We start from the raw sequence: 72,089 nt of genomic DNA on the forward strand, positions 1-72,089 counted from the left end.
AAAAATGAAAACTTTTTGACAGATTAATTTTAATCATAGTACACTAGCATCTTGTGAAATTAGCAGTTTCCAAAATACATTTGAAATGCTTGCTAATATTTGACTTACCACTTATGATCATTTAAACTTTATATTAACAAAGTCATTTTGCTCCTAACATCTTTGCTGAGCAATTATTTACACAGGTTTCTCATGTTTAATACAATAATATTAATTGGAAAGTGACAAGAGTTAAATAACTTATATAAGAAGCTATTTATAAACTCCTGTTTCTCTTTTACAATAACTAAACCATTAGAATGATTAGATGTAAAAACAAGACTGAAAATAGGGAATTCAACATTACAGGAGAGAAATCTGAAGTGAACACAAAGCAATATAGCCTGAAATAAAAAGAATTAATATGCTGAAAAATAACTGATGGAAATGTAAATAATTAAATGCAAAAAAGTTAAACTCTTCTGCCTCTTACAAGTGACTGAACAGATAAGAAAAAATTTCTGTATAGCTTGTTGGTAGGCAACAAAATCAAACATCACATATTTATCATGAACTTATCAAATAATCATAGATTCTTGATTTTTGCCTCTTTGAAATATGGGAAATCATATGTCATAGCTATACTGCTATGTTATTGTAAGAGTCAAATTAATAATAGATGAAAAAGCACCTTTATAAATTTGAAGTACTATGTTTCTGGAAGGTATTATTACTTCCATAATATGGCACACTGATACAATTGATATGTTATGTCATAATAAAGTACATTCAAAATCAATGAAAATAAGTTAATACTAATATATAAATATGCTCTAAGAAATGATATGACAGTCATGAAAACACATTACTTTAAATTATTATCATTTTAAAGTTGGAAGTGGCAATTGAATCATGTGTATGGGAGAAAACACCTATTCATTGAATTCACAGATACATATGTTTCAAAAATTCATATTCATATAGTTTTGATATATGTGCACTATAAATTAGATTCCACAAAACTTAGAATTCCTGGTTAAAAATGTTCATCTCATATTAATAAAATATCTTTGTAATTTATTTTATACACTGACATTAGCATAAAATTAACAAGAGTTTCATTGTATAAACTCTAGGAAATATAGTTAGACTTTTACAACAGCAAAATAAAATCCAAATAGGAGTGATTGCCATCTTCAATGAAAAAGAAAAACAAAAACAAAAAAACCTAACCTATTTATAGTTTCAGTAGGTGGGAACAATTTAACTTCAGGGAAAAGTTATAAAGATTAAAGATGACTATTGCCCATTTATTTGTGAATATTTAATTGAAGCTTAGAGATCTGGCATAATTTCAAGCTGTTAATCACAGATCTCTAAATGCATATTAACTAATGGATGTATAAAATTATGCTTATCTTGTCTTAGATAAATGTCTAATTAAAAATCTTTTGAGGAGGGAAAAATCTTCACAGCATTAAAGAAAAAAAGAAAAGAACATTATGTGAAACCATATGCAATTTTAGATTAAAAAATGGGATTTTTTCACAATAGGGTAGTTTGCTAGGTATTACATATCTACTGTGTTCATGCAAGGTGTTTAAAAGTGTGTTTGTGTGGCATAGAGACGCTATAACTGAATTTCAAAGACAAATTTTGTTTTGTCATGTCTCTATAAAAGCCTACTAATACCTAAGACAATTAAATTCATTTCTCATGTAGTAAAATCCTACATTTTTTTTCTGTAGACATCAACTCCAAACTATTCTGAAACCTAAATTAATTAAAAGTAAATGCTCCAAAGGTCTCCTTTTCAAAGTTATTGCTCAAATCTTAACTATGATATATTATGAGAATCAGAAAGTAATCTTAGAGAATCTAAATTTTATACAAATGATCTCTATTTTTAGGAAATGAAATACAAAATATGATTCATAAACTATAAATTCACATTTTAATAATGAGAAGAATCCTCATTCTTCTATAGTTCTATAACTATCAAGTAATATGCCTCATTGGAAGAAGTGGAGCAGTACTCAACGGGAAAGAAGTCAAGTCTGGTACTGGAAAGCTAGCCAACCATTCAGGGATAAAAAAATTCATGTATCTTAGAGGAGAAATGACTACCACTATTTTAGTACACCAGAACAATTGCTAACTGCATCCTAATATCTATCTATATACCTACAAATAGCTGTAACTACCAAAGAATAACCACTTTGCAACAAAAGGCAATCTTTACAGAACTAGTCACAATGATACATTGCAACACAATTCTTTCAGAGAACATCATGGAAGAGGTATGGAAAGATTTTAACAGATAGAGGACCAAGAAACCTACTGTAAGATTGTATCCGGAGAAATGACAGGAAAGCTTCACTTATGATTCCTCAACAATATAAAAACCTTATAAACATGAGCTGAACAAGGACAATGCAAAACAATCAAACAAATAAAAAAACCACGAAAACACAGAAGAGAGAAATCTCATAGGACCCCAGACAAAAAAACTAAGGAATGCTGAGAACAGAATATATAGATTTCCCCAGGGAAAATCTCCTTAATTTATTATTTAACACAAAGTCCTTAGCCCTGAAATCATAATATATATGCACATACAAATATATACATGTACATATATATAACATTAAGCTGACTGCAAATTTTGTGTATATATATGTAAATATATGCAAATATATTTAACAGGATATATGTGTGTATCTATGTATGAGAGAGAGAGAATGAAGGAAGGAAAGAAAGAAAGAGAGGAGGAAGGAGAGAAAGAAAGAAAGAAAGAAAGAAAGAAAGAAAGAAAGAAAGAAAGAAATGTGAAGAAAAAAGGCCATGATTTCAAGAAGGAGCAACCAGGGATACATGAGCAGGTTTATAGGGATAAAAGAGAAGTAAGAAAATAGTGTGCATATTTTAAATTTAATTTAAAAATATTTAGATCATAATATAATTACATTTCTCTCTTCTTTTTCCTCCTGAAAACACTTGAATATACCCTTTCCATTCTTCTTAAAATTCATGACATTTTTCACTAATTGTTATTGGGTGTAAACATGTGTATATATATATTTCTTTATAATGTTATTTGTATGTATCTTTTCAGGACTGTCCATTAAGCTCAATCCTTCATAATCTCTAACATCAATCTATAAACTTTTGTTCTTCTATCCACGGATAGGTATAATTCTCACTCATAATCAAGGAAACTTCTCTTTGCAACAAAGGAAGATCACTACAGAAAACCACAACTCATCAAAATGCAGAGTTGTTTAGACAAGTTCTAACAGATATATCTAAAAAACACTCAAGCACCAAAGGCTCAGGGATCATTGAGGAAGATGTATAGAAAGTCTGCAAGAGCCAGAGGATCACGGAGTTTGCTGTGAGGATGCACAGCTTGGTAATATCAAAAACTAAACCCATAAAATCTCACCAACATGACCTCTCAAATCTGAACTGAACAAGGAGAATACTGTAAGACTTGTGTCAGGAAAGTCTTTTCCTGGAAGCCCCAATGACAGACGCAGTCTGAGACTGATGCAAAAGCAAGAGGACAGGGAGAAGGAGGAGACTCTGAGCAGCAAAAACAGTGGGTTTTTATGCCCTTTACAGAAGCCGACTTCAGCAACAGCGATTAGTACAAACTTGATTGGCTAACCCGGTGACCTTTAAGCTGATTGGCTGGATTACCAGGACTATGGGGGTGGGGACCAGGGCCAGACTGCAGGAGAGAATTTTTCTTATGTTCTGGTCACTGTGACCTGTAGCTCTGATTGGTTGATCCCAGGTGCAAGCTTCTAGGAACAGTTGCTAGCCCTGTGTTTGTGGCTCTTCCTGGAAACTCTGGCCTGCTGCAGGAGGGAGGGAGTGAGAAGAGTTCAGGTGCTCAGGTCCTGAACATAAAATGGTGTTCAATTGGTCTCTACAATGCCAGTGAACATGCCAAATTGAATGGTGAAAAGCCCACAAGGCCTCAACTCTACACAAAGAACTGTAGTAGTTGAGGCAAACGCAACTAGACTGGTAGTCTTCCCCAGGGAACTGAACACCAATTGGTGTAATTATATTTTAAATATTAAAAAAAAAGAAATTTAAAAATAAGATATAAGCTGTGAGGTAGAAGACACTGAGAAGGCAACTGTGTGTGGGGAGAACAAATGTAATTAAATGTTGTCATGTAATTTACTTTTGTATGCTAACTTAAGAAATAAATATGTGTGAGTGTGGATGCATATTCTCACTGTAAGGAACCGTAAAACACACAGAACTTATTGATTTTTTTACAAAGCATTTATGAACTAAGATAATTTTATTTCCCTTTATTAAGTATTTTATGTAATAATTTCATCTGAAATAAGACATTTGTGGTGCAAAAGATTATTCATGTATTCACTCAGCTTGTAAGGCTATGAAGCTAATCCTGAAAAGGCACAGTTAGTTTTAAAGTATGCAATTTAATGACATGTAATTTATATGTTGTTCTGCTTTGGAAAGATTACTGAAATGTAAACTAAATTTCAAAACAAACATTAAAATCAAATGACTAAAACTCAACTCAAATATTGGATTCCTATTTATACACTTATGTGTCAGTTTGCTCAACTGTAGGATAATATTTTATGTATTTTTCTAAAAGTCTACATTTTTAAAAATGTTTCAATTTACTAATATTTAATGCTGTAAATATAAGGATAAAATAAAAAGAACTCTTTTATGGATGTTACTCAATATTAACCCACAGAATTTAGTCATTCAAGTACATAAGCATAAAAGAAGGATGGCTTAGTAAAGTGGGTCAGGGATATTCATTTGGCTAAATGATTTTCCACATAAACAAGAGTTGTAGTTTTCTGCCAAAAAAATGTACTCTGAAAGTTGGAAAGAAACTTAAGAACTCTTATATTTCCCTGAGGGCTGAATTTAGGTCAGTAAAAGAAGGGAGGGTAGAGAAAAGGAGAGAAGATGAGGTTGAGAAGCAAACAAAATTTTATGAAAAGATAAATCATATTTCCCTGAAACTGTTACTTTAGATGTGAACAGAATTATGTGCTAAATTATTGAATAAAAAAATGCAGAACTTCATGGCAGTTTGTGGGTTAAGGTAAATTTGGATTGGTGACATTTGTCCAGAAACTCAGTATGACTACTATTTCTCAGGTACAGATTCTAAGCTTACACAGTATTTTAAAATTATTCATTAAAACATATGTATTTGCTGTATTTATTCTAATGTGATTTAAGGTATTTTTCTTTTCCCCTCTATAAACACATGATAAAATCGTGTGAAATCAGAACACCTGGTTTCAAACCCCAGTGTCTTGCATGACACTTTGTGATATCTTATTAAAGTTCTCAATACTTCTGCCACAGTAAAACTAGGAATGTAGTCCAAAGTTGAAACTAGAGGAATTTAAACTTCTTATTTTACAAATATCTTACAGTGTCATTTTTAATCAATAAAACATTAGTACATGGTGGGTGAAATTGAATTTACAGTAATCTATATTGGACTTAACTCTAATTAAAGCTTTGGAAATGTATTTAAAAACATTATGCAAACTCTGAAGTGTAAATATTAGCAGACACACTGAAAATGAAATACAATGATGAGGTCTATGAAGAAGAAGAAGAAGAAGAAGAGGATGAGGAGGAGGAGGAAGAGGAAGAAGAGGAAGAGAGGAAGAAAAGGAAGTGGCAAGTTTGCTTTTCCCTTCCTTTACTTACATGTTTGATCAGCAGACAAGCTAAGTTGGGGAATTATAATGTAAGAAAATGCAGCTAAATTTTTAAGAGAAAAAAAGCCTTCAAATTACAGCAAAATAAAAAGGTACCTTTTAGCTAGGTACTAGGAATGGAACAGGGTTCTTTTTGTTTTGTTTTGCTTTCCTCTCTCTCTCCTAAGGCCAGGATCCACTGCTCAATCACACTACTATTTGGTAGTAACTTGTCCGTGGGTAAAAAAAACAAAACAAAAAAAAAAAAAAAAAAAAAAAAAAAAAAAAAAAAAAAAAAAAAAAAAAAAAAAGAAAGAAAAGGGGATCTCTGTACTGCAAAGAATCTCAAAGCAATCTCCTTCAGTTTTTGTTTGTTTGTTTTGGTTTTGGTTTTGGTTTTCATCTTTCTGCTCTCTTGCTGCTTCTCCCTGAGCCAAAAATGATTCATTTAAAATGCAAAACTGCAGGTGGCTGAAGTGGAAGAACTCTTTCTCTGGCCAGAAGAGCAAAAGTGGGGCCCATTGAAACTACATGACCTGGGAAAATTCTGAGAGATAAGAAATTGGAAAATTTGATCTCTTCATCTTATGCATAAACTGATAAAAATGTCAGACTTATCCTCATGGTGCACCCGTGTTGATTACATCCAAGGAAGCAGAGCAAAGACTTTCACTTTGGATATATTATAGTCAACACTGTTAGTCTTTCACATTAACCCCACAAGAGAAACATGGGAAAAACAGCCTAAAAGTGCAATTAGGGTACATTCTATAGGACAAGTTGGTTGCTCAAAGAGAGACAAATTACTCCCAAATATTTTAATCAGATTCAAAATCTTAAAACATGCTTCCAGAAGGATCCAGAGGGTCCTAGAAACCTACAACTGGAACATTATGATAGGCAGATTTGGGCCCAGGGGTCCCGCTCAAACTAAGGCACCAGCCAAGGACAATACAGGCGGTAAACTTTAAACCCCTACCCAGATCTAGCCAATGGACAGAACATTCTCCACAATTGAGTAGAGAGTAGGGTATGACTTTCACACGAACTCTGGTGCCTCATATTTGGCCATGTCTCCTGGAGGGGGAGACCTGGTGGCACTCAGAGGAAGGACAGCAGGTTACCGAGAAGAGACTTGATACCCTATGAGAATATACAGGGGGAGGTAATCCCCCCCAGGAACAGTCATAGGGGAGGGGAATAAGGGGAAAATAGGAGGGAGGGAAGAATGGGAGGATACAAGGGATCGGATAACCATTGAGATGTAACAAGAATAAATTAATTAAAAAAAACCAAAATCTTAAAACATAAAATTAATAATGTCCATAGTGGGACTGGAGACATGGTTCAGTAGAATAAAACATATGCTACTCTTCCTGAAGATCTTATGGCATAGATGCATAGAAGCACACGAACAATCATATAATTATCAATAATGACTAATAATATTATAAAATGCCCTCTCTAACATAAACAACAATAATTAGAACAACATAATATGACCAATTAATAGAGGAGAAAAACTCATCAGTTCTCAACTGTAAGATCTTACAATTAATTATATAAAAGGTTAGAGTAGCATCTATGATGTTCCTTGGAACTAGTATTATTAGAAGAAAATAAAAATAAATTAACTTGCTTTAGTCAACTTGAATGAAAGTAGGTGATCTTAATACTCTATTCTTGCCAATAAACATGTCATCCCAACAAAAATTTAAAAAAAGAATGCTAGAGCTAATGGAATCATAAACAAAATGAAACTCATAGGTACATATTTCACTCTAACCGAAAAGATAATTTAAATAATACCCTGCATTTTATCTGACCACTAAAAATTATCACAAAGAAACAAACAAAAAAGAAAACTTACAAACTCATGGAAATTGAACTACTCATTTCTGAGTTAAAAATGGGTCAAGGTAAAAAATTAAGGAAAAAAACTTTCTATAATTTAATGAAAATGAAAATCAACATAAAAAGTAGGGGGCATGAAGATGATTCTAAGACACAAGTTCATAGAATTAACTGCTTACATAATAATGGAGAGAAAATACAGAAAAATATAGGGACACACTTTAAAAACCTATATTCAATCAATTTTTAAAAATCTCTAACAAACAGATTTTTAAATATATATCACATTCAAAAGTTAAATCACATTCAGATTTAAATTTAAAAGGACTTATAATACCTAATGAAACAGAAATAACTAAGAGTTTTTCATGTGGTTTTATCACAGAATTCAACCACATAAACAAAGAAAATTTAGTGTCAGTACCCCTCAAATAAAAACAGAACAACTTCCCATTTTTTTAAAATAAGGCCACAGTTACCCTGATACCTAAACAACATAAAGACCTAACAAAGAAAGGCAATTACAGACATATTTTCCTTATCAACATAGATGTAAAACTTCTCAATAACATACTTGTAAATTGTATACACAAGTACATAAAAAAATTATCCAACATGATCAAGTAAGATTCATCCCAATGATGCAGGAATGGCTCTATATATACAAATCAATAAGTATAATGCACTAATAAAATAAACTGAAAGCCAAAGACTGCATGATTATCTTATTCAATGTAGAAATATCTTTGATGAAATCCAACAGTCTTTTTTGATAAAAGTTCTGGAGAGACTAGGGATACAAAGGACATACTTCAATATGATAAAGGTAATTTGTAGCCCATCAATAGCCAAGATCAACTTAAATGAAGAGAAACACAAAATATTTCCAATAAAATAAGGAACAAAATGAGGTTGTCTACTCTCTCCACACATATTTAATATAGTACTTGAGGTTACAGCTACAGCAATAGGACAACTGAAGGAGAACAATGGAATAGAAAAAGAAAAGAAAGAAGTCAAAATATCTTTATTTGTAGATGATATGGCTATGCATCTAAATGACAGTAAAAATTTTCACACATAAAAGCCTACTGCTGAAAAACACATTCAGCTTGTAGAAGAATTAAAACACACACAAATTCATTACCCTTCCTATATACAAATGACAAACTTATTATGGAAGAAATCAGATAAATAACATTATTCATAATAGTCTCAAAGATATCTTAAGGTAACTTTAATTAAGCAATTGAAAGACTTATATAATAAAAAATTAGGACATTGAAGAAAGAAGAACTGAAGAAAATATCAATAGGTGGAAAGATTTCCCACCCTTATGGATCAGTATGATTAATGAAGTATAAATGATCATTATGCTAAAAGTAATCTAAACATTCAATGTAATCTCCATCAAAATTGTAATCAAAGTATTCACAAAAATAAAAAGACATTTTTTCCACTTCAAATTGAAACACAGACAGGCATACAAAATCAAACAAAACAGGGAAGTTAAAACAATTCTGAATAATCAAAGGAATGCTGAGGTATCACTTTCCCTGAACTAAATTATAGTAAAGAACAACAGTAATGAAAACAGTATGTAGTGACACAAAACAAACATAGCAATAAAAGAAATAGAATTAAAGACACGGAAATATGTGTACTCACATTATATATATTATATAATATATTATATATTATATATAACAAATGAATAGTTGAAAAAATATTACATCTTCAACAATTTGTTCTGGTTAAAGTGGATGAATTATCCAAATAGATCTTAGTTATCAACCTACAGAAAATTCAATTCCAAATGGCTCAAAGACCTCATATTGGTCAGATTCATCAAATATGATAAAAAAGAAAGTAAGTAACGGTCTTAAACTAGTCACAGGAAAAGACTTTTGCTCAGAAATTTGAAAATCTATCTAATTTGAGACAGTTTTATATAATGTATTATATATATATATTCCCACTCTGCAACATAAATCAAACTTCTGCCATTTTATATTAACTTATCAATATTTCTTTCATTGCTGCCTTCAGTTATTTTTAATATAATAAATATAATTTAATATAACATATAAACTTTATTTATTTATTTATTCATTTACTTACTTTACATCCCTCCTCATCATAGCCCCATCCCTCCTCACCTCCCAGTTCCACCTTCTTTCCCTGTTCCCCAAACCCTATCCTTATTCCTCTAAAAAAGGGAGCCTCTGTAAGGCAGGAGACACTGTCAAGAGAACAAAGCGACAGCCTACAGACTGGGAAAAAATCTTCACCAACCCTACATCTGACAAAGGTCTAATATCCAAAATATATAAAGAACTCAAGAAATTAAACACCACCAAACCGAATAACCCAATTGAAAAATGGGGCTTGGAACTAAACAGAGAATTCTCAACAGAGGAGTATCAAATGGCTGAGAAACACTTAAAGAAATGCTCAACCTCCTTAGTCATCAGGGAAATGCAAATCAAAACAACTCTGAGATTCCATCTTACACCCATCAGAATGGCTAAGATCAAAAATTCAAGCGACACCACATGCTGGCGAGGATGTGGGGAGAGAGGAACACTCCTTCATTGCTGGTGGGAATGCAAACTAGTACAGACACTTTGGAAATCTATCTGGTGCTATCTCAGAAAAATGGGAATAGGGCTTCCTCAAGACCCAGCTATTCCACTCCTTGGAATATACCCAGAAGATGCTCCAGCACACAACAAGAAAATTTGCTCAACCATGTTCATAGCAGCCTTATTCATAATAGCCAGAACATGGAAACAGCCTAAGTGTCCCTCAGTAGAAGAGTGGATAAAGAAACTGTGGTACATATACACTATGGAATACTACTCAGCTATTAAAAACAAGGAATTCCCGAAATTTGTGGATAAATGGATTGAGCTAGAAATGATCATAATGAGTGAGTTAACCCAGAAGCAGAAAGAATCAAATGGTATATACTCACTTATATCTGCATACTAGCCCAAGGGGCATGCCCCACGAAAGCCTTCACTTACCAGGAAACTGGGACAGAGGGGAAGGAATCCTATTGGGACTCTAAATGAGAGACTCATGAGAGAATAGCAAAATAAAAGGATCCAGAGGGTCCTAGAAATCTACAAGTAGAACAATATTATAGGCAGATTTGGGCCCAGGGATCCCGCTCAAACTAAGGCACCAGCCAAGGACAATACAGGAGGTAAACTTTAAACCCCTTCCCAGATCTAGCCAATGATCAGAATATTCTCCACAGTCGAGTGGAGAGTGTGATATGACTTTCTCACGTACTCTGGTGCCTCACATTTGACCATGTCCCCTGGAGGGGGAGACCTGGTGGCACTCAGAGGAAGGACAGCAAGTAGCCAAGAAGAGACTTGATACCCTATGAGAATATATAGGGGGACGTAATCCCCCTCAGGAACAGTCATAGGGGAGGGGAATAATGGGAAAATGGGGGGGGGTGGAATGGGAGGATACAAGGGATGGGATATACATTGAGATGTAACAAGAATAAATTAATAAAAAAAAATTAAAAAAAAAAAAAAAGGGAGCCTCCCTTCCCATCCACCCTAGCTCATCAAGTTGTATGAGGCCTGGGTATGTCCTCTTCCCTTGTGGCCTGGCAAGGCAGTCCTGTTAGGGAGAAGTAATTGAAAAGCTAGCAAGCGAGTCCATATTTGTGCTAGCTTCCCCTGCTCTCCTACTAGAGAATCCACATGAAGTCTGAATGGCTCATCAGGTACATCCTTGTAGAGGGACTATGTTTAGTCCATGCAAAGTCCTTTATTGGTGCTCCAGGCTCAGTAGGCCCTTCTGGGTCGTGCTTAATTAATTTTGTTTGTGTTTTTGTGAAGCTCCTTTCACCTACAGGTCCTTTTTTCCTTGTTCCCACATTTCCACAAGGCTCCCTATGCATACCCCAATGTTTGACTGTGAGTCTCAGCATCTCTTTCAAGGCCCTGGTGGTTACAGCCTCTAAGAGGACAATTCTACTTGACTTCTGTGGAACAAGGTAGGAATGGAAACACCGAGAGATATGAGGATGGAGATCAGACTTGGGGAGAATGGGGTGGGAGGACAAAAAGCCTGTAGGAAAAAAGAGAAACTGTGGGCAGGACATTCAGTGGCAGGCTAGAGACCTAAGTCAAGGTAGGCTCCCCTGTAGAGGGGTGGGTGTGAGAGGGACTCTAGCAGAGACTCCTAGTACCAGGGGCCATAGGGACAAAAGAAGACACCTTCTAACTAGACAAGTCTCCTAGTAGAGAGAGAATATCAACCCACCCACAATATCAACGCAAAATTCACCCTTCTTTAAAGACGAGCTGGAATAAAGATCGAGCAGGTATACCAGAGATTGAAGGAAGGTCCAATCAATGCCTGGTCCAAGCCCTGACCCACCCCAGGAGATAGAACTAAGATCTGATACTAGTAATGATAATCTGCTATGTTTTCAGTTAACTTTTTAATGGTAGAACACATGAGGATGCAGATTTGTTATAAATTTAAAACTATTTCCATAATGAGGAACCTTGAAGGAGTTTTCTACTACAGTTTTTTTTTTTTTTATTATAGTTACTGTTTCTGAATCTGTACCTTTTGGACTCATTTGATTTAGTTAAGTAAGGTGTATTTTCTATATTTGAAATGCCTTGGGAAATATTCTGAATATCTCTGTGGTACTCAACATATTGCATTCTATTTATTTTCAAAATATATATCAGTTCATAATCTATGAATAAATGTATAGGTCGCACAAAAATAATCTTAGTCTCTTAAGTTTAGGACATACTGTATAAAATTATATTTCCAATGTCTTTAGTTTTTCTTTTCTTTTTTGTAGTAAGGAATTTTTTATTAGTGAACTAATAAAATTGGAAATTTAGTAAACTATTAAAGACAAAATATCAAAACTTACTGTAACTATCAAGTGGATGTAATGGCTTGTACATTGTACAGATTGAGTTATGTCATCCATTCTAATTGTTTCCAATACATTTAACTTGTTTGTCACTTATGTTTTAATAGAGACTAAAAGAGAACCAGTTCTACCATATACTCAAAGAACTCTGTATTATAAGAGAATCTTGATCAATCATGTTTATTGCTTACCTATTCATAATATCCAGAAATTGGAAACATTCTAGTTGTCTGGCATAGAGAAACAGATAAAGAAAATGTAGTACATTTATACAAGAGCATATTGTTCATCTGTTTAAAAATAGTAAAATTATGAAATTCACATGTACATATGATAAATATAATGGAAGGAGATAATAGTGAGATGAATTTATATATAAATCATGTTTATTGGGAGCAGCAGGGGAGAAGAAAGGAGAGAAAGAGGTTTATGCAGAGAGAGAGGGGGGAGAGACAGAGGAGAGATAGAGAGAGGAAGAGAGAGGAGAGGGGAGAGAGAGAGGAGGAGAGGGGAGAGAGAGGAGGAGAGAGGAGAGAGAAGAGAGAGGAGGAGAGAGGGGAACCAAAATATATATTGACATAATGTTCTTGTATAGTATGTACAGTTTACCCTTGGTCATTTAAATCCTGATTTCTCTACTCAACTACCTGGATTCAATCTGGACATGGCATTGTGATGTTTATTCTAAGTATCTTCTGTCTCAAGATTGTGTAAACATGTCACCATTTGTTTTCTGTATTGTCAGTAAAAACCAACTAGCCAATGTTGAGCAATAACAGACTAGGGTAGGACATCAGGGTCCAGTGAGAGGAGGAGAAAGAACAATAAAGAATGGAAGAATGCACGTGGAAAAGACCAGGAAATACTAGGAGGACTGAATGAGCCAGACCAAGGAGATGAGTTAAAAAGCAAGTATAAAGTGGGGAATCAGAATTGGAGGAAGGTATACTAGCTTGGAGATTAAGGATGGAGTAATTATTGCTCAGTATTGTGCTCTAGGCTAATATATCCTAGTCTCCCTTTATGGTGTTTGGGTATATAAGCTGGATAAGGATTAACTGCTTGCTAATTATATTAAAATTATTAATCAATATTAAATATCCATAACCATTTTATCATTTATATAGTGAATGGCATCTGGGAGGGGGGAGCCTGGAGAGTTGGGATAGATGACAGGGTATTCCAGCAATACCCTGCAGCAGATAGGGACCTATCATCCAAGTTTTTTCTAGACTCCGTACATTCTAATCTTACTGGGTGGCTTACTGGGATTCATGGTCTGAGAGATTCCTGTGTCGTTCCTTACTTTGGGATGGAGGCTCCCATTGCTCTGAAGTATCCCTGGGCATCCAGCCTAATTTAAAGAACTGAATCTTTTTCTGGAGTTATCCCTGGTGAATTTCTGCCCTGCAGTTTTCCGTCAGATGGCCTGCCTGCCTCTGCTTCTGCAACAAATGTGAGCTTTCTTCTTCAGTCACATTGGATTTTCTTAGAAACCATGTTGGGTGTCATATGTAAGAGTAACTTCTATTCTCTTGGCTCATTTCTTGTCTGGGAGGCTTACTGTCTCATTCTATTAACCCAGGCCTAGTCCTGGAAGCTTATAGCCTTTGTACAATCTAACCTAGGCCAAGAATGTTTTAGCTTCTGATATTTACTGCCTAAAAAGCTCACCCTTTCTAGTTCTGAGTGCTGGGTTAGCTGGTTCACCTCAGCTGTTCTGGCTCAGCCTCTTCTCCCAGGTGACATATTTAACCTGGGTTCTTTCTTGGTCCAGAATTGCTTTCCTCTAAAAAACTGTGTATCCTGCTCTGCTGAATCTTTTCTGATTCATCACCTTTTCTGCCACTCAATTAGACATCATTGTCAAATGTGGGTGCTTCCTTCTAAAAATTAACTTTACCTTTGGGATTAAAGGCCTGTATCACCGTGCCTGCATCTAAGTTATTTTTTATCTGATACTTGCTATATACCAGGCTAGCATTGAACTCAGATCTATTTGCCTTTATCTCCTGGATTAAAGGCATATTTATATTCTAGCCAGATCACACAGACCTATAAGGTCTTTAGATATAATCTCTTGAGAAGCCATGTTCTCAAATAATATTCCTCTGTATGGAATGCAGTCAATGAGAGGCGAGTGAATTCTTCAGAGGCCCCCACCCAGTGAAGTGTGGGACAGCACTGCACAGCCCTTGGACATCAATGCAGTCCCAAGCAGCCCCCAGTGTAGGGACATCTGCATGGTCTCCAGTGGTAATATGAGCCAAGGGCACTGACATACACCTCTGGTGCTCTATGGATGTATACTCAGACACTGCCCTCAGAGGTAACATGGATTGAGATTTCATTATTTTCTTAGGTGGTTGGGCAGGAAACTCACAAAAGGTTATTCCTCTCCACTCTTGCATTTCCAGTCCCACCTCTCTTCACAGTGCTCAAAATGTTCTGCTTCTCTTTCTCTCTCATCTGTCCACCACATATTTGGATATTATAGTGGGTCTCTCTATGAGCAGACCATGTGGCTGGCCTCTGGGTGTACCCTGCTCATAGTAGCCACCTCATGGCATAGCTGTAGGCAGGTTTCTGGGTGTCCTCTTCTCTCTTTCTAACATCCTATATGAGTTCCTTTATGGTATTGGGGCTCAGTCTTCTTAATGTTGCCACCCTATTATATGATTCCTCATGTTGTGATTCCCACCCATAAAATTATTTTTGTTACTACTTCATAATTATAATTTTGCTGGTGTTATGAATTGTAATGTAAATATCTGAGTATTCTGGTGGTCTTAGAAGACCCCTAGGTAAGGGTAGTTCAACCTCCCCAAAGGCATGTGACCCATAGGTTGAGAACTACTTAAAAATTTTTAAATTAAATTTCAATACATTACATCTTGGCCCCCATTTCCCCTCCCTTATCTCTCCCAGTTCTCCCCCCCCGCTTCACCCCTAAATCAACTCTTCCAGTATCCCTTCAAAAAAGAGCTCGTCTTCCAGGGATATCAACTGAACATGGCATAAAAATTACAATAAAGCTAGGCAGCACCCCACATACTAAAGCTGGACTAGACAATCCAATAGTAGGAAAAGGATCCCAAAAGCAGGCAAAATCTTCAGAGACATTTCTTGCTCTTCCTTTTAGGAGTTCCATAAAACTAAGCCACACTACTCTAACATACAGACAACCTAAGTCAAAACAAGGCAGGTTCCCTGATTGTCTCTGTGAGCCCCAATAAGCACAGGTTGGTGGATTCTGTGAGTTCTTTTTTAATGGTGTTCATAATCTCTCAGGCTCCTACAATCCTCCCCTTTTTCCACAGGATTCACAATGCTATGCCTAATGTTTGGCTGTAGTTCTCTGCATGTTCCCATCAGTTGCTGGATGGAGCCTCGATGATAGCAATTATATTAGGCTCCTGTCTGCACATATAACAGAATATCATTAGAAATAACTTCATTTACTTTTGTTTTATTTAAGGATGACTTATTTTTTTATTTTTGTTTTGTTTTGTTTTGAAGAGTCTTGTTTTATTTTGTTGTTTGTTGTTTGTTTTGCTTTGGATAAGATTGTTGCTATCATAGGTTTTTGGGCTCTGACCTCTGTGTCCTGATGCTCCAGGCTGTGTCAATGATTAGTTCCCTCTCGTGGCATGGGTCTCAAGCTGGACCAGTCATTGGTTGGCTACTCCCACAATTTATGTGCCACCGTTACCCCAGCATAGGTTTTTATTTTTAAAAAATTCAATTTATTTATTTATTTATTTATTTATTTATTTATTTATTTATTTATATCCTAATAGAAGCCTTCCCTCCTCTACTCTCAGTTTCCCCTCACACAGTCCTCCCCATAAGTTCTCCTCTCTACTTATCCTCAGAGAAGGGGGAGGGAGGTCCTCCATGGGTACCAACTCACCCCGGCACATTAAATTGATGCTGGACTAGGCATATCCTTTCTCACTGAGACTAGACAGGGCAACTCAGTTATGGAACCTGGATCAAAAGGCAGGCCTCAGAGTGAGAGAGGACCCACATGAAGACCAAGTTGCAGTTGCATATTTGCTACATAATTGCTGGGGTCCTGGGGCCAGTCCATATATGTTTTTGGTTGGTGGTTCAGTCTCTGTTAGCCCCCATGGACCTAGTTTAGTTGACTCTGTAGGTCTTGTAGCATCCTTGACCCCTCAAGATCCCTTAATCATTCCTCTAACTCTTCCATATCACTCCTTGAGCTCTGTCTAATGTTTGGCTGTGGATCTCTTTATCTGTTCCTATCAGCTGCTGTGTGAAGCCTCTCAAGGGCACTACGCTAAGCTCCTGTCTACAAGAATATCAGAGACACATTAATAGTGTCAGGGATGGGTCTCAAGTAGGGCCATTCCCTTAATCTTTGTTCGAACTTTGTCCCTACACGTCTTGTGGCAGGGTAGGTTTTGGCTCAAAGGTTTTGTGGGTGGGTTGGTGTTCTTATCCCTCATGGCTATCGTAAGTGGCCACTTCAGGCTCCATATCCTCAGCTGCTAGGAGTCTCAGTTTTTCCTATCCCAGGTCTATCTTATGTCCCAGAGATAACTCCACCTCAGATTTCTGTTCTGTCACCACGTCTGCTCTGCTCTGCTCTCCCTACTCTTACTCTACATGCCTACTCTTCTCCTGATCTATTCTTCTACCCAGTTTCCTCCCTCCATCCACCTCCAACGGCTTTTATTTTCCCTTCTGAGTGAGATTCAAGCATCCTCTCTTGTTACTTATCTTCTTTGGGTCTGTGTATTGTAGCATGGTTATACTGTACTTTATTATTAATACATACTTATTAGTGAATACATACCATGTGTGTCTTTATGGATCTGTGTAACCTCACTCAGGATGATATTTTCTAGTTCCGTCCATTTTCTTGTGAATTTCATGATTTTCTTGTTTTTACTAGCTGAGTAGTATTTCAATGTGGAAATGTCACACATTTTCTTTATCCATATTTTTGGTTGAGGAGCTTCTGGTTTTTTTTTCCAGTTTCTGGATATTACAAATAAAGCTCCTATGAACACAGTTGAGAAAGTGTCCTTGTGGTATGATGGAGTATCTTTTGGGTTTACGCCCAGGAGTGGTATAGCTGGGTCTTGTGGTAGCACTATTCCCAATGTTCTGAAAAAGCACCAGATTGTTTTCAAAAGTGGTTGCACAAGTTGGGACTCTGACCAGCAATAAAGGAGTGTTCCCCTTCCCAACTACTTTGCCAGCATATGCTGTCAGTTGAGTTTTTGATCTTAGTCATTCTGACAGGTGTAAGATGGAATCTCAGAGACATTTTTATTTGCATTTCCCTGATGACTCAGGATGCTGTGTATTCCATTAAGTGTTTTTCAACTACTAGAAATTCTTCTGTTGAGAATTCTTGATTTTACTGTGTACTGCATTTTAATTGTGTTATTTGGTTTGCTTGTGTCTAATTTCTTGGGTTTTTATATACTTTGATCCTAGCGGTTTGTCAAATGTAGAGTTGGTGAAAACTTTTTCATTCTGTTGCCTGCTGTTTTGTCCCATTGACAGCATAAGATGACGATTTTTACTATGTTAATTCTACCAAACCATGGGAGAGCTTTCCATCTTCTGTTATCTGCTTCAATTTCTTTCTTCAGAGACATAAATTTTTGTCATACAGGTCTTTCACTTCCTTGATTAGAATTATACCAAGATATATCATCATATTATTTGTGGCTATCATAAAGTTTGTCATTTCCCCAATTTCTTTCTTAGCCTATTTATCATTTTTATACAGAAGGGCTACTGATATTTTTTAGGTAATTTTGTATCCAGCCACTTTGCTGAAGATGTTTACCTACAGTAGGAGTTCTTTGGTATAGTTTTGGGGACCACTCATACTATCAAAACATCAGTGAAAAGAGATACATTGACTTATTACTTTTTAAATTATAGCCCCTTGACCTCCTTTAGGTGTGTTATTGCTCTAGCTAGGACTTCTAGTACTAAATTGAAGAGATAAGTAGAAAGTGGCCAGCCTTGTTTTGTCCCTTGTTTTAGTTACCCCAGTATATCTTGCAAGCAGGGTTAATTGTAGGTCAAAAGTTTTATAGTTTGTTTTGTATCCCAATCCCTCCACTTAAAGTCTTGCCTGGTTACAGGATATGGCCAGGCTCCATATGCCACATTTCTTGGAGTCTTAGCTAAGGTCATACTAATAAATTCCATGAAGTTTCCATTGAACTAGGTTTTTAGCTTATACCAGAGATGTCTCCTTCCTTCCAGTTGTCTCTCCCATTACTTTCTGCCTCCATTTATGCCCCCACACCTCATCCCTACTGTTCCCATTTTTAGCTGCCCCCAGTACACAAGTGATGTCTTTTTTATTTCTCCTTTCTAGAGAGAATCATGAGTTCCCCATTGAGTAATTTTTTTTTCTTAGCCTCTCTGTGTCTGTGAATTGTAGAATAATTATGCTATACTTTATAGCTAATACCCAGTTATAAGTGAGTAGATACCATGTTTGTCTTTCTGCATCTGGGTTACCTCACTCAAAATGATTTTTTTCTAGGAGAACCACAGCTGTATGACAAGTGATTTTACTCTATTACTGTGTTTTAACTAATTATTATGTTTTGTTTGTCTCTTCTAGATTATTTGTTTGTGATTACAACAAGACTAACAAACAAGGTGACATATCATTTGATTATGCTTGAAATAAAGGTAACCTATTAGTTGTTACTTACTTATTAATGTGTTATTAAGTTTTAAGATTTCATATTGAACAAAAGTTCTAGTGGAAGTATATTCTCTGTTGATTTCTAAAGGATGAGCTTGCTAAATATGCTAATCTCATTTGGAAGATTTGGAAAACTGTTGGCACTACAAAAACCCAATTTCACTCTGACATGCGTTGCAAGGTTTCTGCTGGGAAGTCTTCTGCCATTATAAATGGGGAACATTTTTTCATTTTCTTTTACTTTTTTTTTTTCTTTCCTGTTGCTTCCTTCAGATCTTGTCTTCATAACTGTGTTTATGATATACGGAGGGACAGATTTGAGACTTTATATTTCTTGTAACCAGGTATTAGAATTATTTTCTAGGTTTGAGAAATTTTATTGTTTTGAATAAATTTTTATACTTTTTAGATTCTCTAATTTCTCTTAAGCTCTGATAATCTAAATGCTTGCTTTACAAATATTTAAACTTTTCTACTGAAAGAAAGTATTTTAGCAGGTTACCAAAAAGAGACTTGATACCCTATGAGCATATACAGGAGGAGGAAATCCCCCTCAGGAACAGTCATAGGGGAGGGAAATAAGGGGGAAATGGGAGGGAAAGAAGAATGGGAGGATAGAAGGGATAGGATAAACATTGAGATGTAACAAGAATAAATTAATAAAAAAACTGATTTTAAAAAAAGTATTTTCATATAATATACTCTAATTATAGTTTGCCTTCCCCTCTCAGATCCCTCCCACCTACCCACCTACCCTCTATACCCTTTCTTTCTGTCTCTTTAGAGAACATTCAGGCAGACAAACAAAAAGAAGACAAAACACAAACTACACACACACACACACACACACACACACACACACACACACACACACACACACATTCATACATGCAGTTATTGCCCTGGAGTTCATCAACCCTTATTTTACTCTGTTTTACTATTATTTTTTTAATCTTTTTTCTTTTACAAGTGTGTGTTTCCAAACAGTCTTTATTTGAACCAGTAGTTTTTCTCTGTTCCATATATTTTGTTTTTGGTGCCTTCTATAGTATTTCCGTTTTTGTTGTTGTTGTTGTTTGTTTGTTTCACAGGTTGGGATAACTGGCTTTTAAAAACTGCTTTTATCCATTAAGTTTCTCAGAAAATTCAGGGTTTTTTTTCTGTTTTTTTCCCTTGAACTTACCAAACTTTCACATATATATTTCCTCTTGAAGTATTTTATCATATTGGCTTGTGTGCACTTATTTTGACTGTTGTGACATCTTGGCTTCTGAAACATTCTGATGCTTGCTTACAAATCACAACATTTTAACATTGAATAGAAAAACGTATGTTTTATTCTGTAGAACTCAAGACCACTCATTTTCTGTTGCCCTGTAATCACTCTTATTTTATCAGTATATGGAACCCTAAAAACAGTATTGTATTATTGGTGATTTTTAAAAATATAGTTTATTAGTTTATTCATATTACATCTCAATTGTTATCCCATCCCTTGAATCCTCCCATTCCTCCCTCGCTCCCATTTTCCCCTTACTCTCTTCCCCTATGACTGTGTCTGAGGGGGACCTCCTCCCCCTGTATATGCTCATAGAGTATCAAGTCTCTTCTTGGTAGCCTGCTATTCTTCCTCTGAGTGCCTCCAGGCTCCCCATCCAGGGGACGTGGTCAAATATAGGGCACCAGAGTTCATGTGAAAGTCATTCTCCACTCTCCACTCAACTGTGAAGAATGTCCTGTCCATTGGCTAGATCTGAGTAGGGGTTTGAAGTTGATGGCCTGTATTGTCCTTGGCTGGTGCCATAGTTTGAGCGGGACCCCTGGGCCCAAATCTGCCTATAATTTTCTTCTTGTTGGTTTCTAGGATCCTCTGGATCCTTCAACTTTGCCATTCTCCCATGCTTCTCTCATCTAGAGTCCCAATAGTATGTCCTCCCCTCTGTCCCAGTTTCCTGGTTAGTGAAGACTTTCATGGGACATGCCCCTTGGGCTAGTATGCAGATATAAGTGAGTATATACCATTTGACTTTCTCTGTATCTGGGTTAACTCACTCATTATGATCATTTCTAGTTCAATCCATTTGTCCACAAATTTCTGGAATTCCTTGTTTTTAATAGCTGAGTAGTATTCCATAGTGTATATGTACCACAGTTTCTTTATCCATTCTTCTACTGAGGGACACTTAGGCTGTTTCCATGTTCTGGCTATTATGAATAAGGCCACTATGAACATGGTTATGTGATGTTTTTATGTTCTCATCATTTCTCTAGCAGAATACATTTCAAGTTCACTTTTTCCCTAAATCCTCTTTCAATGTGTTGCTCAAAAGGAAAAGTAGGAGTTTTTAGTGAAGGTGCTCTGCCTTCACAAACCTCTTCTGTAACCAGGATAAATACAAATACTTTCTGTACAGTGATTGTAATACTCAGAACAAAATTCTGTCTACCTCTTAGGGAAACATTTTTGAGGAAGCATTTTCAAACTCCTTCAACCATTCTTGTGGGCAGCAATATTATATTTTAAAACATTATTAGCAGGCAGCTCACTAAATGCAATTTATATGATAGAGACCAAGTCCCATACTGTCATGAGGTGCCTGTCTACTACAACTGTTAATGAACAAACTGTTGAAACAAATTCCAAATTACAGTGACAAAAATAGAAGTCAGATCATTTGTGTATCATCATCTGATACACATCTTTCTTGTAGATATTAATATAGAAATTGTGCCATAAGGAATTACATAGTGTTTTGCCAATATATGGAATGAACACAGCACAGATTTCAAAGACCTATCTCTACATACCATATTCATTATTTTCATTGAATGCAATCTTGTTCCATCATGCCATGCACTACATTGAGGTAGTGCTAATGAAGACAATACCTTGATTTACAAGAATGACACTAAATTTGATTACAGTTAATCTCATAAATGCCACACTCAGTTCTTAAGTGCTCCAAAACTCTCCCCTGGTACCATCTACAGAAATATTTTGTAATTGGTCCTTATCTAGGCAATCTCATCAGCATGCAGATCTCTGTTTTGCACAACAGCAGATCTATAGGCCACTTGTGAATTCTTGACTGAAATTAGCTCTGTTGTTCCAAGTCAAAGATCTTATGATATGACAGTACCTTGAATACATAGGGTGATGTTAACTATTGTTACACATGAGCCTTACTGCCACAGTAAGCTGCACAATATTGACAGGAATACAAGTCCTATTCCAAATCTCTAAATGCTGCAGGTTAAAATGTGAGCATTCACTGTCATATTTAGTGATATAATCTTTAATTATTATTATAGCATGCTAAGGAAAAATCCTTTGCTAACTTTCATGTCCCTTTCTCTACTAAGTTTAGTCTACACTCATTTTTTTCTACTGCACAAGCATAGAGAAGTAATTTTGACAGAAGTCAATAACTTGGTCAGTTTATTTACCCATAGGTAATGTACTAAGAGTAAGGTTCTTACTAAAATTAAATTTTACTATGGTGTACTTGGTACTAGGAAGGTTTCAAGTATTAAAATACCCTCCCCTTACACAAACACACCTCTTAAGATGGAGAGTAGTGGTGAAGGCAAATTTTTCCATTTTTTCTTAATCATTGCAAATATGCTATTATGACAAACTTGGTACCATTATATCTCCCACAGCATTATTTGTTGACTCATGTGAAGTTCATTTTGTCTAGGAATTGCTTTTCAAATTCAAGCTCTGTATTTTGCTAGTAAATACATTGAATTTCCCATATATTTTATATGTTAATTATGAGTTGTTTTTTGAAACATTTCTTCTTTCATTTTTAAAAAATGATCATGACTAGAAAGCAGGCAGCAGAGTCCATTTCAGAGACAGCCACTGCTCCCTTTACTAGGGGACCCACATGAAGGGCAAGCTGCCCGTCAGCTACATTTGTGTAAGGGGCCTAGGTTCAGTTTATGCATGATCCTCGGATGAGAAAGTCTGAATACTTCAAATATTTCTTATATCATGTAAATGTCTTTTTATTGTGTAATATTAATTATGATGTATAGAAATATATTAATTATATTTATAGTTACATAAATATTCATGATTTTATAGTATGTGCTTTGTTATCAAATTTAAAAATATTGGTAAGAATACTGACAAGGAGTCTTTTTACAACAGTATTTTTTAAAGTTTTGAGATTGCAAAATACTACTACTCCACTTTACTCTCTTCAAGTACTTTTATACCCCTCTTTAAACTCTCTTATATTTATGGTTTCTGTTTTCGTCAAATTTTATTGAAATCATACACACACACACACACACACACACACACACACACACACACACACACTTATGTTTATAATTGTATATACAAAATATAGCATGTTGAGTCCACATTATGATACTTACAAGCATGTTTTCAGGGCTGACCATTAGTTATTGGACAACTTATTGGTTTGATTTTTCCACATCCCACTCCCAGATTTCCTCAGTTGACTGTAGTTCTTTGAAAAGGGTTATTTTTCTTTTAATAGTTTTATGTTATGTTTAATTTACCAGTATGGCCTAATGATGTTTATCATTAGGCCTATAATTATTATTAAGGCATTATTTTCTTTTTTAATTAATTATGTTAATTTATTCATATTACAACTCGATTGTTAGCCCTTTCCCTGTTTCTTCCCATTCTTCCCTCCCTCCCATTTCTCCCCTTCTTCCCTTCCCTATGTCTGTGATTGAGGGAGACCTCCTCCCCCTATATATGCTCTTAGAATATCAAGTCTCTTCTTGGTAACTTGCTATCCTTCCTCTGAGTGCCACCAGGTCTCCCCATCCGGGGGACATGGTCAGAAAAGGGGCACCAGAGTTCGTGTGAGAGTGAGATCTCACTCTCCACTCAACGGTGGAGAATATCCTGTTTGTCGGCTAGGTCTTGGTAGGGGTTCGAAGCTTACTGCCTATATTCTCCTTGGCTAGTGCCTTAGTTTGAGGAGGACCCCAGGATCCAGATCTGCCTGTCATAAAGTTCTTCTTGTAGATTTCCAGGACCCTGTGGGTCCTACTATTTCCCCATTCTTCCATGCTACTCTTGCCTAAAGTCTCAATAGGATGTCCTCTCCTCTGACCCACTTTCTTGGTAAATAAAGATTTTCATGGTACGTATCCCTTGGACTAGTGTTTTGATATAAGTGAGTATATACAGTTTGCTTCTGAGTGAACTCACTCATTATGATAATTTCTAGAGCAATCAATTTGTCCACAAATTTCGGGAATTCCTTGTTTTTAATAGCTGAGTAGTATTCCATAGTGTAAATGTACCACAGTTTCTTAGTTCATTCTTCTACTGAGGGACACTTAGGCTGTTTCCATGTTCTGGCTATTATGTATAAAGCAGCTATGAACATGGTTGAGCATATGTCCCTGATGTGTGGTAGGGCATTTTCTGGGTATATTCCAAGGAGTGGGATGGCTGGGTCTTGAGGAAGCCCTATTCCCATTTTTCTGAGAAAGCGCCAGATAGCTTTCCAAAGTGGTTGTACTAGTTTGCATTCCCACCAGCAATGAAGGAGTGTTCCTCTCTCTCCACATCCTAGCCAACATATGGTGTCATTTGAGTTTTTGATCTTAGCCATTCTGATGGGTGTAAGATGGAATCTCAGTGTCGTTTTGATTTGCATTTCTCTGATGACTAACAAGGATGAGCATTTCTTTAAGTGGTTCTCGGCCATTTGATATTCCTCTGTTGAGAATTATCTGTTAAGTTTCAAGCCCCTTTTCACAATTGGGTTGTTTTGTTTTGTGGTGTTTAATTTCTTGAGTTCTTTATATATTTTGGATATTAAACCTTTGTCAGATGAAGGGTTGGTGAAAATTTTTTCCCATTCTGTAGGCTGTCGTTTTGTTCTGTTTACAATGTCTCCTGCCTTACAGAAGCTTCTCAGCCTCATGAGGTCCCAATTATTAATTGTTGACATTAAGGCCTGGGCTGTTGGTGTACTGTTCAGGAAGTTGTTTCCTGTGCCTATGTGTCCCAGGCTCTTTCCCATTTTTTCCTCTAGCTGAATTAATGTCTCTGGTTTTAAGTTGAGGTCTTTAATCCACTTGGACTTGAGTTTTGTGCATGGTGACAAATAAGGGTCTAATTGCATTTTTCTACATGTAGACATCCAGTTAGACCAGTACCATTTGTTGAAGATGCTATCCTTTTTCCATTGAATAGATTTGGCTTCTTTGTCAAAAATCAAGTGAGCAAATGTGTGTGGATTCATCTCTGGGTCTTCAATTTGATTCCATTGATCCACCAGCCTATTGCTTTGCCACTACCATGCTGTTTTAATTACCGTTGCTCTGTAGTACAACCTGAGATCAGGTATGGAGATTCCTCCAGAGGATCTTTTATTGTATAGGATTGTTTTTGCTATTCTGGGTTTTTTATTTCTCCATATGAATTTGAGAATTGATCTTTCAATATCTTCAAAATATTTTGTGGGTATTTTGATAGGGATTGCCTTGAATCTGTAAATTGCTTTTGGTAAGATGGCCATTTTTACTATGTTGATTCTCCCGATCCACGAACAAGGTAAATTCCTCCATCTTCTGATGTCATCTTCAATCTCTTTCTTCAGAGGTTTGAAGTTTTTTTCGAATAAGTCCTTCACTTGCTTTGTTAGAGTTACTCTTAGATATTTTATATTGTTTGTGGCTATCGTGAAGGGAGTAGTTTTCCTAATATCTTCCTCTGCCTGTTTGTCATTTGTATACAGGAAAGCTACTGACTTTTCTAAGTTTATTTTGTATCCTGCCAATTTGCTGAAGGTGTTTATCAGCTGTAGGAGTTCTCTGGTGGAATTTTGTGGGTCACTTATATACACTATCATATCATCTGCAAATAGGGATAATTTGACTTCTTCCTTTCCCATTTGGATCCCCTTGATCTCCATTTGCTGTCTTATTGTTCTGGCTAGAACTTCAAGAACTATATTGAAGAGATATGGGGACAGAGGGCAGCCTTTTCTGGTTCCCGATTTTAGAGGGATTTCCTTGAGTATCTCTCCATTTAATTTAGTGTTGGCTGTTGGTTTGCTGTATATAGCCTTTATTATGTTTAGAAAATAAGGCATTATTTTCTAACCTTTTAACAATCAATCAAGACACAGACACCTGTTGTGTTTAAAATAGCCTTAGTTAACCTAGGGAAGGGCAGATATTAATTCCATAAACTACTTCCCATTGTGGGTCTGATATGGGATACCTGTCCAAATCCCATGTCATCTGCTTGTAATAATTTCTATCAAGTTACCTCCCATCTATAATCCCAAATACTTGCTAATGTTCTTCATTTGTGTCAAATCTCCATCTATGCCTTCCATGTGCTTCTACTCCACCTAACTCATGATGGCACAACCTCTTTATACTCCCTTCTCCTAGGGGTCTCTCCTCCTCCCAAGATTCTCTCTGTCTCCTCCAGGCCAGGAACCTTAGCCATGACTATCCCATTTGCTCTGCCCAAGTGTGATGGCATTTCATTTGTCAAACAGGTTAGGCTATTAGGCAAGGTGGGTCACAGAGACAGCAAGCAATAATTAGCATGAAAATACATCAGACCAGTGTCTACCAGTTTTATGACTTCCAATTTAAAAATTAAAAATTAGATTATTGCTACTTAATTTTTGCTGATGGCATATAATAAGTATACACATTGAATGTATACACCCTATTCTCACAGAACAATTTGAAGACTCTTTCATCCAATTTAAATTATATATGCCTACTTAAAATCAGTTTTTCATCTTATATGAGCCTTTTCTTCCATTATGTTGTAATCAGCTTTTCTAGTGTCTATTTTATGCCAATGTCATAAAATTTTAACCTCTATGGCTTTGTAACTTGAAATGAGAAAGTTTAATAATTCCAATATCATTATTCTTGGTAAATATTATTTATTTAACTTACAGAAATTTATGATTTTATATAAATTTGGGGAAATTTTTTATTTATAAACTCATTAAAATGTCAACAGTAATGACATTGAACGGATATCATTTTGGTTAATATAAACAGATTTGCTTTATTTTTCTTTGCTTACAATTTTCTCCACTCTATGTATCTAATTGTTATTATATGTTAAATACTAATTTTGCCTCTTGAGATTTTATTTAATTATACTAGAATACTTAGTTTTAGCAGTTGTTGATGGGATATTTAATATTTTAAAATACAAGACTTTATTTTTAAATGGAATCATCACTAACAATCTCTAATATTTCTAAGTGGTCAGTTACTTAGAGGATATTAGTTTATAAGATTAAATCCACATAGATGATCTTTTAAATTTTTATGTTAATTTTTTCTTTACAATTTTGATAAAATATATTTTGATTGTGTTTGTGCATTCACCCAACTCCTATTGGATCTCCCACATCTTTATACCCACCAACTTCATGTTATCCCTCTCTTTCTTCTCTTTTTTCTTTTTTGAATGGCTTTTTAAAAAAAATTTTATTATTAATTTATTCTTGTTCCATCTCAATGGTTATCCCATCCCTTGTGTCCTCCCATTCTTCTCTCCCTCCCCTCTTTCTTCTCTTTATAAAACCAAAACTAAAACAAAACAAAAATGAAAAGTAAAATAAACAAAAATGCAACAAAACAAAGTTAACACAATATAAACAAAGTAAAACAAAACAAAGAATACACAAACATTCAGAGAGTCTGTTTTGGATTGTCTAGCAACTCCTTGGCCTTGAAGTATTATTGATATATCCTGAAATTTTCATAATTTTATTGCTTTTTCTTTTGTTACATAGACATTTATATTATTACATATATATACTATAAACTACTTACAGCAAGAACAACCATGAAATGTTATATAAATTATATAAATGTTACATTCATAGTGTTTTGGCTATTTGTATTTGTCAGCCTTGAAGAAAATATCTTTTCTATCTTGGTGAGTCTAAAATTCTGAATGTAAATCAATATCTATCTTTTCTCATCTCTATCACCTAAAAACATCTTAACCCCTAAACAACCAAGCTTAACTGTAAAACTAACTATGTACCACAGTTTCAATATCCATCTAGGCTATTTCCAACCTCTGATTATTGTGAATAGAAAAGGAATAAACATGGATGAGTAAGTATCTCTCTAATAAGATATAGAGTACTTTGAGTATTTGCCTAAGAGTGGTATAATTGGATACTGTAGTAGATCAATTTTCAGCATTTTGAGGAACATCCACACTGACTTCCTCAGTGGCTTTAGCAACTTGCACTCCCACCAGCAATAACTAAGTCTTTCACTTTTTTGTCATGTCAACACCAGCATGTGCTGCTACTGTTTATTTATTTTTGATCTTGTTCATTCTGAATAGTATAAAATAAAAGGTTATGATAGTTTTAGTTTGCATTTTTCTGATGGATAAGGACATGTTTTCCACTTGTGTTTCAATTTTTTTGAGTTCTCTGTTCTTTATGCTATTTTAGTAAATTATACATTTATTGACATTTGTTTTTATTTTAGGTCTTTATAAATTCTAGATATTAATACTTTATCAGATATATAACTTCAACTCTTTTCTATTCTATAGATTGCCACTTCAGTTGCATTATGGCATCACTTGCCATGCCATAGAGAAGCTTTTCAGTTCCACAAGGTCCTATTTTCTATTGTTGGTTTTAGTACCTGTGTTATTACTGTGCTTTTGAAGACGGTCCTTTCCTGTGCAAATGAGTTCAATTCAATTCCCTACTTTCTTTTCCATCAGATTTAAGGTATCTGATCATATGTTGAAGTCTTCGATGGTTTTGGAGTTCAGTTTTGTGCAGAGTGATAAATGTGGACCTTTTACATTCTCCTTTATGCAGACAAGCAGTTTGAATAGCACAATATCTTGAATATGTTGTTTCTTCCAGTTGTTTTTTGTTTTGTTTTGGAAAAATCAAGTGTCTGTTGGTATATGAAAGTTCATTTCCATTGAACATATCAGATTTTATGTAAATGCAGTGCTATTTTTAGTATTATAACACCATATACAACTTGAAATCTGGGATAGCAATACTGCCAGCACTTCCATGTTTTATTATAATTATTCAAGATTATTGTAGCTTTCATTAATTTTGTCATTGTTTCCATATGAGTTTCAAGGTTTTTTTTCAAGTTCTGTGATACATTTTGTTGGAATTTTTATGGCAGTATGCTCCATTATGAATTGTGCAAAATAAACACTAACCCTCTATGAGATATATAATTGATAATTGTTTTCCATTCTATAGACTGACACTTTACTTAAAAGGCGGCATTTCTCATAATCCAGCTTCTTTATCAGTTTCATGACTTCCTATTTATTTATTGTTGGTTTAAAAATTATTCATTTTATTTTTAATTTGTTCACTTTACATCCCGATAGCACCCTTTCCCAATGGTCAGCTCATTTTCCACATGGGGAAGGGGGTTGAATGTGGGACTACTTCTTTGAAGAACTCTGGTGTCAGCGATTTGATCACTGACCCTTAGCAGAGATGCCTGGTGGGAACACAGAGGAAGAGGGTGCAAGCTATTCAGATGAGACCTGATAGGCTGTGGTCAGTAGGTGGAAGAGGAGGATACCACCTGTCAGATGTCTAGGGAGAGGGAATAGATTAGAAAAGGGAGGGAGGGTGGGAATGGGAAGATAAGAGTGAGGGGATAATGATCGGAATGTAATGTGAATAAATTATGATAATACTTAAAAATTAAAAATAAAAAAATAAAATTACACAAATGTCGTCTGAGAAAAGAAATATTGAAATTCCCAAAAAAGTCTTGCTTGGATCTTGTGCATTGGTAAGTCACTGGGAATAATTGAGGTACCTCTCACGTAGCTTATCCTGAGAGTTCTTTGCTTCTCTGTTCCTAGTGGATTTTAGACATGATTAGTATCATCTCCAAAGACTGAGGAAACTAGGCATTCCCCTTGCTCTCTTTTCTTGTGTAACTTTCTGTCACAAATTGGCGAGTACATTCTGCATTGAGCAGCGCCATCAAATGAGATGATGCATGATGCATACAAAATGAAGCTGTTCTATCTCCACTTTCTACACTTTCAGTTTAGAATTCTCAAGGGTTTTGTTCCAATGTTTTCTTACATCTCCTTAAACTGATTCAAGTTCACCACAGCTCCTTTAACTACTAGTATAAAATAGTTGATTTTGGGGGGATAATACAAAGTAGAATTTCAACTCTACTTTGCTCTGATAACATTATAGCAATTCTTATTAATCATGTGACAAAATCATAGGATGGAAACTTTTTTTGGAAAGTTATATTATCATAAACTTATTAGGAAATAAATTATTTCTGTTTATATTTTAAGAATGAGATTTCAATTAAAACTCACATATTTTCTATCATTATGTAGATTAAGTTCCTTTGATTTCATCACATAGCTATCATCATAAAAATTTCCCATAGGACAATTTATAAGCTATCATTTCACTCTTATTTCTACAATTCAATTTTATTCACATTTTGACATATAATATGTACTCATAAAATATTTAGGTATAACTGAATTTGTAACAACAAAATTTATTCTACAACTTAACTACCATACAGATTACATAATGAAATATTATTAATGTCTCACTATTCCTTTACCTTCTTACAATCATTCTGCTTTCTTATTTTGAGATTTAAAAATACTAGTTCACATATTTGAATATTATGTAAACTTTCTTAAAAGAATATCTGAGCAGAAGTATTAATTTATTTTCTCATGGTGTGATAAAACACAAAATTCAAACTGGCTCATGGAAGAAATAATTTAATTTGGATTATAGGTCCTGAGGGATAAGAGTCTATCATGGCAGGTAGGCTTGGTAACAAATGGCAGGCATGTCAGCAAGAAATGTTAATAGAGATCTCAAATCTTCAGATGCCAGCACTTCCTGGAGAGTGAACAGGAGAAAGTGGGGAGAGACTATTAATACTCAAAGCAGTGAAATACCTCTTCCATCAAGATTTCACCCAAAATTTGCAAAAGCTCCCCACAAATCAACACCAACTGGGACCACTTGTTTAAATACTGAAGTTAAGGGAGGATTGCCCCCCTCTTTCTCTCTCTCTCTCTCTCTTTAATTTTTTGTAAATACCATGTTCTTTATATTATATTTTTTGGTGTTTTACCAACATGGTTATTTTTATCAGAATTCTAAGGCCAAATTCAAGTTCTTAGGCTCATTATCACAAGCCCTTTTATCTACCAAGGCTTCTCCCTTACACTGGTTTTCTTTTAATTGATATTCACTACTATAGATTTATAGTATTTAATTGATCTGATATTTTTCATTTTATTACTGCTGTGAAGACAGTGGTGGTGGGTGGTGTGTATGTGTGGTTTTGTGGATCTTCCTTTCTCTGTCTCTGTCTCTGTCTCTCTCTCTTTACATTTTATTTATTTATGCACTTTACATCTCGATTGTAGCCCCCTCCACCTCTCCTCCTTGTCTTATCCCCCCTCCTTTTTCCTTTTATCCTCTATTCCATACTCCCCAGAAATAGGGAGCCCCTCATGACCAATCCACTCCAGGACATCAAGTCACATCATTACTGAGTGTATCTTCTTCCTGTGGTCTGGCAAGGCAACCTTGCTAAGGAGAAGTGATCAAAAAGCAGGCAATAGAGTTCATATCAGAGACAGCCTCAGATCCACTTGCTAGAGGACCGACATGAGGCTAAAGCTGTTCATTTGCTACATCTGTGTAGGGAGCCGAGGTCATTCCATGCATTGTCTTTGTTTGGTATTTCTATCTCCACCAGCCCCTATAGTCCCTGGTTTGTTGGCTCTGTTGGTCTTTTTCTTTTTAATTACATTATGCTTCTTTCTTAATATATACATGTATATTATTACACATAATAAGATAAACTACATACAGCAGGAAGAACCATGAGACAATTATGAGTTACATTCAAACAACCATAGGGTGGAAGACCAATACAGAGAATGTGAGGGATAGGGTGGGGTAAAAAACACCAAGAATGGTTGAAAGAAGCCACAGGGAAACATGAATTGTTTTTTTCATGTTTAATTAAAACATCTCTCTCTCTCTCTCTCTCTCTCTCTCTCTCTCTCTCTCTCTCTCTCTCTCTCTCCCTCTCTCTCTCTCTGTCTGTCTCTCTCTCTCTCTCTCACACACACACACACACAGTAGTTTGCATGACAATGGCCCCCATAGGCTTATATTTTGGAATGTTTGGTTCCTACTTACTGGACAGTGTGTGTTTGTGTGTGTGTGTGTGTGTGTGTGTGTGTGTGTGTGTGTATGTGTGTGTGTGTGTGTTTGTGTGTGTGTGTGTAATATGTGCATATATAAGCAGTTTGAAGTTAAACTATTTGGAAAAATAATGCTTTCCCAAGAGCAACAGACTATCTAAAAATATATTCTATTGCCAGGCATGGGAAACCTTTCTTCTAGTTGTTGGTTAGGGAATCAGAGACTCCTAAAACTATATGGACCACTTCTTTTGCAAAAGGTTGCCTTCTAGAACTTGAAATTAGAGACTATGTTTACTGGATGTGATGTTTGTCTTTTATTTATGATGACTAATTTGGAGAATTTAATTTACTTTTTTCATTAACTAAACATTTTTTAATTTTTTACATATGCATTTATATTATTATACACATATACAAAAACTACTTAAAGAAAGAAAACCCAGAACACAATTAGGAATTATATGAATGTTACATTCTTAGTGTTTTGGCTATTTGCATTTGACAGCCTTGAAGAAAACATCTTTCCTATCTGGGTGCATCTAAATTTCTGAATGTAAGTCAATCTCCATCACATTTTACCATTATCAAATTAAAACATCTATCTAGACCTAAAAACATCTTAACCTCTAAACAACTAAGCTTCATTATAAAAACTAAGCCACCTTGTCTTCAACTCCATCAGAGACTTGAGAAGGAATAAACTTGATTACCTGAGTATGCCGGGAGTGCAGGTTAGTAGCTTTCCAAATGAGAAGATGAGAGAAACAGTTTTCTACCTGAATAGTCACCCAAAACTCTCTATAATGTTGGAGCATCACCTTCAGCCTCCTGGCCCAGTTTATCTGACAAACATATTTGTGAGGCAGGAACTATTGAATACTTACTTACCCTGTCTCGGCAGAGTTCGGCCATCAACTCTGCCTGCATCCAAGCTTGCCCTTTTTTAGGCAGAATTCTGTCTGTGGTAGAAATGAGGACATTTTGCCAAGTGGTTTGTTTGCCACATTTGAAGCCATCTCCATAAGGAGGTTCTTTGATCCTCATCATCGTCTTTGAGTAAGGCTGGGTGTTGGCAGGAGTTAACCTGTCTCATTGTAAGTAAATCTTTAAAATAATAAAAAGATTTTTAAATGCCATATTCTGCATGTCTCTGAGGTTTTTAAAGACCTTATCTAACTATCCTATCTTATATTATTATAGAATCATTATCTATCTTCACCACCTAAGATGTATATTCTTTATATATATTATAATTTATTTATATTACATCTCAATTGTTATCCCATCCTTTGTATCCTCCTATTCCTCCCTCCCTCCCTACTTTCTCCTTACTCCCTTCCCCTTTGATTGTGACTGAGGGGGACTTCCTCTCCCCGTATATGCTCATAGGGTATCAAGTCTCTTCTTGGTAGCCTGCTGTTCTTCCTCTGAGTGCCTCCAGGCCTCCCCATCCAGGGGACGTGGTCAAATATGGGGCACCAGAGTTCATGTGAAAGTCATTCTCCACTCTCCACTCAACTGTGAAGAATGTCCTGTCCATTGGCTAGATCTGAGTAGGGGTATGAAGTTTATTGCATGTATTGTACTTGGCTGGTACCATAGTTTGAACAGGATCCCTGGGCCCAGATCCACCCATCATAATGTTCTTCTTGTAGGTTTCTAGGACCCTCTGGATCCTTCTATTTCCCCATTCTCCCATGTTTCTCTCACCTACAATATCAATAGAATGTCCTCCCCTCTGTCCCACTTTACTAGTAAGTGAAACTTTCATGGGACATGCCCCTTGGGTTAGTGTCCAAATATAAGTGAGTATATACCAATTGACTCTTTCTGCTTTTGGGTTAATTCACTCATGATCATTTCTAGTTGAATCCACTTGTCCACAAATTTTGGGAATTCCTTGTTTTTAATAGCTGGGTAGTATTCCACAGTGTAAATGTACCACAGTTTCTTTATCCATTCTTCTACTGAGGGACACTTAGGCTGTTTCTATATTCTGGCTATTATGAATAAGGTGGCTATGAGCATGGTTGAGCATATGGCCTTGTTGTGTGCTGGAGCATCTTCTGGGTATATTCCAAAGAGTAGAATAACTGGGTCTTGAGGAAGTCTTATTCCCATTTTTCTGAGATAGCACTAGATAGATTTCCAAAGTAGCTGTACTAGTCTGCATTCCCACCAGCAATGAAGGAGTGTTCCTCTTTCTCCACATCCTTGCCAGCATGTGATGTCGCTTGAATTTTTGATCTTAGCCATTCTGATGGGTGTAAGATGGAATCTCAGAGTTGTTTTGATTTGCATTTCCCTGATGACTAAGGAGGTTGAGCATTTCTTTAAGTGTTTCTCAGCCATTCGACATTCTTCTGTTGAGAATTCTGTTTAGTTCAGAGCCCCATTTTCTGATTGGGTTATTTGGTTTGGTAGTGTTTAATTTCTTGAGTTCTTTATATATTTTGCATAGTAGACCTTTGTCAGATGTAGGGTTGGAGAAGATGGAATGATCTCCCTTGCTTGTAGATTGAGAGAATTAAGATAGTAAAAATGGCCATCTTACTAAAAGCAATTTATAGATTCAATGTAATCCCTATCAAAATACCTACACAATTTTTTAAAGACACTGAAAGTTCAATTCTCAACTTCATATGGAAAAACAAAAAACCAAGAATAGCTAAAACAATCTTGTACAATAAAAGAACCTCTGGAGAAATCTCCATACCTGATCTCAAGCTGTACTATAAAGCAACTGCAATTAAAACAGCATGGTACTGGTACAGCAATAGGCGGGTGGATCAATGGAATCAAATTGAAGACCAAGAAATGAATCCACACATATAAGGTCACTTGATTTTTTACAAATAAGCCAAATCTATTCAATGGAAAAAGGATAGCATCTTCAACAAATTATCCTTTCTGAGTTTGAGGCAATCATGGTCTACATATTGAGTTTCAGTTTAGTCAAGTGTACAAAGATTCTGTCTCAAAAGGACAAATAAAATAGCCTATTGATTAGGACACAACATGCTTTGGACACAGGAGTTAGAGTAATTAAACTTGAACTGCCTTGAAACCTCCTCCTGGAGGACTCGTTCTCACAGTACTGGAAGGTCCTATGTATCTTCTATTGTGAAAAAGAAAAGATATTCAGTTATTTTGTTGATAAAAGAGATAGCATAAGTTAGAGAGGCAAAGAGAGCTTAATAAACTCGAGTTTATATCTTAACAGCCCAAAATTTAATACCTAGATTGCATTGTCCTCTTCATTTTGAAAAGCAGATAGGAAGTGTAGACAAAATTATGAAGAGATTTAAAGGACAAATTTCAAGTAAATCAATCAAACTTAAATAGATATTGTAGCTATCTTGGCAAACCTGACAGAATAAAAACTTCCATACATAATCGTGAACCACAGATAATTTTTTCTGTATTTCCATCTTGTTCTCAGCATGGATCTGACTTGTGGCATTTGAGAAAAATGCCAACTCTTTTCTTCTTTTTCCTGACAGAATAGTCACTGTACATTCACTGAATTATGTGGTCCCTCCCGGAAATGTTGAAACTCCCAGAGTACCATTAACCATGATCTATGGAGGCTTTTGTCTGAATTAGACAAAAAGTTAAATTACAGTGCTGTGCTCATGCCATTCTAGTTAAAAGTCTGTCATCTTTGACATTATAAACCTCTATTTCTCTTGTTTTATAACTCAATTGAGAGAATCTCCCTGCAGTCAATATAGTATCTAAGAATGTCTCAGTCTTTTGAAGACATTTTACAACATGGAAGACAATAAATAAAATTTATTTAGATGTTTTAGTACAGTAGAATTGTGTTTTCATGTGTGTGTGTGTGTGTGTGTGTGTGTGTGTGTGTGTGTATGTATGTATATACGTATGCACGTGTTCATGCATACATGGTATGGTTTAAGTATTCAGAAGACACTTTTATTTATAGTATCATCTGTGGAGGAAAAGAAAAAATGTAGTTTTAAGATTATGAGAGTTTAGGAAGCAAAGTGGAAATTGTAAAGAGCACTGTATTGTTAGTTTAGAGCTACCGCTTTATGATCATTGAACTTCTCTTTGCTTACCATTCCACTGTTCTCATGGCTGATTACAAAGTTATTTAACAATTGTTATTTTAAATCCTGCCTGTGTTTTGTTTTAGCTAATAAAATATATAAATGGATTTAAAATTGATACTGTTTTTGTATGAATTTCTTACAAGATAAACAAAAATACTTATATCTTTATATAATGCCAACATTTTCTACTTTTAAATGGAATCTGCATTAAAAGCCTATAGCTAAAAATCAAGAAAAGGTCACTTCAGATGATTATTAGAGTGTTTTGGATATGTAGACTTTCACTGCAGAATCTCCTTGAACAAGAATACTGCATGTTAGTTAAGAAGGGATTTGGGCAAGGATTTATATGTTACTCCATATTTTCATGATCACAGTAGCACTTCAAGCTTGGTGATATAATTATAATTTTATAAAAAAATCAAAAGAAAAATTAATGCCCACATACGACCACAATAACAGTAGATGTATCAATACACATTAAAATAGAATATTTTTCAAACTTCTCATATCTGTTAAATTTTCCTTTGTACTAACTTAGAATCATATACAGGGGGAGGAAATCCCCCTCAGTAACAGTCATAGGGGAGGGGAATAAGGGGAAAATGGGAGGGAGGGAAGAATGGGAGGATACAAGGTATGGGATAACCATTGAGATGTAACAAGAATAAATTAACAAAAAATTTTAAAAAATATCCTGAGAAGAAAGAAATCTAACTGTTTCTAAATTTCTATTTTAGCTCATTAACTTTAAAGTTTAATGTTAAGTTTAGTCATGGCAAGTACAAAATAGTGTAGCATTGTTTCATTTTGATGAACTAGATTGATAGTAGTTTCGTTTTCAGTATAAATACTTTCTCTGAGGCATCTAGTTGTAGAGTAAGGCCTCAGTGTGCCTAACTGTAAAACCAATGTTTTTACATGGTATGACAACATTTCAAAAGTAATACTATATTCTCTAAGGAATGATAATCATAGTATTCTAGTCAATATTTCACTTTTTTCTTGAATATTTACAAATAGTCAATAAATAAAACACTGTTTTATAAATGATGCTTATAGGTTGTTTAGTTTTTTCTACTTTCTGCTCTTAGCTCTTTTAGTTTAGTTTTATCTTTCTACTATGTACAAACAGAATTTTATAAAGAATGATTTTCATGTCATTTAATTCTCTGAAATCATGGTGTATGGAGCTTAAGAAACGCTTCAGTAGTTAAGAACTCTTGCTGCTACTTCAAAAGAACAGAAATCTGTTCCCAGCACTCACTGAACATCTCACAATCATATGTAACTCCAACTTCATGGGTTCTTGTTCCTTCCTCTGGATTCCACCAGCTGGTCTACACAGACATGCACATACACACATAGACACCCAATTATACATATAATTAAATAAATTGTAAACTTTAAATTTTAGGGAAATCAAATGTTTTTTAATCAAATAAATTTGAGAAAACTTGCATTAGTGTACCATATTCCTAGAAATTCATACCATGGATATTAACAAGCTAAATTTTACTAGCTCTTTCAGGAATAAAACCTGTTTCAAACAGAAGATAATATTGTAGGACTGTATTTTGTCTATCCAATACCTATTATTAATAGAATTTAATGAGATTAATGATCCAGATATCATACTCTGAGAATTGATTATCTAAAGATGTAGCTTCAATGTTCCGTATTGGACAAAACACCAAGAAATGTTGCCCTCGTACAATATGTAGTGCTATATAATTTACAACTCAATAGCTTAACAAACACTTTACCATAGATATTCAACTCACATTTATAGTGCAATTAACATACACATCAAATGTTTATGTGTGCAAGTGCCTATGAGATTATGCCAAGGGATTTTTCTGTATCTAATGAGAACATCGTTTGATTTTTAGACTGTCAGTCTATTTAGATGGTAGATTATGTTTATTGATTTACATATGTTGAAGTATTCGTATGTATCTGGAATAAAGTCAACTTGATCGTGGTAGTTAATCATTAATGTGTTCCTCAGTTCGACTTGCAAATATTTTATTGAGAATTTTCACATCTACATCCATAAGGGTTATTGCTCTCTATATATACTTTTTGGTTGGGTATTCATGTCAGTGGGAGAATAAGGAAATGTTCTATCAGAATCTGTTTTGTAGAATAATTTGAAGTGTATTGGTGCTAACTCTTCTTTGAAGGGCTAGTAGAATTCTGCAATGAACATGGAACATTTGAAGTTTGGAGATTTAATTACCACTTCTATTTTACTACAGTTATAAACCTGTTTAAATTTTAATTTTATCTTAGTTTAACTTTGTTGGATTCTATACATCAAAAATTCATCATTTCTTTAAGTTTTCTAGTTTGATTTAGTATACTCTTTACAATTATATCCTTTTGATTCTCTGAATTTCCTCAGTGTTTGTTGCAATGGATCTCTTTTCTTATATAATTTTATTAATTTAAATATTCTCTCCCTCTTTTGGTTGATATTACCTGCTTTCTTTTATACATGGGTATTATTTCTTAAGCTTAAAAATATCCATAGAGTTTCAGTAGTTCATAAGACACTGGAAATAGAACATAATCTTCCTAGGAACAGAAAATATAGTTTTATGAAAAGATAAAGTGAAAGTAAAAATAGGGGGGTTATATGGTGTGAAGGATGGAAGGTTGGAATATGCAGAGGGACAAATAACACTTAAAGCCTCTTCAAAACAATATGAAAACTACTGTAGAAGCTGTCCAAAACGTATAAATATATTAATGAGATTTAGAAGAAGCTACCACTTTCAGGGGAAGAAACTGCCCTAACTGGATCTCTTACACCAAAATGAAAATCTACAGTGCTGGGAATGGGTTACATCTTGGTGAGTCCTTGGTCAAAAGAGTCCTACATACATCCTCCAAACATCATAAGCTATTTCTAAGGCGATTAATTACTCTCCATAACCTGATGATAAGGTCCTATTTATAAAGAAATAAGTTGTTTATATCATCAAGCATGAAGAAATCAAGCTGATCCTCAACTGGAAACTTTATACCTACTGACTAGTGCTTAGGATGCTGGAAGGTATTTTATATTCTACCAGAGAAGAAAAGTAATCATTAGTATCAGCCAGGACAAACCCTGACTCCCATAACAGCACCTTTTTGCAAGATATATTGATGAAATGGTTATGCAAATGTTATGAAAGTAAACAACCTTTTTTGGGGAGGGGTTTAAAGGTTACTTTCTGAGATGGAATCCATACTTGATGTTTTAAAAATGATAAACGTCTGAGACTAGATAGCTCATGGGACCTAAAGGAAGTCTACTAATATTATTCTGCTATAAGAAGATAGTAATAAAATAACTTCTTATGACATGTTGCTATAACCATAGATTATAGAAACTTCTTCTTGCAGAAGATGCTAATAAATAAATAGACTTACAGCAGGAAAATGAGCAGAAAGCGAGACTTTGGAACACTCAACCTAAAATGAGATGTCTTTATCAAACTCTTCACCTAGAGACCCAGGTATCTATGCAGAAGAGGAATAAAAAAGAATGTAAGAGTCAGAGATCATAGGGCAAGCCAATTAAACACTGTCTTCCAGACAAAATAAGAATGATAAACATATGAATTCACAGAAAGCATACATATGACCTACACAGGTTTAAGTCAGACAAAATTCCAACACTGAGAAGGGGAAGTTCACAAAAATGTCAACCCCCAAAATCTATTTACAATTGATACCTACAGGGAAAATGAAAATCCATTTTTTCCAATGGAGTGAGGCTGTATTTACCAATCTTGCACCACACTAGGCCCCATGCCCATTTCTCCAACACAAAATGGACTGTGTGTGTGTGTGTGTGTGTGTGTGTGTGTGTGTGTGTGTGTATGTGTTTGTATTTTTGTTTTGATAATATTTGGCTCGTTGTTTGTTTATAGTTAGTTCATTTTTATTTTTATTTTTATTCTTTTTTCACTTTTATTTTTCTTTGAGAACAAGCTAGAAAGAGAACAAAACATGATTGGGTATGGGTCACAATGTGAGAAGATCTTGGAAGGACTGAGGGAGGGAAAATATATGATTACATATATAATAGAAAAAATGACAGAGATCAATTTCAAAACTGGTCATATTGGCACACCTTTTTAAATATCATTGACTTAGAGTGATTTCATGCATAAGATAGTACTGGTGAACATAAGAAGATGAATATTGGACTTTTTATCAGCATTTATATTACCAGATCTACATTTTGCACAGTGTAATGGATAGTTCTATACTACAAGATAAAAGAACAATTTGATCTCTTAGTTCATATAACAAAAATATCTCTTATTTCTCAGTTGTTATTTTGCTCATTTTGGACATATCTTCTTTTTTTGAGTTTTTACTTAGTTACTTCATATGAGACAACTTTGGCTTGGAGCTCACTCTTCTACCCAAACTTGCCTAAAATTCCTGCTTAAGAATGAGTTACTACATTGCTTCTGTCACATATTTAGGTTTTGAACATGAGCTAGATTATTATATGAAAATTAGTTTTTAAATCTTTGTTGCTTTTAGCTTGCAGAAATGCAGGCAATATGGATGAAATAGAATGCAAATAGTGACAGTTTTTGCCAGCAGAAGAACAAGAGGCTGTCTTTATGTGCATTTTATAGCTATAAATCAGTAGTTTGAGACCAGCTAGGACAATATCATGAATTCCAAACTAAAGTTGTCTCACAGGAAGAAATAAAGTAAAAACTAAACAAAAGAAGATACGTTAATGCAAAAATCTCACATATTAAAAGAGGTGACATTTTTTTCTTTTAAGTTTTGGTCTAGTAACATATACAGCTCTGACAATAAAATAACAATAAATTGTTATTTTAAATATCATAAATACATGCATATGGCATTTGCTAAACAAGTTTAATACAAACACACATGATCAAGGAAGTCTCATGCGTCTTAGGTTTTTCTGCTCTGTTAAAAATATGAATCAAGATTCACTTTAAACTACTAGTGCATAAGTAGTTTTCTGAACTCAGAATAAAATAAACATTCTTACAGTGTTTTTAAATACATGTGGGTATTCAGGGGGAGGAGGTCCCTCTCAGTCACAGTCATAGGGAAGGGGAATGGGGTGAAAGCGGGATGGAGGGAGGAATGGGAGGATGCATGGGATGGGATAACAATTGAGATGTAATATGAATTATTTTATTTTTCAATAAAAAAGAAAAAATATTTAAAAAAATACACGTGGGCTTGTACTTTTCCTTTTTTTTAATAAAAAATTATTTCATCTTATGAACTGAGACAGATCATTTAATAAACACAATTTCTACAGAATATGTATCTCTAATTATGTTAAACTTGAATCATGTTTGAAAAATACATATATATTTCTTTCATAATGTAATGGAATCAATTGGTGAAGAAAGGGGAAACATTGTTTTATTTGGAGGTCTGTGTGCAACAAATGGATTGCGATACATCAAATTGGTTATGAATAGATGGAAATAGACATTCTGTGACACTAATGTAAATATTAGAAATAAAAATTTTAGGTGGAAACAATGCAAAAACTGATAATATTGGATTAGAAAACCAATAAATGCTACCTTAGAATTAAAGGATTAAAATTTATGTGACTGTAAAAATTATACAGAATGAAGCATCCAGACCCAGAAATACAAACACATCATGTAATCTCTCATATGTGGATTATAGTGTCAGAATCCTTAAAGTTTTCCATTTTTTTCTTCTGTAATAATTTATTAAACTTTATTTTATGTACACTGGTGGTTTGTTTCATGTCTGTGTGAAAGTGTTGGATCTCTGAAACTAGAGTTACAGACAGTTGTGACCTGTCATGGGCAGTTTTTAATTTACCTAATTCCTAAGTATAAATGACAGATTTTGATATATTTCTTAGCCATGATGTCTCTTTTTTGAGATTATAATTTAATTATTTAATTATATTTCTACCCTCCCATTCTTACCTGCAAACCTTCCTATATACCTATTCCTGTTCTCCTTCAAAATCATAGTCTCCTTATTTCTTTAATTTTTATTCTCCACAGTTGAGTGGAGAGTGGGATATGACTTTCTCACATACTCTGGTGCCTCACATTTGACCATGTTCCCTGGAGGGGGAGACCTGGTGGCACTCAGAGGAAGGACAGCAGGTTACCAAGAAGAGACTTGATACCCTATGAGCATATACAGGGGGAGGAAATCCCCCTCAGGAACAGTCATAGGGGAAGGGAATAAGGGGAAAAGGGGAGGGAGGGAAGAATGGGAGGACACAAGGGATGGGATAGCCATTGAGATGTAACAAGAATATATTAATAATAAAAATTTTAAAAAAAGAAAAAAAAAACAAAAAGGGAGAAATATTCCTGGAAATTAAATTTTCTCTGTGTAATCTTGGCTATCCTGGACTCACTTTGTAGACCAGGCTGGCCTCCAACTCACAGAAATCTGCCTGCATCTGCCTCCCTGGGTGCTGTGATTAAAGGTGTCTGCCACCACAGCTGGCTTAATAGGAAGACTTTTATGAGACCTTACCAATTTCTATATACCAAAGTCAATTATTACTGTCAAAGACCCATGCTAATTAAATGTTTTCACTTATAAAAAAAATTTTATTGCATGCACATATGAACGTACACACACACACATATATTCTAAATATAATGTGTTCAGTCTTAATGTTACTTATATGTATTCTGGAAGAGGGAGCTGAAAGATTCTAAGAGCCAAACTACCAGGGAGTTTTCTCTGAGACCTGTGGAGAATAAAGAATATGTTTCAAGAACTTTCAGAAAGGAATGCAAATTCCATTGGGAACAAGACTAAAAGCTGTTTTTATTGCATGGTTTTCTACATTTTCTGCTTTTTGTTCATAACATAAGAGTTTGTAAAAAGTTTCACTTAAAGTTGATGAGCAAGGTAATTTGGTGGAGAAAATTTGAAGACAGTCCAGAAGCCCAAATTTAGCATGATTATTGATAATAGTTAAAATTACTATAATATCACAAAATTTCAATACCCCACAGTAACTTTGTAGAAAATGTATAAAATAACAAAGCCTTAGTACTTAATGACTGAAGAACTAGAAATAAAAAGGAATTATGGTAATGATGTTAGAAATAATAGAAATGGTGAATGAACAAAAGGATAAAGTTTTGTTTTGATAAGTTTAGAAACTTTACTAAACCCCTAAGTAAATTATCTCAGTTAAACAATGGCTCAAAATACTAGGAAATTTAGAAAATTAGAAATAGTGCCACAAATGTCTGAATTACTATAAGATATTTGCAAGTACATTCCATGCTAATCTGAAATCGCAGGACAACAGGTTTCAAGATAGTCTTGGCTCAGACCAAGACATTCTCCTTCTTCATTGTAGCTTTGCAGAGTATAATGTACAGATTATACCTGGATTGTACCCAGAGATGACAAACTGTTCTTCAATACCTCATCCCCCCTACTTTTCCTCCCAAGAACGCTATGCTTTGTAACACTTACTTTCTATATGACAAGCTGTGCTGCAAGGATTAATCCAAGTGTGGAATACTTTCATGTTCCAAAATGCTAACTGATGATGATGCCTCTCATACTTCCAGCGTCTTTTTTTTCTTTTTTTTGCATCTTAGAAAACTAATTTGTCATACAACTTGGGCTACTTATAGTGATTGCATCCTATTTGTGAATTATACATTTGCTGCCTGACTTGATTTTTAAAAACAGAAATCAAGAGTGAAGGACCTGCCTATAAAATAGAAGACAATGTTTGTAAGCCATATTTATAATTTATAAGATATTGATATGTATGATAGATGATATTGATAAGAGATCAATATAAAATATATAAAAATATAAAAGTAACTTCTTAAAATTCTTTCAACCGAGTCAAATAGCACCCCCACTTACTTACAGAAATTAACTAAATGATATACATAGACAGATAAATGACAAAAGATATTCCACTATTACTAAACACCAAGAACTTAGAAGCAAAAACAAAAAGGTACACTTCATAAAATGACTATTAAATAAAAATAGGGAGATAATATATGTTCCCCCATGAACATAAAAAATTGATACCTTGACCACTGTTCAGAAAAATATAAAGCAGTGTTTTAATTATGTATAAATAGTACAGATATTTTTCAAAACTCTTAAAAACTGAAACAGGCACTTCTGCTTCTGAATATCTCTCCAAAAATAAGCTGAAATAACCATATCATAGAAAAATTTATAGTCTTACTCATGTTAATTATAGAATTAGTGACAATGTTAATAAAATATAAATATGAAATCTATATAATTAATACATAAAATATATATATACACAGAACAATATTAATAAGCAATGAAGGATAAATATATCATTATATATGAAAAGAACTTCAATGTGGCCAATATTCAATAATATAGTAAAATAAGACAATGAAGAACAAAAATGCATATAAAATAAAACAATGAAGTACAAATATGTCCTTCTAGTTATATAGTATATAATAGGAATTGATAAAATTCATAAAAACATATACTAGAGTAATGAACTGCAGGGCTTATGTTAGGGGAAAATAAGACATTATTTTTTTTTTTTGATTTTTGTTTTTGTTTTTTATTTTATCTTTATTTTTTGAGACTGGGTTTCTCTATGTTATCTTGGCTGTTCTGGATTCTCTTTATAGACCAGGCTGGCCTTAAACTCATAGTGATCTGCTTACCTGTGCCTCCCCAATGCTGGGATTAAAGGCATGCACCACCACCCCCAGGAAGACATTAATCTTTAATTGGTGTAATTTCAACTACGTTACTTGAGGGTTGTTTACTTTGAAAAAGCCACACAATGAATAAACAGAGCACATTGAGAAAAAACTGCACTCTGAAGTTAAATTTATACATTCTCTCAAAACGTTATTATAAATAATCTATTCATCGGGATGATAAATCCTATGTAATTTAAATACAAGGCATCCATTTCCATCTACATCATAGGTACCCAAAATTTTCATGATTGTAATTATTACACATCACTTACTTCATCATATTCACAGTTAATTTTCTATCCATTTCTGTCAACAAAACACTGACTTATGTAGGCATAACTTATACATGTGTATTTAAAGCAAACTTAAAATACATTTATGAAATTACATAAAAGAATAACTGACTTAATTACTATGCAAACCATTGTCCTATGGAGAAAAATATGGACGAATGATTGGATGAATAGAATGATGAATGAATGAATGAATGGAATGTAAATTGAATTAATGTAAGTAAGTAAAGAAACCCCATGAATTGTAACCTAAAATCTCAAAACTAACAGCAACAACAACAACAAATATCCCACAATGGTGTCATTTACCTTACATCTGAAGATCTGAAAAACATCAAAGTTGATACAAATCCTACTTTTATGGGAGGAAAGGGTGAATTAAAATTACCAGGTTAAGCAGTGAGAGAGGCAGAAGGGAACATAGTCTTTTACTACAGCCACTGAAAATGATGCATAAAATTTACTACTGAAATGATCAAATCTACTTAAACAGAGGCGGTATTATTTCTCAGTCATTTCTCCAGGATTGGGGAATGTAATATAATTAATAAAGCAAGCTATTTTGTCTGGAAATATACTAAGTATTGTATATAGATAAACAGGACAACTGTTTAGATTCAAAGTTTTATGGGTGCTAATAAGATCAGTAGGCTTTCCCAGTTTTGCAGTGGGAGATCAAAAAATGTTAAATATCAGAAATAAAGTATATCTTGTTATAATTAACAGATGTTTAGGTTTGCTATATACATAATTGGTATAAAATAATTTAAAACTTGCTATATTAATGTTCAAATTGATTAATACATATAATCATATATAAGAGGAAATAATAATTAATAGGTTGATCTATCATTTATTATTAGATGAAGCTAACAAATATGAATTATAAACAACAAAATAATATTTCCTTATGCATTCAGTAATAAGGTTGTTAAAATACTGAAGATAGAGTTGAAATTAAACTTCTGCAACTCAGGGATTCAAAGGGAAAACATGTGCACATTTCTGTGGAATATATTATTAAAATCACAACAACTATACTTAGTAAAACTGAATTGTCATTTCCAAAAATGTAAGGTTAATAGAATAAACAAACCTGAGTTGACTCAAGAGATTAAAAAGTAACATTTCACTACCAGGTCTTTGATTTATGGATAGCATTTGTTAAGTTTTGGCACAGTTTCTTATTATGCTTTCTACCATAGCAGTTTTAATTTCAACTTCTTTTGTTATAATAGTCCAACATAATAGTTTGCAAATATTTTTGGAAATGTCTTTGTTTTTCAGAAGGGGAAAGCTTTTATTACCGTTAATATCTCCATTAATTTAAAATTAAAATTTCTGTAGGGATGAGGGGAAAAGATTTTTAATGGAGCATAGCTTCTTAGGCAATGATTATACTGAATCACTGTGTCAAGAGTGTATTTATTGGCTGAATGCAGCCATTTCTTTTGGCCAGGTTAATGTGAAATTATTCTTTCAAAAGGAACCGTATAAATTTCCATTGTATTTCAATATTTTAAAAGAACGTGAAATACTAATGCAAGTATAACTGTTAAAAGAGAAAGCTGTAATATCATATGGATTAAAACAAATTTGGATGAAGGTTTTCAAGCATTAATTTTAAGTATTTTTGTGAATGTTATCTATAAAAGCATACTTCCTAAATCCCTTCTGGGTGATTATCAAAGAATTGTTTAAAATTTCTATTGTGCTCTCCTTTCAGATCAGCTAACTGACCATTCAGTAATTTTAGCCTGAGCCTTTGGGCCAATATTATATTATACCTCATTTAACTACCCTTGGCACCTTTAGAGCCATGTTTTCACTTTCATTCATGAAACCTTCTGCTATATATGATAACCAAGTCAAATTATAGCAACAAATGCATAGCAGGATAAAATTAACTGGGAGCACAACTAGTTCTGAAAATCAGCAAGTGCAGTAATATGGAGATTATATTTATTTTCTTGTTTTAACTAATTTCTCTAAACATGTGACTATTTTATATATCATTTTGTAAAATCGCCCATTGGAGATATTATTTTTAAATAGTAATACAAAACCCAAAGACAAGTTTTTATGTGTGTACTAATCTTTTTAACAGTTATTGAATACTTCCTGTGTGTCGGGCAGTACTTAGGACTAAGTGGGTAAACAAATTGTCACAGTTAGGATTTTATTTGCTAGCATTCCAATCAGATAAATAAATTTATAGAAAATTCCACAGTAAAAAAATTAGGGCCATGAGTCACAACCAGCATACATAATAATACCTAATCTTGGTTGTCAAGTAGACTCTATAAGAAATAAACTAAATCTTAAACCATTGACATTTCTAGGATGGATATTGCTGGTCAGATTGTTTGATGTGGTAAGAATGGCCCTGAAAATAAGTGTCACCTTCTGGTGTTAGCCCAGGTCAAATGACATGAAAAAGGAAAACTGGATTCTACTTGTCTTCTTTCTTGTTTCAAAGTGCTTCTTTCTCTTTTAAATTAATTTATTCAGATTACATTTAACTTATTACCCCAATACTTGTATCCTCCCATTCCTCCCTCCCTCCCACTTTCACTCTATTCCTCTCTTCTAGGTCTATGACCAAAGGGGGACCTCTTCCCCCACTATATGGTCATAGACTATCAAGTCTTATCTTGGTAGCCTGCTTATTCTTTCTCTGAGTGCCACTAGGCTCCCCACCAAGGGGAAGTGGTCAAATATGGGGCACCAGAGTTCATGTCAGAGTCAATTCTGGCTCACCACATAACTGGAGAATGTTTTGTCCATTGGCTAGATCTGAGTAGGGATTCGATGTTCACTACTTGTGTTATGCTTGGTTAGTGCAATAGTTTGAGCAGATCCCCCTGGGCCCTGATGCACCCATCATGATGTTCTTCTTGTAGGTTTCTAGGACACTCTGGATCCTTGTATTTCCCCATTCTCCTATATTTCTCTTACCTAGAGTCCCAGTAGGATGTCCTCACATCTATCCCAATCTCCTGGTAAATGAAGACTTTTGTGGGACATGACTTTTGGGCTAGTGTCCAATTATAAGTGAGTACATACCATGTAAGTCTTTCTGCTTCTGAGTTAATTCCATGACTGGATGGAACTACAAAGTGCTTCTTTCTTACTGGTGATGCTTTCCTTCACTGGAATTATAATATATTTCTCCAAGCTTTAGAGTAGATAAAATAGCAGTAATCCTACAGGCTGTCCCCACTTGATTGAAACGCCAAGACATCCATCCTACTGGATTCTTAGTCTCTGTAGTGTGAGAAAACTGTTGCTGAACTATCTGGACTATGTAGTATAAGGCAAACTAATCTTATTTTAATAAACATGTTCATTCATTCAAACAGTTCTGTTTCTTTAGAGAAACCTCATAATACATAAATAAATGTTTGCATAAATGTAGATAAGCTGTGGTATATATACAGATGTTTTTAAATTGTTCTGAGTTGGTAAATGTCCATGATGTAAGAACTTGTATGAACTGCTGTGATTTACATATTATGTGTTACTCAAAGATTCATGTATTGGTAGCTTAGTCTTCAGAAGAGTGATAATGAGAGATAGGTTCTTAACATAAAGGGAGAAATTTAACTCTCTAGATCAATTATAGGCTTGTTAATTGGCTTGATTGTTAGACTTTGATTTCCTCTTGGGCCACATTGTCTCTTCCTCTCAGTCATATTATGTCCATCAGCTGTGGAAGTGGAGTTCAACCACAGAGTTGTTACCAAAAGTAAGATGGATGCCAGTCTTATCTCAAGGTCTATGAGCTTTATAAAGTGGGCATATTTCAAGTATTTCATTATTGCCATGTAATTGTGATTAACTGATGTTCACAAGGTGGCAGTTATTCTTGGATTGATGGTAAAAATGCCACTGAAACTGAAAATGTTGATGCTTACAAATAATATAATACATTTGACATGTATTACAAAACATGATGTCTATACTAATGTGAATAAGTGAATCAGAGCTACAGGCCTTCTTCCAGTAATATATCTGAAAAGATGAACACAAATTTCATTTGTGTTCTCATTTTGGGATACATTCTATGTGATCAGTTCCAGTGGCTGAGCCACTATGGGACTCCCTAACAACAGGTGCATGCTATCAATCTCACTGCTACTCAAAACTAGTACTTACAAGTGAGACAAAACACTCTAAAATGGCTTGTACCTACCACAGTGAAGAAATGCATATGCTGAATAGGAAATAATTCTAGGCAGGGACATATTTTATTTCAGTAAAAACAATGTGGGATCTATGAAACCGCTGAATTTAACCCTCTCTACTGAAAAATCACTGGGGAATTCTGAGCATGGAATGAAAAATAATCACAGTAGATATCACTGATTATACATTGCATTTCAAATTTAAATGAAAACTGAGATGTGAAAATTTCCCAGTGAACATTCTTCAATCCTTTATGGTTCTTAGAATGACAAAAGGATAAATATACTTAGAAAGTTTTTGATATGAGATTAAACTTAAAACCATTTTTGAACACATAGAAATATCACTTTAATATTTGAATTATTTCATTATTTTGAAATTTAAACAAGTAATTACAAATAAAAGAAGTAAATCATATTTCTCAATAGTAAGGAATGACTTTTTCTATCTAATATAATCAATATCTTTTGTACCCTCATTGTTCTTAGATTAAAAAATATTTTATATGATATTCAAGATTTAGCATAGTGTCATATGGACTTATTTTCATTTATCTTGTTGTGATCAATGCCTATTTTGTAACTTTTGTTACTTCTGTGCTTTATTGTACTTACAAGCACAAAGTAGCAAAGAATAGGAAAGCAATCAATTAGTAGTAAGTCTGAGACTTTTCTTCACATGGCTTTAAAGAGGTAAGAAACTCTAATCCTATAAAATATGTAATAAAGATATTTTGTTTAAAGAAAAAGGACTTTTGAGTTACATCAAAAATCTTGTTGAATTTTTGAGAGCATCATTTGGTATGTGTAAACTTTCCCATTCATTTCGTGTTTCCCTTGAGAGATTTTTTTTTAATTGTGAACCAAGTTTCCATTTTTCTGTCATTAATCCAAATGGATACATGATTAATTTGTGCTTCAATGTTAATATATTCAGTTTTCTAAAAACTTGACTTGAATTTTATAGTCATATTGAGAAGTGACATTATAATGAACATTTATTTATTTATTCCATTTTTTAGTGTTAGAATTAGGTTAAGAATGAGACTACGATATAAATTGAAAAGTGCCCTTCTCATATTCAAACTATTTGACAGATCATGTGAGGAATTGCTTTAAATATGGAAAAAAATTTAAACAATGTACCTGTGAGTACTCTTTAGATTCAGTTGTGTTCAGGCCAGTTGCTGAAAGTTTTACTTTATCCTATTTCTGTATTTCGATTTTTTCTGATTCCATATCTTTACAATTTTAGGTTCATTTTCATTATCTAGTCACAAATTTTTAAATTATTTTCATAATACGTCTATTTTGCTTGAGTGATATAATTATTTAGTTCTTGTATTATTTATAATAATTTTTAAATACTCAGCATTATTACCATAAAGTTAACAGTGGTGGTCGAACTTTGATGCTTTTAGTTCCCCATCATAATCCTATTTTAATATTTATGTCATTATGGCTGAAGGATTGCCAAGTTTATGCATCTCTTCAAAGAACTAACATTTTGTCACTTGATAAATTTTTATCTTTTTCTATTTTACTACATTTACACACTTATCTTTAATGTTTGTTGACTCCCTTTTGCTTGACTTCATGGTTTGTGATTTTTACTATGTTTTAAAAAATTTTTAATATTCCAAATTTCCCGATAAGCAAATTTTGTAGTGTCACATAAATTTTGGTATCTATGTTTTCATTTTCTTTTTTCTTGCAATTTCTTCTTTGCAGTCCTGGCAATTTTGAAACCCCTTAATTTCATCATATATATTAAGTATCAAATTTCCCTTAGTTTTTTATTCATAAACTTATTCTGTGTTTGGTTTTTTAGTTTTTAGTTTTTGGCTTTTCTAGACAGATTTTCTGTGTGTAACATTTGCTGTCCTGGATTCGCCTTGTAGGCCAGGCTGGCCTTGAACTCATAGAGTGCCTCTTACTCTGAGAGTGTTGAGATTACAGGTACATAAATTTATTCTATATAATTGTAATCTCATATATTTCCATATATATGTTGATATGATAAAATGACTTAAAATGATGGCTCATAAATTGAAAAATTAATTAATTTATTAAAGTTCAGCAGATTGTGAGGTCCAAGATTGCCTGCCACATCAGCAGATGTAGAGGTTCATGAAGATCTGCTTTCAAGAAGAAGCATTAAGAAGATACTATTTTCTTTCTGTGTCCTCATATAGGTGAGGGGCTAGTTACTTCTTTGCTGTCACGTTCACATGGGTACTAATTTTAATCAGGAATATTTATCTCTTGGAGTCTAATTATCTCTCAAATCACCTATATCTTAAAAATACCTTGTAGGTTACAATTGTGAACATTTATAGAATATGTACATATATATATATTATAACATAGAGAATATGCTTTGTAACATTTTAAGCAACTCTACTGAGTCTCATTTTGTGAACTAACCCATAGTCAGTGTAGCCAAATAGCCAGTATCCTTCTCTCTAGAAGAATAGTATACAGTTCATTTATCTGTGTTTAATATTTTCAAGTGTTGCACTTCCTTGTTGGATATTTTTCATTGCTTTATCTGTTACTAAACATGGATATTTATGTCACCAGTTTCAGTTTCTGATTTTCTATTTTTTCTTGGAATTTTGTCAGATATTTTGTGCATATTATGTTGGTTTTAAATGAGTATGAGCTGTTAATTTTTATGCTCTTTTCACATGTAAAAGTATTTTATTATAAAGAAAAAACAGGGAAAAGCATCGTGGGAAATATCATAAGGGAATAATTCCTACCCTAGAAGTTAGAAAATGACACAAGCCAGGTAATCCAATTTTCCTTCTGTTTCCAGGATAAACATCATGACCAAAAACCACTGGAGGAGGAAAGAACTAATTTCAGTTTTCACGTTATAATCCAACACTAACTACTCTTCAAGCAGACCTGAGTTGCAAACCATTTAGGTCAGTAAGGAAAAGCCAGAACCTGGAGGCAGGGACTGAAGCAGAGATCATGATGTGGGGAAGGTGCTGATTACTGCCTTGCACCTAAGCATTTTATTACCTTTTATTTCATCTCCAGTAGACCTGCTTAGGAATCATACTTTCCACAACAGACTTGGCCATAGTACGTTATTAGTAATCAAGTAAATGTCCCCCTGACTGGCCATAGGTTAATCAAATGGGGGCAAATCATGAAATAAAGGTCTCTCTTCCCACCTGTGCCAAGTTGACAAGCAGGAATGCCATCACACAAAGAACATAAAATGTCTGATTATGTTCCGAAGCAATCCACCTTAAACATTGTCTGCAAGAAGTGATTGAGGAGAAAGACACTGATATGTAAGCAATCTAAGTAAAGAGACTGTGCTTAGACATGCTGAGTTGAAGTATTTAAGATGTAAGAAAGAAAATTTCTTGTGAAGAAAAGTGGGCAGCTGGTTGGGAAGGCAGGAGAGCTTGAACAGAAGGATGACTGGAGTCATTTTCAGGATTTGTTCCATCAAGTGAAGAAGAATAAGAATGCAGGTTAAAATAAAACATAAGGTTGATGACTTGGAGATTTTAATAGCAAAGAAATGATTGAAAAAGCCTTCACTTACCAGGAAACTGGGACAGAGGGGAAGGCATCCTATTGGAACTCTAAATGAGAGACGCATGAGAGAATAGCAAAATAAAAGGATACAGAGAGTCCTAGAAACCTACAAGTAGAACAATATGATAGGCAGATTTGGGCCCAGGGGTCCCGCTCAAACTAAGGCACCAGCCAAGGACAAAACAGGAGGTAAACTTTAAACCCCTTCCCTGATCTAGCCAATGGTCAGAATATTCTCCACACTTGAGTGGAGAGTGTGATATGACTTTCTCACGTACTCTGGTGCCTCACATTTGACCATGTCCCCTGGAGGGGCAGACCTGGTGGCACTCAGAGGAAGGACAGCAGGTAGCCAAGAAGAGACTTGATACCCTATGAGAATATATAGGGGGAGGTGATCCCCCTCAGGAACAGTCATAGGGGAGGGGAATAATGGGAAAATGGGGGGGGGAATGGGAGGATACAAGGGATGGGATAAACATTGAGATGTAACAAGAATAAATTAATAAAAAAATCAGAAAAAAAAGAAAAAGTAGATTTAATACACACAAAGATAATACATGAGAAAAACTACTTGTACACAAGGTCATGAAGAATAATTAGGGCCCTCAGAAAATGGAGCACCTAAACAGAGTCATGAGGCATTTCACATATATTTTATAATTTTAATTTATTATATTTATTCAGATTACATACAGATTGTTATCACCTACTTTTATCTTCTTGTTCCTACCCTGCCTCCCTTTTCTGCCCTGTTTCCCTTCCCTAGACCTCTGACAGAAGGGGACCTCCTCTACAACTTCATGACCACAGCCTATCAAATCTCATCTGGATAGCCTGCTTCCCTTCCTCTGTGTGGTTCATTTACAATTTGGGATTCTACTCGGCAATAAAAAAATATAGAAATCTTGAAATTAAAAGGCAAATGCATGGAAACTAGAAATGACCATCCTCTGTGAAGTAACCCCAAACCAGAATGACATGCATGGTATATAATCACTTGTAAGTAGATTTTAGCCCAGCATAGATGTCCTTCTTCAGGGTCAGTGGGTTATACAGATACTATCCTCAGCAACTGTGCCTTACCATCCATTTGTGGAGATCAACCAATTTCTTTGGCAAAAGCCGGAGATCTTTAGAGGTTTTCATGATCAACAGCTCAATTCGACAGAACCCACTCATGGCACAGGAAGTTTTGCATTGTAGTGAAAGAGGTCTACTGTATTTTCACGTGTATAAGATGACTGGGCATATAAGACATCCCCCAACTTTTCCAGTTAAATTATAGAGTTTGGAATATACTCGCTGTATATGATTACCTCTCTTCCAACGCACTCCCTGTGCAGCCAACTCAGACATGTGTCTATTTGAAAGCAGGGCACAGACAGCCAGGTGATTTATTAAATGCCAGAAGATAGCCAGTGCCAGCCTATACTGCCCCTTTAAGGCACACTCCACACTGAACCTGAAGACTTTCTTCAATAGGCAGGTTCTGATGGAGAGCCAATCTACACTCACATTCCCCTCCTCGAGGTACAGGAAAATATGTGCAGCTTGCTCCTTCCTGCTTCATAATCCCTCTATGCCCCTGCACAGGACATGAAATCCACCATGACACCACCCACTATATGCACCAGACATATGAAGCAAGGGGAAGCAAATTGCAGATAAGTATCCAGCATATAAGATGACCTCCAACTTTGGCAAGGATTTTTCAGGCTTAAAAAGTCATTTTATAAGTCAGAAAAGTATGGTAGTTTGGGCATTGGCTTCTGTGATATTTGGTTACTCCATTTAAATTTCTTTAAAATATGTTTATATTTTAAGAAGCTTGAAGAGTAGAAAGTTTTCATATGGACCCTCAAATGGTCCTAAGTGTTAGTTATCCCTCTCCCCATTCCTTCTATTTATTTCTCTTTCCTCCTCTCTATATTTGATTCCCGTGTTCTTGTCTCTTGTTTTCTCTTCATAACTATATATTCTAGTTCCGTTGTCTAGGGAGCATCAAACCCAGTCCTTTAGTTTAAACCTTACCACTGTATTTGTCTGGATTGTAACATGCCTATTGAAGGTTTAAAAGCTAACAGCCACATGTAATATTGAACAAAGCCACATGCAATATTTAACATCTAATATTAACAAAGCACATACAATATTTGTACTTTGAGGATCTGGGTTATATCACTTAAGAATGATTTTTTACTAGCTCCATCCATTTACCTGAAAATTTTATGATTTCATTTTTGAAAACTGATGAATAATATTCTATTATGTAAATGTACAGTTTAAAATCATACTTCAATTCTTGGACTTCTAGTCTATTTGCAACCTCTGACTGTTATGAAATCAGTATCAGTGAACATGGAAGAATAGATGTCCCTATAGTATAATAGAGATTTTTTGGGTATATGTCTATATGTCCAAGGTTAGTATAGGTGGATTTCTGGGTAGAATTACTTCCAGATTCCTGAGGAACTGGAACACTTATTTCCATAGGGGCTGTACAATTTCATACTCCCACAACTAATACATATGTGTTTCATTTTATTGATCTTGGCTATTTTTACTGGTGTAAGAATTTTTTTTAACTTTTTAATTTTTTTTCTTTTTATTAATTTATTCTTGTTACATCTCAATGTTTATCCCATCCCTTGTATCCTCCCGTTCCTCCCTCCCACCCCCCATTTTCCCATTATTCCCCTCCCCTATGACTGTTCCCAAGGGGGATTACCTCCCCCTGTATATTCTCATAGGGTATCAAGTCTCTTCTTGGCAACCTGCTGTCCTTCCTCTGAGTGCCACCAGGTCTCCCCCTCCAGGGAGCATGGCCAAATGTGAGGCACCAGAGTATGTGAGAAAGTCATATCACACTCTCCACTCAACTGTGGAGAGTATTCTGATCATTGGCTAGATCTGGGAGGGGGTTTAAATTTACCTCCTGTATTGTCCTTGGCTGGTGCCTTAGTTTGAGCGGGACCCCTGGGCCCAAATCTGCCTATCATATTGTTCTACCTGTAGGTTTCTAGGACCCTCTGGATCCTTTTATTTTGCTATTCTCCCATGCGTCTCTCATTTAGAGTCCCAATAGGATGCCTTCCCCTCTGTCCCAGTTTCCTGGTAAGTGAAGGCTTTCGTGGGACATGCCCCTTGGGCTAGTATGCAGATATAAGTGAGTATATACCATTTGATTCTTTCTGCTTCTGGGTTAACTCACTCATTATGATCATTTCTAGCTCAATCCATTTATCCACAAATTTCAGGAATTCCTTGTTTTTAATAGCTGAGTAGTGTTCCATAATGTATATGTACCACAGTTTCTTTATCCACTCTTCTACTGAGGGACACTTAGGCTGTTTCCATGTTCTGGCTATTATGAATAAGGCTGCTATGAACATAGTTGAGCAAATATTCTTGTTGTGTGCTGGAGCATCTTCTGGGTATATTCCAAGGAGTGGAATAGCTGGGTCTTGAGGAAGCCCTATTTCCATTTTTCTGAGATAGCACCAGATAGATTTCCAAAGTGTCTGTACTAGTTTGCATTCCCACCAGCAATGAAGGAGTGTTCCTCTCTCCCCACATCCTCACCAGCATGTGGTGTCACTTGAATTTTTGATCTTAGCCATTCTGATGGGTGTAAGATGGAATCTTAGAGTTGTTTTGATTTGCATTTCCCTGATGACTAAGGAGGTTGAGCATTTCTTTAAGTGTTTCTTGGCCATTTGATAATCCTCTGTTGAGAATTCTCTGTTAAGTTCCAAGCCCCATTTCGCAATTGGGTTGTTTGGTTTTGTGGTGTTTAATTTCTTGAGTTCTTTATATATTTTGGATATTAGACCTTTGTCAGATGTAGGGTTGGTGAAAATTTTTTCCCAGTCTGTAGACTGTCACTTTGTTCTCTTGACAGTGTCTCCTTCCTTACAGAAGCTCTCAGCCTAATGAGGTCCCGCCCACTCTCTCCATATCTCTTCAGTATAGTACTCGATGTTCTAGCCAGAGCAATAAGACAACAAAAGGAGATCAAGGGTATCCAAATGGGAAAGGAGGAAGTCAAATTATCTCTATTTGCAGATGATATGATAGTGTACATAAGTGACCCTCAAAATTTCACCAGAGAACTCCTAAAGCTGATAAACACCTTCAGCAAATTGGCTGGATACAAAATTAACTCAAAAAGTCTGTAGCCTTCCTATACACAAATGACAAGCTTACAGAGGAAGAAATTAGGAAAACCACACCCTTCACATTAGCCACAAGCAATATAAAATATCTAGGAGTTACCCTAACTAAGCAAGTGAAGGACTTGTTGGAAAAAAATTTCAAAACTCTGAAGAAAGAGATTGAAGATGACCTGAGAAGATGGAATGATCTTCCTTTCTCATGGATCGGGAGAATTGACATAGTAAAAATGGCCATCCTACCAAAAGTAATCTACAGATTCAAGGCAATCCCTATCAAAATACCTACACAATTTTTTAAAGACATTGAAAGTTCAATTCTGAACTTCATATGGAAAAACAAAAACCCAGAATAGCTAAAACAATCTTGTACAATAAAAGGTGCTCTGGAGGAATCTCCATACCTGATCTCAAACTGTACTATAAAGCAATAGTAATTAAAACAGCATGGTACTGGCACAGCAACAGGCTGGTTGATCAGTGGAATCGAATCGAAGACCCAGAGATGAATCCACACACATATGGTCACTTTATTTTTGACAAAGAAGCCAAATCCATTCAATGGAAAAAGGATAGCATCTTCAACAAATGGTGCTGGTCTAACTGGAGGTCTATGTGTAAAAAAATGCAACTGGACCCATATTTGTCACCTTGCACAAAACTCAAACCCAAGTGGATTAAAGACCTCAACATAAAACCAGAGACACTAAGCCACTTAGAGGAAAAAGTGGGGAAGAGCCTGGAACATATTGGCACAGGAGACAACTTCCTGAACAGAACACCAATGGCCCAGGTCTTAATGTCAACCATTAATAAATGCTGTAAGAAATTTTAAAATAGCTTTGGTGTTCATTTCTCTGATGGCTAAATATATCTAATACTTCTTTAACTATTTTTCAGTAATTTTTCTTCATCTTTTGAGAACTCTCTTCTTAGTTCTGTACCCTATTTATTGATTGGATTATTTAATTTCTTGACGATTTATTTAGTTATTCATATATTTTAGAAATTAATGCTCTGTCAAATATATATTTGGTAATGCCATTTCCCATTTTGTAAACTGTCATTTTGAACAAATGACAATGTCCTTTTCCATAGAGAAAATTTTAAGTTTCATGAGGCCTCTTTGGTTAATTGTTGTGTTTAATGCTGTGATAGCTCTGTGTTGTTCAGAAAGTTATTTTGTGTGCCAAGATGTTCAAGTTCATTCCTTACTTTCATTTCTATCAGATTCACTCTTCTGGCCTTATATGAAGATCTTTATCCATTTGGAGTTGAGTTTTCTGCAGGGTAAAATAAGTATGGATCTATTTGCATTCTTCTATGTGAAGCCAACTATTTTGACCAAAACTATTTGTTGAAGATGATGTCTTTGATCTGATGTATATTTTCCTTTTGCTTATTTGTCAAAAATTAGTTGTGCAGAGGTTCAGAGACTTATGTCTGAGTCTTGAGCTCAATTCCATTGATCAAATTGTCTGTATTCATGACAATAGTATTATGTTCTTACTACTGTTGCTCTGTGGTACTACTTGATACTGGGCATAGTTCCACCTCTATCAATACTTTTATTGTTAATCATTGTTTTAGATTTCTTGGTGGTTTTCTATGTGTATGTATATGTTTGTGTGTTTCCATGTGGAGGTAAAAATTGTGTTGAAATTTTGATGGCCAATGTGTTGAATCTGTAGATTGCTTTCAGTAGGATGGCTATTTTCAGTAAGCTAATATTAACAATTTATGAGCATGGGTGATTTTTACATCTTCTGATATGTTCTTAAATTCTTTTCTTCTGTGTCTAAACAATTTTTATTATACAAGCTTTTTCAGGATTTTTGTTTGTTTACTTGGTTGTTTTTGAAGTTATTGTGATAGTTATCATTTTCCTGTTTTCTTTCTCAGTGTTTGTCTTTTTTGTATAGGAAGGACACGACACTAATTTTTATGTGTTAACTTTGTATCTGACTACCTCACTCTAAATATTTACCAAGTGTAAAAGTTCTCGGCAAGAGTTTTATATATAAAATCATACCATAGGCAAATAAAGATGCAAACTCTCAGGTGTTATTTCTCTACCTCTACTTCAAGTATTGTATTATGTAGGTATGGGAAGATTGGACACTTTGTTTTACTCCTGATTTTAGGTAAAATTCTTTGAATTTCTCTATGTTTATATTTATGCTGACAATGGGCTTGATGTATTTTGCTTTTATGATTTTGAGGTATCTCCCTTGTATTCCTATTCTCTCAGGGACTTTAATCACAAAGAGGAGTTGGATTTTGGCAAAGGCCTTTTATGTATTTAATGAGATGATCATAAGGTATATGTCTTTCAGTCTGTGACAATGGTGGATTGTATTTATCACTTTGCATGTGTTAATCACACTTGCATATCTGAAGTGACTCCTATTTGACCAGGGTATATAATCTTTTTTATGTGTTCTTTTCTTTGGTTTACAAAGATTTTATTAAGAAATCCTGCATCTATGTTAATAAAGAATACTGGTCTTTAATTTTTCCATTTTTGTAATTTTTACTATCTAGGCAAATATGGCTTCACAAAAGTATTAGTAAATATTTTTACTCTTTATTTCACTAATTTTGACAATTTCATTCTTTCTGGTTGCCCTGGGATTACTAATAATTTCTTCTGACACTTAGTTTCAACAATATAAAGAGTTTCAAAAATGTAAATCAAAACTCTATTTTACCTTTTTCTGTGATGTGGTTTTTAAACAAATTATATATTCATATACTTTCAGTCAATATTTACATATTTGAAACAATTGGTATATGCTTGATTTTTAACTAGATTTTAAAAGAGAATAATCACAATAAAAATTACTTATTTTTCCAAGACCATGTCTCATGTATCCTAATGTGGCTTAGGAATCTTTACCCTTCTTATGTCCTGAGTTTTAGTAGTCGCCTATCCTGTTCCCCATCTTGAGTTGTTTCCAGTGTCTATTGTATTGGTCCTCCTTGCGGCCATCTTTGTTACTTAGTATTTTTTTACGTCTGTGGATTAGAATATGGTTATCCTGAATTATACAGCTACTATAACCTTACAAGTGAGTATACATCATGCATGTCTTTCTTGGTCTGTGTTTCTTTATTTAGAACGATGTTATCTGCTCAATCCATTTGCTTGCAAATATCGACATCTTTGTTTTTGATGGCTAAATAGTACTCCATTGTGTAGATGTCCCAGTTTCTTTATCCATTCTTCAGTTGAGGGTCATCTAAATTGTTTCAAGTTTCAGTGATTACAAATAACACTGCTACAAACATAGTTGTACAAATGTCTTGGTTGTAAGGTGGAAAATCTTTTGGGAATCTACTCAGGAGTGATATAGCTGGGTCTTGAGGTAAAGATGTTGCCAATTTTCTGATAAAGCACCAAAATTATTTCCAAATAGCTATACTATTTTTGCACTCTTACCTTAAATGGAGGAGTGTTTCCCTTTCTCCACATCCTCACAAGCACATGCTTTCACTTGAGTTTTTGATCTTAGGCATTTTGAGAAGTATAAGATGGAATCTGAGAGTTGATTTGATTTATGTTTCCCTTATGGCTAAGGATGTTGAAAATTCCTTTAAGCTCTTCTTGGCCATTCAATATTCTTCTGGTGATAATTCTGTTTAGCTCTTTACCTCATTTAACTGTATTATTTGGCTTATTGGTCTTTAATTTCTGGAATATATATATATATATATATATATATATATATATATATATATGCCTTCTGTTGAATGTAGAGTAGGTGACTATGTTTTCCCAATCTGTAGATTGTTATTTTATATAATTGACAGTATCCTTTGTTTTACAAAAACTTTTCAGTTTCATGAGGTACCATTTATTGTTGATCTTAGAGCCTGAGCTATTGGGTTTCTGTTCAGGATGTTGTATCTTGTACTGATGAGCTCAATCTCTTCCCTAATTTCTCTTCTAATAGATTTAGTGTTTCTACTTTTATTTTAAGGTCTTCGATCTACATGGACTTCAGTTTGTGTAGGATCATGAATATGGAACTATTTGCATTTTTCTAAATGTAGACATCCAGTTAGACTAGCACCATTTGCTGGAGATGCTATCTTTTTTCCATTGTATTGTTGTGACTTCTTTTTAAAAATCAAGTATCCATAGATATGTGGGTTTAATCCTGGGTCTTTGATTCAATTCCATTGATACACCAGTCTGTTTCTATGTCAGTGCCATTCACTTTTTATTATTGATGCTCTATAGTACTTCTTGAGATCAGGGATGGAGATACCTCTGAGATTTTTGTTTTCTTTATGAAGTTGAGAATTAATCTTTCAAGGTCTGTAAAGAATTGTGTTTGTATTTTCATGGGAATTGCATTGAATATGTAGATTTCTTTTGGTAAGATGGTAAGATTACTATGTTAATCTTACCTATCCATGAACATGGAAGATCTTTCCATATGCCAACATTGTCTTCAATTTCTTTCTTCAAAGACTTGAAGTTATTTTTATCATACAAGTCTTTCGCTTGCTTGGTTAGTTACCCTATGATACCTTAAGATTTTTGTGGATATTGTGAAGGATTTTATTCCAATAATTTCTTTCTCAACCCATTTGTCCTTTGTACACAGTAGGGCTACAGATTTTTTTGAATTAATTTTGTATCCAGCCATTTTGCAGAAGGTGTTTATCAGCCTTATGAGTTCTCTAATAGAATTTTTGGGGTCATTTATGCACAACATCATATCATCCATGAATAGTGATACTTTGACTTCTTCCTTTCCATTTTGTGTCCCCTTTATTTCCTTTAGTTGTCTTATTGCTCTAACTAGGACTTCGACTACTATATTGAAAATATGTGGACTGAATGGGCAGCCTTGTCTTGCCACTGATGTCAGTGAGATTGGTTTAAGTTTCTCTCTGTTTAGTTTGTTGTTGGCTATATGCTTGCTATATATTTTTTCTATATTTAGGTATGTGCCTTGTATTCATGATCTTTCCAAAACTTCTAATATGAAAGGGTGTTGGATTTTGTCAAATGTCTTGTTAGCATCTAAGTAGATGATCATGGTTTATTTTTTATCTTTCAATTTGTTTATGTGGTAGATTACATTGATGGATTTCTGTATATTGAACCATCCCTGCGTGAATGGGATAAAGCCTACTTGTTTATGGTGGATGATATTTTGTATGCATTCTTGGATTGGGTTTGCTAGTATTTTATTGCGTGTTTTATTAGGTATTAGAATGGCTACTCCAACTTTTTTCTTTTCCTAGCCCTTACTCTCAGGTAATATCTGTCTTTGTAGTTAAGGTGTGTTTCTCGTATGCAGCAAAATGATAGGTCCCATTTATTGGAGAATTGAGTCCATTGATTTTGAGAGATATTAATGACCAGTGAGTGTTAGTTTCTTTTATTTTGATTTTGGTTTTCATGGTGTGTTTGTGTTCTTCTTTTGATTTTGCTGAAGTAAAGTTATTTATATCTTGGGGATTTTGATGTTGTTGTTAACCTCTTCATTTGGGAATTTTCCTTCTAATATCTTCTGTAGGGCTTGGTTTGTGCATAGGTATTATTTAAATTTTATTCTGTCATGGAATATCTTGTTTTCTCCCTCTATGGTGATTGAAAGTCTTGAGCTGTATAGTAGTTTAGACTGGCATCAAGTATCTATTAGGGTTTTTAAGATGTCTTCTAAAGCCCTTCTGGCTTTTATTGTCTCTGCTGAGAAGTAAGATGTCATTCGGATAGGTTTACCAATACACGTTACTTGGCCTTTTCCTCTTGTAGCTTTTAATACTTTTCCTTAGTCTGTACATTTAGTGTTTTGATTATTATGTGGTAGGAGGATTTTCTTTTCTGGCCATATCTAGTTGGTGTTCTATGGGTTGCTTGTATGGTTTTAGGCCTTTCTTTAGATTCAGGATATTTTCTTCTATGATTTTTGAAAAAAAAAATTCTGGCCCTTGGAAGCAGGAATCTTCCCTTTCTTCTATTCCTATTATCATTAAGTTTCATCTTTTCATAGTTTCCTTGATTTATTGGATGTTTTGTGTCAGATATTTTTTATATTTAACACTTTCTTTGACAGATATATCAATTTCTTTGATTGTATCTTCTATACGTGAGATTCTTTCCTACATGTCTTATATATTGTAGGTCATGCTCACCCCTGTAGTTCCTCTTTTCTTCCCGAAGTCTCCTTCTCCAGGGTTTCCTTAGTTTGTGTTTTCTTTTTCGTAATTTCCCTTTCCATCTTCAGACCCCTTAAACCATTTTAGTGCTCTTTTTTCAATTCTTTGCATTTTCCTGTATTTCATTGAGTAAATTATTCATTTAATCTTTTAAAGCCTCAATCTGTTTGGCTATAACTTCCTATATTTCTTTAAAGGTTTCCTCATTAAAGGCAGTCATAATTTTCATTAGCATATTTTAATGTAACTTCGCTGTGTTTCAGTTTTGTTGTAGTATCCTGGGCTGCTTGTCAATGGATACCTGGTTCTGAAGATCCCATGTTGCTCTTGCTTTTTTTAATTGTGTTTTTTATGTTGGCATTTAGTCATCTGGTAGTCTCTGGTATTGGTTGACACTACCTGGTGCCAGCAGGAGTTCTGGTGGGGAGCAGAAAGAGCCCTGGGCAGGTAGCTGGACGTTCCTGGAGGAGCACTCCTGAGATTGGTGAGTATGGTCTTTGGCATGTGGTTCTCAGGGAACTGCCCATGGCTCTCCTCAGATGTAGGATCTTCAGGACTGACTTGGCTCCTCAGGCGTCTGGGGGCCCTCTTCTTGTCAGGGAAAGTCCCAGAGTTAGCTACCCCAGGACTTGTTCTCTTGCTCTGAGATTAAAGAGCTTCGGCTGCCCAGATATTGTTCTCACTGGGCACATCCCTGGGCAGGAAGCTGCGTGTTCCTGTAGGAGTCTTCCTCTGTTTGTTGGTTATGGCCTCTGACTGATGGTTGGTTGTCAGGGAGTTGCATGTGGCTCTCCTCTGATATATGATCCTCTGGACCAACTGTATTCCTCAGGAGCCTGGGCAACCTCTTCTTGTCTGGGGTAGTCCCAGAGTCAGTCATCCCATCACTGGCTCCCTTGCTTCCAGATTAAAGTGCTCCTGCTTCTCAGACAGGGTGCTAACTAGGTGCCACCATCTTGGAGAACCCATGATCTCAGAAGTCAGGTTGTTTTTCTTTTGGAGACTTGTTTGCCCTTTGAGGCAGCAGCTGGGTCTGTCTCCATGGATTCCAGGCATCAGGGGCTCAGTGTTGGAGCTGTACACCTTGCTATCCAGAAGATGATCACCCACATGCAGGTGGGTGTATGCGGGTGGCTGAGACTTGCCTTCAGTGTATCCCAGTATCTTTCTCAGGAGTAGCTGGGTGACCTAAGGTTGGACTTTCTGTTTCCCCCACTGTGGGCCCCTCATCTTTGGAACATAAATGCTGGAATGCTGCGGTCCACAGCCACACCTGTTGGTTGTTCTGGAATCACTGCTGTTCCACTGATCTGATACCCTGTGTGATCAGCATTGTCATCTTGGGTCTCCCTAAAGCAATTTTTAAACTGAATTATATTTTGATCATACTCTTCCTCTTCCAAATCCTTCCAGATCCACTCCCCTTCCTACTAACCCAACTGTAAGTTCTTTCTCAAAAAACAAGCAAAATCCCAACGCTACAACAAAAGCCTCTAAAACCAAGAAAACAAAATAAAACAGTTTCCCAAACAAACAAATAAATCAACACACCATCAGAAAACTAACTAAATAAAACAAACAAAAAAGCTATGGATTATATTATATATTGGTCATGAATATGCTTATGGATGTATGCTTTCCTCACCAAGATAGCATATTCTGTATTCCACAATGTTTCTCCTACTATATTTCCACTCTTACTTAACTGAAGCTCCATTAAACTGATTAATTTCCCTTTTGAAGGATGAATTATTCAGGAAGTTGTTGTTTGACTTCTCTCTCTCTCTCTCTCTCTCTCTCTCTCTCTCTCTCTCTATATATATATATATATATATATATATATATATATGTGTGTGTGTGTGTGTGTGTGTGTGTGTGTGTGTGTGTGTGTGTATGTGTGTGTGAATTTTCTAATTTGTTCTTTTCTTTAGTTTCTAGTTTTACAATATTGTGGCCAGAAATAATCACTCATTTTATTTCTGTCTTGTAAAATTCACTAAGAGTAGATTATCAAGATTATATGCTTTGACAAAATTTCTGTTTGTTGTTAAAGAATATGTTATTTGATGAATGTCTGTATGTCATTTTGGTCAATTTGATCTGTAACACATATTATTACCATCCAGAATTAGAGTATATTATTATCTTTTTACTTTGTTTCATACTTTTACTCATTTTTATGTTACTAACTGTGTAATTTCATTTTACCTTGAAGAACCTTTTTAATCACTTTTTTGCAAGTCCAGTATAAGTATGATGAAAATCATTAAACATTATTTTTGCACAGACAAGAGTATTACTTTCCTTTCTTTCATAAAACATTCTTGGTAATGAATGGCTACCATAAAATTGTTCATGTGGGTATTTGCCAAATGAAAACTTACTATTTTCGTTTTTCTTGATATTCTATGGTATATACTTTTGTCCTTTTGGTTATAAAGTTTTTTTCCTCTCAGAGAGTCTCCTGGTAACTGAACTGAGCTTTTTAAAAAAAACGTTGTTATTGTATTTTTGTCAAGTTTTTAAAATACATTATACAATGCCCTTCTGTTTGTGCAAAGCATTTGTTGTTAAATCTACTAATCATATAATGAGAGATATCTCACATATCTTTTGTCATTCATGTTCTACTTTCAATTTTCCCTTTCCCTTTTGTTATGTTTTTATTATATTTTTTATCCATAATGATTTTTTTGGTATTAGTTTACTTGAGGACTTCTAAAATTCATACATCTATTTTTTAATTCCTCCAACCGAACATGTCAAGTAGCATGCTTTCATTTTTCTTACAAGTTATTTCATAGACTTTATCAAGTCTGTTGTACACTCCTTTGTACTATGATTGCTGGATTTTATATGGAGAATGTATTTAAATAATTATATATCTTGTATATTTAAAAACTTCCACACTCATTTTTTATTTCCATCAGCAATGAGGCAGAGTTCTGTTGCTACACATGCTCATTAGCTTTTGGTTGGCTTTTCAACTTGGCCATTATAACAGATGTGTATTAGTAAGTGATTTTAATATGCATGTCTCAGATGTCATATGATATGGAACATATTTTGATATTAATTGTCACTTCTCTATCTTATTTTCTGAAATGTATATGAAAATGTTTGGTCCATTGTTTTCAAGCATTATTTATTAGTATTTGAGAAGTCATACATTGTATTTTGAACATATTAACTACTTGCCCCTACACTTACCATAAACACCCTTTACAATTCTTGCTTTCACACTCAATTTTGAATTAGTCTTTCCCTCTCTGTTTCTCACATTGAGTCTGCTTTGTGTTGCCGAACTAATTTTAGGAGTAGGTCCTGGCTTGGAATATGGTCAACTCATCATGATTATAATAACCTGACTTTACTTCTCTTATCAAAATGTCAGTAGCTCCTCATCTAGTGGTGGGATTTTATGCCCACTTTACCTTAGTTATTATTCTAAGTCTGTGAAGAGACACCATGACCAAGACAAGTTAAAAGAGTTATAATTTGAGATTGTTTAAAATGTCAGAAGGTTAGTACATAGTCATCATGAAAGGAAGTATGGTAGCAGATAGGCAACCATGGTTCTGGAATAGTAGCTAAGAGTTTTCCATAGGTAGCTATCAGAGAGAAAGAGTAAGACTGGGACTGGCATGGGAATTTGAAATCTCAAAGCACACCCTGGTGACATGCCTCTACCTCCTCTAACAATATTATATTCCCAATACTTCCAAATTAATCCATCAACTAAGTGCCAAACATTCTCAATGTATGATATGGAGTACATTCTTATTGAAATAGCAACAATTACATGCTGGAATTTTTGGCTGGCTTGAGCTTGTTCATGTCTTTTTCATGCTGTCCTAATCATTGTAAATTCGTGAGTAAATACACTTTGTTATATATGTAAAACACAACTTCCTTAATGCTACTGGCTATGTATGGCTCAAACCCATCTGTCTTCTCCCTATTTTGTGATGTCTTACTAGTCCTATGCATTCCACAATTTTATTCCCTGTGTATAGTCCAGTTGGCGTTGGGTCTCCTTGCTGAGCGTTAAGAGATGCTCTGATCTATGGGTTGAGCAATATTTAATATTATGCCAATTTAACAGAATAATTCAATTCTTTCCCTAGGCCCTCTGAGTTATCCAGCTACGTGTTCTTAGGCCCCATTTAATGGTACCAACCATGGGTTTTATCTCATGGAGTAGGCCTTAGATACAAACAGAAAATGGTCGGTTATGACCACAAAATTATTTCTCCTGCTGAACAACTGGTAATATCATATGTTTCCAAGCCTTTTGCTATCATTTACAGGCTTCACAGTTGGGTGACAATGATAATTACTTCTCATCTTCAGTAGCTTGTATAATACTTTCAGCATCATAGAAAATTAACTCATAGTGATAAATCCTCCAGGTAAATACTAGCTTGATATATTCATATTCTGTGAATAAGTATGTGATGTCTTTAGCAATTGGCCTTATCATTAAGTTCTAGAGTATATTCAAAAGTATTGTCAATAGTTATATGTAACTTTATTATTCAAAAGACCAAAAAATGATAGCCCACATCTAGTATTGGTATTTGTATTTGTTAGTGTGAGCTGCTCAGTTAGGATTTGTTCCCCAGTTACAAGGAACTCCATCAAACGTTTGATATACATATATATTTAAGATGCTTACTGAGGTAAGAAATTTAACAAGAGGCCATTTTATATGTTTCAGGAAGCATCTATAATAGGGTTTATAATCGCTTTTTCAAATGCCTTCAGTATTAGTTATCTCTCCTCATAGTCTAGTCTCCATTATGTTCCCATACATTTTCTTTTCTCAAATCTTTCTTGTTTTGTGATATCTGTCCCTTTTATGAACTGATATCATATGTACAATTTTTTATAATTTTGTTTTTTACATTCTTCAGAAAATCTGTCATTCCTTGTGATGATAGTTTTCATTGTATAAGGCAGTATATAGGTACCCATTTCTTTGGAGTTGCTTACATTAGCTATATTAGTTTATTTTTCCATATATCATTTGCTTATTTTTTTTCTTGTTCCATGCAGACTTGTACTGATATGAAACTATTTGAAAGCAAGGACAATACAGGTGGTAATCATTAAACCCCTACCCAGATCTAGCCAATGGACAGAACATTCTCTACAGTTGAGTGGAGAGTGGGGTATGACTTTCACACGAACTCTGGTGCCTCATATTTGATCATGTCCCCTGGAGGGGGAGGCCTGGTGGCACTCAGATGAAGGACAGCAGGTTACCAAGAAGAGACTTGATACCCTATGAGCATTTACAGGGGGAGGTAATCTCCCTCAGGAACAGTCATAGGGGAGGGGAATAAGGGGAAAATGGGAGGGAGGGAAAAATGGGAGGATACAAGGGATGGGATAGCCATTGAGATGTAACAAGAATAAATTAATAAAAAAAAATTTAAAAAGAAAGCATACAGATATTTTTTTCTTTTTTCTTTTATCTTCAGGTTCCAGCTAAATGCTCCTTCCTATTAGGAATTTAGATTGATGAGAATGACTACATATTTTTATTTAAGTGAGAATCTGGGTTATCTAGTTGTTGCTCTGTCTACAATTAAGTTGGTTGCTTGTTTGGTTATCTGGAGGGTTGGTTTGTTACCTGACAAGCATGTTTCCATAGGTACATGTTGTTGTAACTTTTCATGAATACTCAAGAAGAAATTATTTCTCCCAGGAAAACAATCAAATGAGGCTATTATCAGATAAAATATCTGTTTCTGTAGCCACAGTTTGGAATGCAGGAATTCTCTACTCAAATTATCCTAGTTTTGAATTTCAGTTTTTATATCCTCTTATTTGACTTTCTGTGTTTCATAAAGTGCTTTTTGGAATGAATAGCTCCCACATAATTGTTGTGTGTATATTTTAGATGTGTGTCAGTGCATGTGGATGTATGGATCAGATAAGTTTTCTACCATCTTTCTACTATACTATGATTTGTGCTTTGTCCTTTTTTGTTTCTGAAACTTTTTTCCCTTTCAGAGAGCATTCCAGTAACTCAACTTCACTACCAACTTGGACAACTCTTTTTTAGGACTTTTATTTCCCATGAATGATTGTACCATACTGCCAAAGTAAATCAGAGACACAGGATTTTGCAGTTAGGCATTGTCATTTGTAAAGTGTTTAAACATTTCTTTTTGTTTTGTTTTTTAATTTTTAATATATTTTATAAATTTATTCATATTACATCTCAATTGTTATTCCCATCACTCACTTGTATCCTCCCATTCCTCCCTCCCTCCCATTTTCCCCTTACTCTTATCTCCTATGACTGTTCCTGAGGGGGATTTCCTCTGCCTGTATATGCTCATAGGGTATCAAGTCTCTTTTTGGTAGCCTGCTATCCTTCCTCTGAGTGCCACCTGAGTGAAGAAAAGTACTAATGAGATATTCAGAAAAGATAGGGCAAGAAAATTGCAGTTGTGCTTTTTTATGAAAAAAAAAAAAGCTTTTTTAAACTATAGGTTAAATGAAAGTCAACTGATTAATAATTAATTTCTCATAGTATAAATAGGAAATTAAAAACAATGAATGCTCAAATACTAATTGAAGGATAGCTATTAAAAGAAAAGTCACATATACACCTTCATGAATATCTCTTGTGAGAATAAGTAGCTACTTAAACAATTTTGTGAAAGACACCTAGAAAAAAAAACCTGTACAGCTATATTAAAATATTAATGAATGCTTTTGAAGCATACAAAATACATTATGGTTCCATTCAGTGGGGAACTTCAAAAATGCCAGAAGGTCAACTTTCTCATATAAATGTTCTTAAAGTAGACTATAACCACATTATAAAAATTTCAACTACTTGACCCCAACTCATGTAGTTTGCTCAAGGATTTTCTTCCATCAATCATCTTCTCTTTGTTCTCTCACTTCAATTCATCTTTCTCTGCAGAAATATCCTCTGTAGCTTATACTCACATGCCTAAGCATCTCTAACTTAAATGATACAATTTGGAGGGGAAGAAAACTTGAGTAAACAAGTATCTTCCTCAGTTATTACTCTAGCTGCAGAAAAATCTCATACTTTAAGCTGAAGTTTAATGTTAATTACCTTTATTTTTCTTTGTTATTTGGAAAAACATTCTCATTTTCCAGATACCAATACTACTTTCCTGTATTGTTTAAAAGAATATTCATCACATGGTGTATGTCCTGCTAAACTAGTACATTTGATCTCTAAACAGTTTCATGCCATGAATTACCAATATACTGAATGTACTACTAATGAGAGATTGAGTTAACACAGAGACACTGATACTATTACTCATTTATGCTTTCTGAGAGTAGGATAGCGTTTAAATCATTACCTTATCTATTATGACTTGATACCTGTACACAATGCAATGGACCCACATCTATGTTTCCAGTTAATCGCTCCACTTTCCTGACAAGTAAAAAAGACTTTTTTTTTCCTATTGCATTATCACAATGACTATATTCAATAATTATTTTGTTGGTCTTGGCTGATTTATCTTTGGAAACAATATGCTAATAATTTTCAAGTCAAATGCCTGTTTTTATCATATACTACATATGTGACTGGGTCACTTCAGTGGCTCTCATTTGCATCTTTTACCCTAATGCAACATAAGAAAATAATGTGTATCTTTTGCTTTTATCCTGGTTTATATTCTATTGTCCATAATAAGAATTTAACATGAATAGTTACATATAATATATGACCAAAATATTGATTAATCTGCAATACATTACTAAATAATTGTAGGACAAGCTTTATTTATAATTTCCATATATTTTCACAATTGTTCTACAGTGTCTTCCTAGAAAATTTTTATTAATGATGGTGTCTTCATAAACTAATTATTCCAGTTGTAGAAAGTTGTATATGTAAGGCATCTCATGAGTCTACAAACCCTAATCCTATCTCCACTTGAAATTATATTAGTTTAAAATTCAAAATAAGAATAGGTATACGTCTGAATTATTCATTCTCCCCACATCCACATATCTATTTACACACTTACTTCAAACTTAAAAGCTTGCCTACCAGTCTGTAGTCACATATATCCTCCAAAAACTAAGAACTCATGACCAAAATTCTTTATAGTGCATCATAACAGAACTAGATGTGGAAATAATAATAATAATAATAATAATAGTAATAGTAATAATAACAATAATAATAATACTCTGTATAAGAAAGCAGATCCTCTTATATAACCTCTTCTTGTGTTATTTATATTAGTTCATTAAGATAGTAAAAATTATAACCTATACAGACTTTTAGTGTCTGTTTTAAAAATTTTTTAATAATTTATTCTTGTTACATCTCAATGGTTATCCCATCCCTTGTGTCCTCCCATTCTTCCCTCCCTCCCATTTTCCCATTATTC

Source organism: Acomys russatus, chromosome X (assembly GCF_903995435.1).
Source record: "Acomys russatus chromosome X, mAcoRus1.1, whole genome shotgun sequence".
NCBI classification, from domain to species: Eukaryota; Metazoa; Chordata; class Mammalia; order Rodentia; family Muridae; genus Acomys; species Acomys russatus.